The sequence below is a fragment of the Melanaphis sacchari genome, unplaced genomic scaffold (genome assembly GCF_002803265.2).
Source record: "Melanaphis sacchari strain LSU unplaced genomic scaffold, SCAv2.0 Contig21_pilon_pilon, whole genome shotgun sequence".
NCBI classification, from domain to species: Eukaryota; Metazoa; Arthropoda; class Insecta; order Hemiptera; family Aphididae; genus Melanaphis; species Melanaphis sacchari.
Window position 1 is genome coordinate 1,338,898 of NW_020271096.1, and position 51,693 is coordinate 1,390,590.

The 51,693-nt window shown below is 24.4% G+C and overlaps 8 protein-coding genes and 1 long non-coding RNA gene across 12 annotated transcripts; 4 read left to right on the forward strand and 5 right to left on the reverse strand.

Moving 5' to 3' along the window:
- Window positions 1-848: 848 nt before the first annotated feature.
- Window positions 849-4,278, forward strand: LOC112594091 (charged multivesicular body protein 7). The gene is made up of 7 exons (XM_025338713.1): window positions 849-1,284; window positions 2,712-2,907; window positions 2,974-3,354; window positions 3,445-3,564; window positions 3,630-3,734; window positions 3,794-3,947; window positions 4,010-4,278. Exons 1-7 carry the CDS (start codon window positions 1,037-1,039, stop codon window positions 4,090-4,092), a joined length of 1,287 nt encoding a protein of 428 aa, XP_025194498.1. The 5' UTR covers window positions 849-1,036; the 3' UTR covers window positions 4,093-4,278.
- A 2,322-nt stretch (window positions 4,279-6,600) lies between these two features.
- On the reverse strand, window positions 6,601-11,733 carry LOC112594092 (eukaryotic peptide chain release factor subunit 1). Of its 2 annotated transcripts, XM_025338715.1 has the most exons (10): window positions 11,384-11,733; window positions 9,914-10,089; window positions 9,718-9,845; window positions 9,525-9,635; window positions 9,227-9,457; window positions 9,025-9,154; window positions 8,634-8,854; window positions 8,413-8,560; window positions 8,108-8,206; window positions 6,772-6,858 (listed from the first exon to the last, which is right to left on the reverse strand). In XM_025338715.1, the coding sequence occupies exons 1-9, from the start codon at window positions 11,473-11,475 to the stop codon at window positions 8,127-8,129; spliced, it is 1,317 nt and encodes a 438-aa protein (XP_025194500.1). In that variant the 5' UTR covers window positions 11,476-11,733; the 3' UTR covers window positions 6,772-6,858; window positions 8,108-8,126. The 2 variants fall into 2 exon arrangements, with proteins under 2 accessions (XP_025194499.1, XP_025194500.1); XM_025338714.1 differs by lacking the exon at window positions 8,108-8,206 and having other exon boundaries at window positions 6,601-6,858; window positions 11,384-11,729.
- Window positions 11,734-11,882: 149 nt separating this feature from the next.
- LOC112594093 (SRR1-like protein) lies at window positions 11,883-14,700 on the forward strand. Of its 2 annotated transcripts, none has more exons than XM_025338717.1 (2): window positions 11,883-12,018; window positions 13,906-14,700. In XM_025338717.1, exon 2 carries the CDS (start codon window positions 13,976-13,978, stop codon window positions 14,588-14,590), a length of 615 nt encoding a protein of 204 aa, XP_025194502.1. In that variant the 5' UTR covers window positions 11,883-12,018; window positions 13,906-13,975; the 3' UTR covers window positions 14,591-14,700. The 2 variants fall into 2 exon arrangements, with proteins under 2 accessions (XP_025194502.1, XP_025194501.1); XM_025338716.1 differs by lacking the exon at window positions 11,883-12,018 and adding an exon at window positions 12,770-13,283.
- A 1,475-nt stretch (window positions 14,701-16,175) lies between these two features.
- LOC112594062 (short/branched chain specific acyl-CoA dehydrogenase, mitochondrial) lies at window positions 16,176-24,652 on the reverse strand. The gene is made up of 9 exons (XM_025338675.1): window positions 24,431-24,652; window positions 21,170-21,302; window positions 20,724-20,824; window positions 20,231-20,437; window positions 17,267-17,437; window positions 16,942-17,067; window positions 16,696-16,878; window positions 16,503-16,638; window positions 16,176-16,374 (listed from the first exon to the last, which is right to left on the reverse strand). The coding sequence occupies exons 1-9, from the start codon at window positions 24,461-24,463 to the stop codon at window positions 16,196-16,198; spliced, it is 1,269 nt and encodes a 422-aa protein (XP_025194460.1). The 5' UTR covers window positions 24,464-24,652; the 3' UTR covers window positions 16,176-16,195.
- A 3,353-nt stretch (window positions 24,653-28,005) lies between these two features.
- LOC112594048 (zinc finger HIT domain-containing protein 2) lies at window positions 28,006-31,107 on the forward strand. The gene is made up of 7 exons (XM_025338650.1): window positions 28,006-28,465; window positions 28,550-28,764; window positions 29,602-29,785; window positions 29,841-29,937; window positions 30,446-30,655; window positions 30,723-30,894; window positions 30,963-31,107. The coding sequence occupies exons 1-7, from the start codon at window positions 28,440-28,442 to the stop codon at window positions 31,103-31,105; spliced, it is 1,047 nt and encodes a 348-aa protein (XP_025194435.1). The 5' UTR covers window positions 28,006-28,439; the 3' UTR covers window positions 31,106-31,107.
- Window positions 31,108-31,425: 318 nt separating this feature from the next.
- LOC112594090 lies at window positions 31,426-33,480 on the reverse strand. The gene is made up of 3 exons (XR_003114637.1): window positions 33,325-33,480; window positions 33,148-33,225; window positions 31,426-31,498 (listed from the first exon to the last, which is right to left on the reverse strand). It is a non-coding gene; the product is annotated as an uncharacterized LOC112594090 (long non-coding RNA).
- Window positions 33,481-33,894: 414 nt separating this feature from the next.
- Window positions 33,895-39,709, forward strand: LOC112594028 (heterogeneous nuclear ribonucleoprotein 87F-like). Of its 2 annotated transcripts, XR_003114627.1 has the most exons (11): window positions 33,895-34,125; window positions 34,309-34,442; window positions 34,536-34,656; window positions 34,823-35,030; window positions 35,095-35,280; window positions 35,625-35,849; window positions 35,912-36,013; window positions 36,091-36,172; window positions 38,249-38,325; window positions 39,320-39,463; window positions 39,581-39,709. XR_003114627.1 is itself a non-coding variant. In XM_025338621.1 (9 exons), exons 1-8 carry the CDS (start codon window positions 34,114-34,116, stop codon window positions 36,150-36,152), a joined length of 1,050 nt encoding a protein of 349 aa, XP_025194406.1. In that variant the 5' UTR covers window positions 33,896-34,113; the 3' UTR covers window positions 36,153-36,172; window positions 36,287-36,603. The 2 variants fall into 2 exon arrangements, 1 of the variants encoding a protein (XP_025194406.1); XM_025338621.1 differs by lacking the exons at window positions 38,249-38,325; window positions 39,320-39,463; window positions 39,581-39,709 and adding an exon at window positions 36,287-36,603 and having other exon boundaries at window positions 33,896-34,125.
- Window positions 39,710-40,051: 342 nt separating this feature from the next.
- LOC112594013 (putative leucine-rich repeat-containing protein DDB_G0290503) lies at window positions 40,052-43,666 on the reverse strand. Its single transcript, XM_025338602.1, has 4 exons — window positions 40,961-43,666; window positions 40,718-40,893; window positions 40,432-40,527; window positions 40,052-40,331 (listed from the first exon to the last, which is right to left on the reverse strand). The coding sequence occupies exons 1-4, from the start codon at window positions 43,449-43,451 to the stop codon at window positions 40,191-40,193; spliced, it is 2,904 nt and encodes a 967-aa protein (XP_025194387.1). The 5' UTR covers window positions 43,452-43,666; the 3' UTR covers window positions 40,052-40,190.
- A 43-nt stretch (window positions 43,667-43,709) lies between these two features.
- On the reverse strand, window positions 43,710-49,043 carry LOC112594014 (sporulation-specific protein 15-like; the record flags this gene model as incomplete). The annotated part of the gene is made up of 7 exons (XM_025338603.1): window positions 48,511-49,043; window positions 48,145-48,404; window positions 47,945-48,086; window positions 47,769-47,877; window positions 45,952-46,105; window positions 45,687-45,890; window positions 43,710-45,617 (listed from the first exon to the last, which is right to left on the reverse strand). Coding segments are annotated over exons 2-7 (2,685 nt in total), but the record flags the coding sequence as incomplete, so codon positions are not given.
- Window positions 49,044-51,693: the final 2,650 nt, after the last annotated feature.

Below are 51,693 nucleotides of genomic sequence, written 5' to 3' on the forward strand. Positions count from 1 at the left end.
TTCATAATTATTATATTTCTCTATAGCATTTTTCCACTTTTTAAATGACTGTGTGATAAAATGTTTGTATTTTATTGACTATCTTTACCGGTATCTAAATTAAAAAACAGAAAATTAAACTTACACAAAGCTTCAAAGATATATCGTATATAACTATTAAAATAGTATGAATAATATAAAATAACTAGTAATTTGTCATGAACCATGGTATAAATTGTAAATAAATTTAAACTAGTCCGAACAATTTTAAAATAGTACTTGCAGACTGCAGTATAGAAAGTAATAATATACGAAATAGAGAAAGTAAAGCCTCTATGATTAATATTTTTCGTATTACAACAAACTTACTTACCTACATCATTAGATTTTATCAACGCTTTAACTTCAAATGTTTGTAAAAAAAGAATTGTACAAAATATACCAGTGTACTATCGATATTTTTAAATATTGTTGTAAGAACTAATTATAAGAAACTTTATATTATATCCAAGCCATTGATGTAAAAATTTAAAATTATATGAATAAGTTATAAGTAACTAGAAAACTAAAAATATTAAAAATAGTCAACAATTTTAAATGTCTAAATAGCTTCATAAAAACTCCGGTTCCCTTTCAAAATGAAATAGCTTCATAAAACCCAAAACATTTTGAAATTGATACATCTAGAAAATGCTGTTAGCTTAAGGAGTATACCATAGGCAACTCATTGTAAGAATCGGCCATGACCATGAACATGTTGAATATGAGGAATTTCCTTATCATTGGTTGATTTATTATTATCTGTGGATTGTGGGATATCAAACGCGAACTAACTTATTATGATGATAAGATATTAGGTGATAAAATATAGCAGTTAAATAAAATTTCTAAGTATTGCGTTTGCATTCACTCTTGCATACAAATTTAAAATATTGTTTGCACTAATAATTATACTCTATAAAATACTGCCTTCTGCCAATATTCCATTCCTGTGCACGAGTGGTTCATGAAAGCGTTGTTTAATGTGTTATTAAAGTCTTAATAATCATCAATAAATATGTCTAATCCAAAATGGTCTGAAGGTCTATCTGATGAACGGATTAAAGTATTAATGGCTCCATTTAAAAATCGGTCTGTAAATGAAGTGAATTATGACAACAAAATGAAATTCTGGAAAAATACAATTGTATCAGAGTGCGACCGTAGGCACCGATGTTCATTTTCTGTAAATGAATTGAAAACATGGTTCTTAATTAAAGGACGATCGCCATTATGTCTACTGACGGTTGTTGAGGATATGTTTAGGTAAGTTTGGTTTACCAAAATCCTAAACTAGGAAAAATAAAATTAATAAACCATAATACTTGAATCAAACTACTTCACCATATCTATTATAGATTCTGTTAAGTTTATGACTAAATTAGACTTAATTATACATTCACATAATGCATTCATAAACATTTCTTACCTATTAAGATTTAATTTCCTGCTAAATCCATTTATTCTAGCTTTTCAACTATAAATCTATGTATTATTATAATTTGAAATAAAATTTAATTTAATTTTTATAATTTAGAATAAATTTTGATCATTAAATAGAACTTAAAATTCATATGCCTAAATTATAATTGGAAATTTATAACAAAACGTTGGTACCTATTAAATTGATTATAATTTTAGTCATTTTTATTTTTTATATTTTACTTTTGCTTTTGGAAATTGTCTTATATAAGTAATTAAAAATAAACTAAGTGGTACTCAAAAACATGCCTTTGTGACAATCAATGATAACACTTTCCAAAAGATCCTGGCATTGATCATTTTTTGTGTGAGATATAGTTTATTCTAATTTGAAATAGATTTTAGTAATATGTTGATAATAACTTTAATAGTTAATATAGTATACCTAAACTGGTTGGAGTATAATTAAGTTCATAAACATAACATAATATTTTAAATATTAATTATTTATATTTATTATATTACTAGACATTATTTCAAAGAATCCATTTCTTCAAGTGTATATATATATCAAATGTGGCTATGTTTACTATTAAAATAAACTATAAACATAATATTTTTGATTTTCAAAAAATCTTTTCATGAAAATAATATTCTGCTTATAATATTATTTAACTTCAAAATTATTATAAAAATATAGATATAGAATATATCAGCGTTTCTCAAACTTTTTTATCTATGGAACCCTTTTGATGTTTACTTTTATCGTGGAAACCCTACCTTTTTTTAGCTTTTTAGCTTTTTTAGGATTATTTTCAATAAAAATTATAAATATTTCATATAACAACAATATGTTAAAAGTATTTGATTCATAAAATTTATTAAAATAAAAATAATAACAATAACAATTGTATATAATAATATTTTAATTAAACTAAATTATAATTTTAATGAGATAAGTGAAATTGATTTTTATTTTTACAAATATTCTTAATATTGGGTTTTATTGATGAAAGTTGCACAAAAATTTTTTTCCCCTATTAGCCATTTCTTATCTTTAGTTAGATATTTTAAAGTAATTTTTCTCAAAATTTTTAAAAACATTACTTAAGCTTCATGGAATCCTAAAGTGATCTCTGTAGAACCCCAGAGTTCTGCGCAACACAGTTTAAGAAACACTGAAATATACTTATTATAATATCATTAATATTTATGTCCAAACTGTTTGTAAATGTATTACCATATAAGTTATAGTTATATTTTTCATTCAGAGAAGGTAGTATAAAATCCCGGTCAAATTTTGAGCAAATGACGTCTCAAAGCAACAGTAATTGGTCAACTTGGGCAGTAAACACCTTAGTAAAAAATCCATTGTCGTGGTCTGTTGATAGAATTAAAGAATCAATCTTACCGCCTACTCCTGTTATTGACGAAAAATCTGAATATGTTGTCTTACATTTGATTGAGGTAATACATTTTTTCATAAGCTTTTAATATTTTACTATTCTTAAGTGCTGTATTTTTATTTTTAAGAACCAAGCTAATGAGCTATTTAACACTATTTCTGTGAATGAACAATCACAAATTCTTTTTATGGATGATTTACAAAAAAGACTTCATGAAATGTGGAATTATGATGTGTCAATGTCTTCTACTGAACTTATAGTACACTCTTTGGAAATTCGTAATAAAGTTTTTGTTGAACGCGGTGAACATCTAGTAACCAACAAGACATTAGTTAAAATCGCAAGTCGTGACAAAGATGTTGAACCCATTTCTGAATTAGAAAAAAATTTTTTCAAATTAAAAGAAACTGAGAAAATATTAATTGGTGAAATTAGCAATATGGATTTTGAAAAAGAATCCTTGACTAAAGAAGCTAAAAGTTATATAGCCAAAAATATGAAGCCTATTGTAAGTTTTTAAACAACATTTCTTGCATTTGTAATACATATTTTCTACTATCAAATATTAATTTAGTATAAATCAATTAAAAAATTTTAGGCACTAACATACCTGCGAAAAAAGAAAGAAATTGATAAACGAATAGAAAAGCAGCTGAAATCACTTGACAATGTGCAAGCCTTAATTTCAAGAATAGAGGAATCGAAATACAATGCTGAAGTAAATAACAATTAAAAATATGATTAAATAGTGTTTTTACCAAATTTAAAATCATAATTCTATAGGTATTGCAATCATATGCTCATGGACTTGCAGCTTTAAAGCTTTCATCTAAAGATACTGGTCTCACAATCGATAATGTTGATGAAACAATGGCAGAATTAGCTGAAGTATTTACAGTCTAGTAATTAAATAATATTGTTATCACTTTTAATTATCTTTATTACAGGTCATAGACGAACATAAAGATATGCAATCAGCAATGGGTAGTTTAGTCGATGTTAAGGAAAAGTACAACGAACAAGAATTAGAAAATGAATTGGCTGACCTATTGAGTAAAAATGAACCAATAGCATCAAACACAGGAAAACTTAATATTTCAGGTAGAATATTTGTAGCATTTAATATGTCAATAGTAGTAATGATGGAAAAATAAATTTTACAGACCTACCAAGCGTACCGGATAACAGTTTGGAAGGTGAAGAATTGGACCTTGACCGGAGATTCCAGTTGTTGAGAGAACAATAAGTAAATTAATTAAGAAAATAATGATTTTAAATAAATACAATATATTCATGTATATCATAATTTTATATATTTACTTACATTATAAATAATTATAGCCAAACTGCTAATAATGTACAAACGTTATTGTGGTAATTTGCTATTTTTTTTTACAAGAAAAAAAGAACATTGTTGATAAAATATACTTACATTTTTAAATAATTAAAAATTAGTTTAAATATTTATCATGACTTCTGGTTTTCATTTGATTAAAATCTAAGTAAAACGGTTAAATTAATGTATTAGTTTTATTATTCTATTTTAAGAACACAACATGTCAATACCAACTACTTACAATCATACATTTTTGTCAACTACCAAATCATTAGCTTTGTAATAATCTTAAGCCATATTCTTAATAAATTACATTTGACATCTAGTCAACAATCTGTCGACTTTCATAACTAGATAATTCTAAATTTACTAGTAGTAGAACTATGATAATTTGAATTGAAAATGTTTTAAATCCTATAACTCTCAAAGTCTGTACTTAACATAACATAAATTAATGTGGTGTTTTCTTCTAGGTTAGTAGAGCTTGTACATTTAAACCTATAATTTTATCCATGTTTAATACAATTTTATTTACAATTTATATTTTGTTGGTTCAATTAATTACTCGTGTCTAAATTGTTGTTATATCAGTTAAATAACAGTTATGTTTAAGGATAATACTAGAATAATCCTAAGTCAAATCAGCCTTTTATGGTATTGCCCTTATTTATATTTAATGATTAACGTATTTATACATTGGTGTGATTGAATTGTAAAACATGTACTCCCTAATCATTGGAAACAGACAACAGTACACTGTTCTGAAACGCGAGAATGCTCTACAACATATATTATTTTGGTTTGATATATTAACTGAAAGACTTTATTAATCATTTAAAACAACGGGAAAGTTTTCCAACATTAAAATAAATTATAGAGTGTATTATCAGATTGAATTCAAATTGTATGAAGATACTCCTGTAGTCTTGTCCAATTATAACAAAAAAACAATAATTAAATTGTGCAAACCTAAATTAGGATAATCTTATGTGATACTAACTGTTGAACAGTAAAAAAACAAACAATAATTGTAAACCACATCTACTTGGAAAAAAGTAATATAAAACTATTATTATAGTAATATTTAAATATTTGTGTTATCATATATAAATATAATTATCCATAGCTAAAATAAATAAAAATGTAGTACTTTGATTTAATAATTCAATATGATTGGTTTTATTCTACTCGAAAAACCTAATTCTTTTTTCTCATTAAGTATATATTATTATTGGTTACAAAATATTTTGCCTACGAATTTAAATATATAAAAAAATGTTGCAATACAATTTACAACTTATTAAAAAAAAAAAACTTTGTACGTATTAGAAATTCAAGCTTCTATTTATATTTTTTACAATTAAAAAAAAAATATATATATATAGTAAAAATATAAATTAGGCTAAAAGTTAAAACAAAAAAAAACTACCTATCTAAGGTGTTCCACTCAAAAGCATTTCAATAAGTCAAAAAATTCTAAGGCCACTCCTGTAGATAAATAATATTTTAATATAAGACGTTGTACAAATTACAAATTGTATACTATCACATGATCGCTTAAATATTTGTACTCCACCCAAAGAGCATGTATGCACATTAAGAATATTTTATAATGCTGGTAGTTTTTAAAGATCTAAAAATTAAACTAAACCAAAGAATTAAAATTTTAGAGATTAGAATTTTTTCTTGTTCGTGAAAAAAAGCATAAAAATACATATTTGTGGACATAAAAAAATTTACTCTAAAAATAATTTTTTTTTATCTAATTATATTTATTTTTTATAGCAGTTGAGCAAATTGAATAAATAAAAATAAATATGCAATTGTGCCTTTGCAGTGTTGAATCAAATATGCACTATTCTCTGATAATTCCTACTAAAATTATATAAAGCCTGAGAAAAAATAGTTGAACCGAGTTGTACAATAATACCATAAAATCAATAAGTCAAAAATATAACTATCTACATAAAATATTAAAATTATATAATATTAAAACTATGTTTATAATAATTATTTTACATATAGAAGGAATTAAAAGGATGTAACAATGGTTTTTGTTAAATTATCAGACATATCCATTTTTGAAAAGTAGTACAAAAAGTAAATAAAACTATGAATAGAACATTGAGAATTTAATTTATATAATAATATAAATTAATTTAAAATAGGGATTCTTGAAGTTCATTGAGCCCAAATTAAATCTTTAAAAAAAAATTGATAATTAATTTTATAATCCAAGCATTCCAAAACAAAATTATTTTTCAATAACCTGTGTTAATACTCACACATCACCCTGTATTACTCACTGTAATCTACTTTTTTAATTTTATCATTGGAGCGCTTAAATAATAATAAAGGGAAACACAATATTGAAATGTTAAAAAATATAAATATATATTTTTAAATTTAATGGAATTATGATTATTTTTTTTACTTTTAAATAAAAAGATAACATCAAAGTAAGGAAATAATTATGTTTAAAATTATAATAGAATTCTTCTTTTTTCCAACATGCTTAAGCTAATATGAACGGTACTTATTTTAAGTTGCCCTAAGTATTCAATGGGTATTCTTTTAAACATTCAACATCCTAATAATCGTCAATATCATAAAGTTCATTTGGATCCAAATCGTCACACTGCATACTTTGAAAATCAACTTTATAACGTAATAATCCTGAAAATTATAATAAAAACACATTGCTTAGTAAACAAACAAATACACTAAAGTATAAGAAAAACATTTAAATAAGCAAGAAACAATCAAAAGACATATGTATTTTTACTAGTTACTACTATTTAAGTTCACTCTACATTGATCACATTATTGCCAAAAAGTTAATGAGTTTATATTATATTTGCTTCACATTTGTACTAAATTTTCTATTGTATTCTTTTAAATACAATTTAATTATAAAAAGTTTTGACAATATAATTTTAAATGTGACCAATGTAAGTGGAGAAAGTATGAACATTTTTTTATATAAATATTGCTTATTTAAAATGTGTATAAGTAAACTATTGAAAGTTTATCTTAAAAAAGCAAATATAACACAATAATTAAAAAAGTTTTAAGTAAATATAAAAATGAAGCATAAAAGACTCAAAAAGATATTAAGTCTTAAGAGACTTCACCTATTAGTAGAATCATTTTTATTCAAAAAAACAAAATCACTCAGTGATACTACCAACATATTAAAAAATATGTTATAATTTTAATAAAACTCAAACAAATATAAAACTTTACATTTAAAACAATACACCACAAAATATATGATTAAGTCAATTAATTAATCAATTAATCCATTAATCTAAACTTAAAATATTTCTTAGCAAAAAATTGTTACTTAGACAATTTTCTATAATTTTAGAAATGTAAATATATTTCTTGAAATATGAAATTAAAATTAAATTTTTTCATTAATTAAATATTCTTAGAGTATATTAATTATATCTTATAAACACTTAAAGTTCAAAATACAAAAAATATAAAAAATGTCACAATATATTTTAGCTGTTAAAATAAATATATTATCCATTTATTCACTTAAGTAATATTGTAAATTATTAATAATGATATTAACATTTATTTAAAACTGTTTATGAAAATATGTAAGTCACTATCTATCAAAGTAGTCAAATAAAAATATTAAATAACTAAAATTAGATGTTTTACAAACAATTTTGAATTCATACAAAATATTTTAGTCAAATTAAATTTTCTTTTATAGAATTTATTAATTGTGATTAAAACTAAAGCATACCTAAGTAAGTTTAAATTTTAAATAAAAATATAAATAATTATTCTAATAAAAAAATAAAAAGAATTGCATTTAATTATGCATGCATTTAAATCAAATCAATACAAAATGTACTCATGCATAACATAACACACATCAGTATTTGTTAATTGTAAATGAAGCTACCTTGGGTTAGTAAATTTAGTTAGTAATCATCAAGATTCACATCGTCCAATGGCTCATCCGCTTGCAAGGACTGAAAATCAACCTTGTAGCGGAGTATGCCTGTCAATAAATTTAAATTTTATACTTATAGCCCAAAGGTTAATGAATCCAACCATAATTTAAAAATAGTATTAATTATTAAAACTTATTAACTAGTATATTATATATAATTAAATATTAGATATATATCTAAAAATTATGATAACATTTATTTGTTTCCATTGCTAATATAAATAATTAATTTTTTTAAATGTATAATTACTCACCTCCTATACCACCAAATCCTCTAACAAATTGTGATCCTTCTTGTGATTTATCTGTGATTATTTCTAAGGTAGCTCCAAACATTTTATAATTATTAGCCAACCATTCTAAAAGTGGCTGACACTCAACTAATTCCAATTCTACTCCAGTCTATAACATAATATATTTTAATTATTTTAAAAATTGTCGTTATTGTTAATTGATCAAGATCAATTAGACATACATCTCTTTCTGTAAAATGTGTTTTATCTTTTTCTTGTTCTGGTGTTAAATGTAATATTTTTTCTTCCGCTGTTGTATGATTTTTCAAGACATATCTCTGAATGTCTAAATTTTCCCAACATATTAATGTTTCTACAGATCCAAGTTCTAGAGCTTTTAAAGTATCCTCAACACCAAAACAATATTTTCCAGTATCTTGACTGATCTCATCAAAATATCGTCCTGAAAACAAAGTAATATCACAACTCAAATTAAATAATTTATGTTATCTATAAAATAACAATGGTTAAGATAATAATTTAGTATAATATGAACATTATTACATCATATATTTAAATTACTGACACTAAAAATATATTCAATTCATATAGAAGCATTAGATAGATTTTTACCTATTAATTTTTTTTCTTGAATAAATTTAACATTTTGTAATGATTCAGCAGCTAATTCGATTGCTTGATTAAAACCATTTTCACCACCATAAGATACATCAACTAATTTAATAATTTTAGCTTGTAACCGCTAAAAGAAAATTATTATTATTATTATTCAACTTGTATTACAATATTTGTAATAAGAATTAAATATACTTACAGGATCAAACATATCAGATTGACTAAGTTCTGTTTTAAAGTCTGCACTACCAGCCAATATTAATCCAGCTATATTAGGTTTATCATTTGTAATAAATAGCTGAGTGGCTACCTCTGCCACTTTGCGTACATAATTGTGTCGTTTTTCCATACGTAAACGAGCAAAACGTAAAGCAGACTGACCTCCTCTACCGTGTTTTTTTGGTAAGTCAACAGTAAATTTATGAAGAACCTAAAAAATGTGTATATTTTTTTAAATTATAAAATATATAAATAACAAAATTTAAAGTTAATCAAACCTCTCTGGTGTTTCCTTGCAATGTACCAAACAATGCACCATTACCATCCATCACAATGAAACCAAATTTATTGTCATCTGCTAATAGTGCTGTTAGTGCTTCTGTATGAAACTTTAATATAAATCATTGTTAATACTTAATAGGTATAATTTAAATTAATGTGTTCTTGAGTGAAAACTTAAATCATTTTTACCTTATTATCACAAAGGTACAAAGAAGTATTAATGGGTTTGAATGGCTCAAAATCAATATTGACTTTCTTTTCTTTACCTTCCTCAGTCACAATGGTTCCACAATATACAACTAATCCATTAGGCGGAACTAATAAATAAAACATTGATCATAGTTAATAAATAAGACAATAATAAAATTAAAATTAAAATAATTACCTTTAGTATAAAGTTTTAATCTTTGCTGTACTGATGTAATAGCACCCAATACTGACAATCTGTTTACACGTGACTTGATGTTTGATGCAGTACCATATTCATCAGCCAACATTTTACTCACTCTAGAAATCTGATCCTTAGGTGGTATAATTAATGATATCATACTTGTTCCATTACTAGAAATAAAAATTTAAAAATTGTAAACATGGTAATTGGGTTATTTATGTTAAAATATTATGCTTTGCTTCAAAAACTATCATTGATCTTTAACACTTCTAAAAATAAAATTGATTAACCATTAAATATTATTATAAATAGCAACTTATATGGGGAATACTATCTTCTTTCTAATGCAAAACAATGTCTTAAAAATCATAATTTAAATAGACCAACACGAGAGTAAAAGTATAGACACAAATATGTATTTTTTATATAAATTTCCATTAGTATCCTAAATTGGTCCTAAAAAATTACTTTAAATAAAATCACTCATATAAATATATAGATTAAGTATGCTTAATATTATTTATAATTTCTTTATTTGTTTTTTAAATGAGTCTAATAGTGATTTATAATATAATAGTTCTAGATATAGATATTTATTTTAATACAAAAAGAAATCATAACGTCTTCCAGTTTCCTAAATACTTCCAAAAGTATTACCTAAGTAATGTAAAGATATACCACACCCAGAAGCTATAAGAGCAGAACATTAGATTACTTCTGGTATAAAATAACTAATAGGGATATATCTACTTATCAATTATCATTTTTAACTTATAAATTAAAAACATACTTAAAGGTTTTTTTAATTTACCTTATTGTTTAATACATACATACAATAATATTTATTATGAATTATACAATTCAATAAAAACTATGGCTACCTATCTAACATAAATACAAATTTTAGGGAAAAAATATCTAATTCCTATGAAATGTGTTTTGTAATATTGGACTTTGAGTTATTTAGAATCTAATTTTTAAAAAAAAACGAAACCAGACAATAAAAACAATAATATAAGTTATATTATTATGTACATGAAAGTTATAATAATAAAATATGTTGGATAATGCGTACTGAAGACATTTATGGCCAATGCCTACAGTGACTTTCATTGTGAGACATTTCAAGACTGGTTATAAATAGTATAATTATAAGTGGAAAACAATATTTTTTATGGAATTGGATTGAAATTAAATATAAATTTATTTGCAATGTATTAGTATAGACTATTCACTATGGGACGTGACTTAAGCAATTTCGGACGTTGACCTAACAAAAATATTACTTTATACCAATTACTATAGGAAAACTCCGGAAATCATTTTATTAGATATCGAAATATACACTCGTTAGGCATACCAACGTCTTGTGGGGCACATATGCAATGGTAGCGACGAAGTAGTACCTCAAACATAAGTAGGTAGGTATGCATAATAGTACATTGATGTAATAACGTCACTTACCCTCTGGCCATTTCTAGACTCTTGATGAGTTTCTTAATCTTCCATATCTCTACATTGCGATCCGAAGTGGTCTCTTCGCCGTTAGTGGTCATTTTGGGCGAATAAGAGAAGAACGAAAGAACGATACGAGAAACTGAAAAAACGCACAGACGGCGGAATAGCGTGCGACTGTGTCGACAATTCTCAGCGGGTTTCTACGGTTGTCCGCGACCAGGGCAGTGACGACTGGCGGACAACAATGGTATACAATAAAATATATTATACACCGTCGTGTCAAATTTTATTTTTTTCTGAAATTTGATCAATTAAAATGTGCGGTTCGGCGAAGTAGGTTAGGCAGGCGCGAGGAACACACTCGATCGCGCACACACACTGACAAACGTCACACGCACACGCACGCACGGCCAAACGGTAGGCAGCAGTCGTGGACACGGGCACACGCACACGACGCAAACGCACGCCACTGGTCGTAGTCGATGGGCAGACGGTCGGGGTGCAGTGGTGTGGTCCGCTAGTCCGTGATAACTGATAAGACGAGGTGATAACGCGGCCGCGGCGTGTGTCAGTGTCCGCCGCCTCGTCAGCTGCGACACCGTTTTGACTTATGATCCGCAGCGGGTAATGCGCCTGTGACGGTAAGAGGAAAAATGTAAATCGTAATTCAATATATCATTCGTCATAAATCATAATTAAACATAATCGTCGTCAATTCATCGTAATTCATTACTGTGACGGTAATTCATAAACGGTCGACCTAATGACCAAAAAGCTCTCATTGTCGTCGTCTACGCTTACTTCTAATCGTTTACGGTCGGGAAATCCGTTTATTGAAATTTTGGCAATAACAGTATAGGTACTCGCTCGAGTTGGGGCCCGCTTAAAATACGCACGAATGTGCATTTCTTGTCGATGACGTTACAAAATAGAATTACACATTTTTGTCGTGGAAAACGAGTGACGTAATGACGTGGGGTTCAGCTCTGAAGACGTGTGTTGCTACACGATTGCGTCTCATACGCCATTACCGTCCAGAATAAACTCTAATTTTTCGAAATTTTTGAAAATGTTGATAAACTACGTGAGCGGGAAAAAGGATCAATAAAAAGGGATAGCGAAAGTGAAAGGAATAAATCACTAAGTCTGGCAGATCACAGCGACATCTGTGCTTGCGAATGCCGGGCCACGTTAGTCTTTACCATACATGTCTACATATTATGCTCATTGGACGGCCACCGTCTGTAAACGAGTTTGCGACTGGACAGGGCATGACTGAAGTCAATAGTTCAGTTTCAGTATTCTGAAATCTGTGAGCAGAATCTTGAATTGTATTTTTATGATTTGAAAATTTGACACTATTGCCTTTTTTTTTATTGATCGATGATTATAGTGATACCAAATTATTATTTAAACTTTAAAATTATGAAACAGATGATCTATTAAAATACATGAATGGATAAATATCTCAACAAGAGCAAATGTATAGGAATTAGGAGTAAAGCGTGCTTGTACTATTTTTTCTTTTTATGTATAATGTACATTGACTGCTGACTACTGTGAATAGTGAATAGTGTAAATTAATTAATTAAATACTTCTCACCTATCAGCTATCACAACACATTCTCAACACTATCACGTTTATAGTAGATAATAGAATATTCTAAAAATTTAATATCTATAGAGATAAGAGTTACTAATCCGAATTTTCAAATATTATTATTTATTTATTTGTTTTTCAAATTGTTCGAAAACTTGAACGATTTAATGAATATAATGTATTTTAAAACTTAACTAACCTAAGATAAAAGTTATGAAGTAGAATTTAAATTTTGTAATATAATAAAATTATCATGTCAAAAAAAAATCGAAAACTCTTTTCAACAAGAACCCAAAAATACAAAAAGTAAGTACCAACTCCTAAATCTATTAACTAAATGAACACAAAAACTAATTACACTACATAAAATGTATATTGTTAATTGTTATAGTTATACAAGTTAATGACTTTATATTTGAAAGAGTATTGAATCTATAGATTAACAATAATGTATTTATTTTTATTATTCAATCATCATTAAAGTTGGACTTGGTTTCTCAATATTGAATTTGTTAACAACATTGACCAACTATTTAATAAAACCAATAGGATTATATTTCTGAGAATACAAATAAAATGCTTAGTTTTAGTGATTAGTATTTTGCCAAAATAAATGAATGATAAACTTGTTTTGCTATTAGTTATGTTGTTATGTAAAAGTATGAAACTTAGTCCATTATTCCAAAAGAATGATGAAAATTTACTAACATTTAAAAAAAAAGTTTGTGAAAAATCCTTTATTCCAAATAAATTCTAAATGTAGAATATGAAAGAAGAAAAAAATAATGATTTGGAAAAATTATACTACTCAACATAATTTATGGAAACATATATTTTATTATCTACCTATTTAAATAACCATTTAATAATTGAGTTTATCAATTATATACTATATTATGCTATTATTTATTTATTTTTTATTTTTTAGGAGCATAGAAGAATGTACAAATATCATTGCCACTTCTCCTTTTTGGATACAATTTTCAGCAACTATTAAAATGGTACTAAATGGATCCAATCCATCATCAATTCTATGCTATGGACTAGGAAATTTTTTTGAGAGTATACAATCTAAATACCAGTTAGGTTTACTTTTAACAATTAAGAATGAATTTAAAGTGAAAAACTGTTATGTTTATGATCCTAAATTCACGGATGCTGAACGTACCCATTTAGCTGAAGTTGGATGTGATTCACTTTGTGAAAATGAAGAAGGAAAACGGCGTTTGTTACCTGGTACATTTGTATATATGCCTCATTGTCCAAAACAGTTATTAAATAATTTATTATGGGCTAATTGGAATAAGGAAATATTAACAAATTGTATAATTGTTTGTAATAGTATTGATCAAACAGTGACTTCAACTTTAGACCGGATTTTAAATAAATATGCTTATTATGTACAAAAAATATCTCCATACGTCATAGAAAAAAAATGTTGTGATAACTTTATTTATGATGATGTTTTCAATGATATGGCACTTCATATATTTCCTGATGAAAAATTTAAGGAACTAGAAAATATTTTTTGGGAACGTGGTAAAGAACCATTGTATGATAATGATGAGTTAGAATTTATAACAAAATTTGAATGTATGTCTTTCCAATCTTAATAAATAATCTTTATAATTCCTAAAAATATTAACATAATTATTTTTTGATGATTCATTTATAAATTACTATTGTTTGTTTATATATTTTACTGATATTGTGCATTGGACACTGAGTGATATATTTGTAAAAATTGTATAAAAATATATTAAAAATATTTTATTTATCTAATTTGGACTAATGTTTTGTTTCTTCTGATTTTATAATAACAATATTACTATAAATTCAATTATGATACTAAATTCTCAATCTTAACCAATAAAAAATTTTTAGGGTGTTGGTAGATGACAGATATGATAAACAAAATTGACTTAAGTTAGGTTAAGGTATCTCACATATATTTATTGTGCTTAATTGTATAGATCGTATATTTCTTGTAAAAATAAAAAAAATAAAATAAAAAAGTTTTTACTGAAAATATTTTTAAAAAATTGGGAAATGGACAAAAACTCAATTCATTCATATAAAATATACACATATACTAAACTTTCATACTAAGATTCATGAGTAACTTATTTTTGTTATATGAAAATAAGTTTTGATGCTAATTTTACTTTTATATCTAAATTTTTTTTTTATTTTAAATAATATTCATTATCAGTGGCATCATTTAAACAAAGATCATTGGAGTAGCACTTGGCTCAAATCCTCCCTCCCCTCAAAAAAAAAAAAAATTGTTTTAAATGCAAGATTAATGTTTGGCAATATTTTTAAATTAAAAAAATAATTGATATATTATATTCTTAGGTTTTAATTAAAATTTATCAAAAAAAAAAAAAAAATGATTTTAAATTTTATTTAATACATTTTATAAGTAAGTATTTTTCATAATGCTATAAAATAGTATGAATGTGAAGAAATATAAAGAAAATTAATAGTTAAAATTAGTGGATTTATATAATTCAACAAACTTTTTTTGATATTACAACAAATTTCTAGAATTAGCTTTGTCAAACTTTATATTTATTTAATTGGCAAAATTTTTTGAGATCTAAGAAAAATCACCCATTTATTTATTATACAGTTGTAATAAGATTTTTAATCCTGTATACCACAATTCCATATTTATTATCAATTACTACTTATTCACTAACTATAAATAATGTATTATTTCTACATAAATTTGATTTTACATTTTCTAATGATAAATGTCAATTTAAATTTTAATGATAAGATTAAACAAAAGATCAAATAATAGACCAAGGTTTTTACAATACCTATTATCTATGGCCAAGTGATGTAAAACTTTATTCTAATCTATCTATTAATTGTAATTAAATCTATACAATCAAATAAAGAAATTAAATATTTTATGAAAACATGATAAGAAGTAGCAACTGTTACACTACTTTTTTCATAAATGTTAAATTTGATACCAATTTAGATTTTTCACAATGTTTAATATGTTCAATTCAATTTTTCTGTATTAATCTTATTGTAAACAATTAAATTTTATACTAACTGTACTTTATAACTCTTTCAACTTTCTTAAATATTAAACTTATTTAAAAAAATATTAAACATATTTTACATATTTCAGTTATGATATTTTATTTTAATATAATATATAATAGTATATTAAGTATATAAAAAAAACTGAAAAATAATTATTGTTCATATTCTTTTTTAATAAACTTGGCAATAGTGCTTAGTTGCATGTTTGTTGTTCCTTCATAAATTGGCCCAACTTTACAATCTCTATAAAATTTTTCCTGTGGGAAATCTGTAGTAAAACCAACTCCACCCATCCAGTCAATGCATACTGATGTAACTTTACCGGCAACTTCTACAAAAATTATAACATGTATGGGTAAAAGATTAATTTTCTAAATTTTAATTGATTTAGTTTTATTGTTTACACATCAATTGTTTCTAAAAAAAAAGTAACATCAATTTTTTTCTTTAAAATTTTACCTGAAGCGTAATATTTAGCCATTGCTGCTTCTTTAATATAAGGTAAACCTGCTTCAACTAATCTTGCAGTATTGTACACCATTAGCCTAGCTGTTTCAACTTCAGTCACTGCTCTAGCAATTTGATGTTGCATAGACTAAAACATGATAAATTTATTTTACATAAATATACAAATAAATATACTTAAACTTACTTGGAAATCGAAAATTCTTGAACCAAATTGTTTTCTTTCCAATGTATATGGTATTGTGTGGTCCAAACATCCTTGTGCTATACCTACCATTTGCGCTCCTATTCCTATCCTTCCTTCATTAAGGTAAGTTATTGCAATTTTATAACCTTCACCAATTTCACCGACAATATTATCTTTATGTACCTATATAAATATAAATTCAATGTATAAACAGGTACCTAATTGTATTTAACTGTGTAATTATACTTTGACATTATCAAAATGGAGCACACATGTGCCAGATGCTCTCATGCCTAGCTTATCTTCTTTCTTAGCAACTGTAAATCCTTCTTGATCTCGTTCTACAATAAAGCATGTAACACCTTTATGACCCTAAAATATTATTAATAATTAATATAGTTTTAATAATTTTCAAATAGATACCTATACTAGTAAATTTTCCAATAGAAATTTAAAATAGGTACCTACTTTAAATAAGTAATACCTATACTGAAATAGTTAGCTAGGCACCCAATTTTAAAGATTATAATTACTATACAAATATTATTAACCATAAAGTAAAATGTTTAACCTTGGAAGGATCAGTGTTGGCAAAAACATAAAAAATGCCTGCTATATCAGAATTTGAAATCCACATCTTTGTTCCATTTATATAATAGTGGTCTCCATCTTTTTTTGCTGTGGTTTTTAAGGCAAATGCATCTGATCCTGATGAAGGCTCCGATAAACAAAAACTGCTTACCTAAAATGATTTAGTATTTTTATAAATGTTTTTGTTTTATTATTAAATATTTATTAATGAAGTGTATTTAAAAATTAAATATTTGTAGAATTTTTTATCAGGCAGCAAAAATAAATTAATACATTTTAATAATAAAATGACCTTGCAGTATTACCTACAAATTATAATGAAAATGAGACATTCATTATTTAGAACAATTTTACATATTTTAAAAACAAAATAAAATTATTCAATGATGCAATAACTTTTTTTTTTCATTTTCTGAAACAGAATAATTTTTGGAGTATAGGTACTTATAATATATTCACATTGTTATTAGGTACATAAAAATCGAATTTTTAACAAATGGATAATTAATAAATTACAATTATAAGTAATTTCAGTTCCTATTTATTTAAATAAACGGAATGGATAAGCCAATGGCACAGAAGTTAAAGGGTAGGTACCTAGGTTATTATATTATTATTTTACTTTTATACCCCGAAAAAGGTAATTGAACCACTACTATGTCTATGACTATAATAATAATATAATGCACAGTAAAAGACGCTTATTAGAAACACTTTGGGACCAAAGTAAATTGTGTCAATTAACCGATTGTTTCTAATAAGCGATTGAAAAAAAAAATGAATAATAGGTACGTGAAAAAAATATGTATGTATGTATGTACCTATATATATTCTATAATTTTATTTAAAAAAGTATGTACAAATGTATATATTTTACGATATTATTTAAAATATTTATCAATCGTAATTTGTTTTTTGCGTCGAGTAACTCCATGACCATATTTTCATACGAGTAATATTGCCCCTTTGGCTTTGTCACTTATTTTGAGTGCGTATGTGTGTTCAGGTAGAGCTCTAAAATAAAACCCAGTCTCGGCCGCATTTAAAATATCAGAAGGTGTGTATTGGGCTAGCAAATCGGTCTAATGAATTTCAAACCACGATTGGTCGCATGAAAATTGACTAAAATCTTAGCGTTTAGACATTTTTAGATTTTTAGAAAAAGAAAACACTAATAATCTTTACATACGCACGCTGAAGCTAAACTACCAACGGTACGATCGGTACGTACAGAAAGAACATTCTCGTGATAAATTACAGTAAAAATAAACGTAACGACAGCAAAGATAAGATTGAAGTACCACATTGGTTATCGCCGGATAATCGGTGTTTATGTCAACTAATCTTCTCCCAATTGTTTCAAATAACCGATGTGATGTTTCAATAATCCGATTTATTTTCAATATTCTAATTACATCCGATCCGTCCCGAGACATTTTGTTTCAATAACACGATTGTATCAATTATCCGTGTTTCTAATAAGCGGCTTCTACTGTTACTGTATATTATATTAAACTTGTTTCTAGAAATAATAAATTATAAATAATAATTTGTTTCAAAATTTTAGGTAATAAATACCAATTAGTTTAGTTTACCTATAGGCTACAATTAGCATATATTATGTAAAAATATGTGTTTGAAAATACGATGCGGCAATACCTATCATATACCTGCCTACCTACACGGCTACACAAATTATCTGTTAAGAATGTTAAGATCATAAGTAGTTTTTCTTACAATTGTTACAGCATTGATTTTTCTAATTATTCACATCTATTGTTTAATTTCAAATGATTTTAAATAAAAATAAAATTATTTGATGGTATTTTATTAATTATTTTTCTGTCCTCACTTTATGTCTAAATTCTATGATGTATTCCTGTCCCTATTCTCTAACAGTACTTGGTTACTTCCTACCTATTATATCGATAGATACCTAACTAATTAGACACAATGCAAAACTGCGAGTCGAAGACAAGTAGGTATAATATATGTTTTTTAATTTTAAGTTATTTTATTCTTTAGACACGGAGGATAAATGGTAATCACAATATAAGTGACTAAGTGAGATGGTCGAGATGAAAAAAATGAGTTGAATTAGGTTAAAAAAACTAACTATTCTTAGTAATAGTTTATTTGATAACAGTAGGTAGGTCAAAAATCATTATGATAATAGTTAATAATAAGTAATAACCTTAAGGTCAATATTATACCTTATACAGTTATACACCATTATAAATTATAACATTATTAAATAGTGCTCACTAGCTGTTCATTATTAAAACTAATAATCAACTGCTGTTGTAGTATTGAACTAATTATACACTTTACCTGATTTACAATGATTAAAATAATTTAAATTTTAAACCAATAATTACCAATTAGATTACTTTTAAGAATATCATAACAAAATCATCCTTTTAACTATTTTTATAGATGTGATAAGTGCAGTATAAACATAGGTACCTATTACCTAATGCTAGGGTGAGATACACGGTTTCTAGTTATTACTTATTTTTATGAGCTGAATTAAATATAATATGCCTAAATGGATATCATTGACTTTAATTTATGAGTTATAACAGATATTTCCAAAACTTATGTAATATGATGAAATGGGCTTGATAGGACTAAATGGTACCTATATTACTTACCACACACTAGTTATTACCTAGGTACTTATTCCTAGAACTTAAACGAAATATTGTTATAATTTACTAAAATATAATAATATGTACTTTTAGCCTATAGGTTGTAGCTATTAGTAATAATGACATAGGTAAATATTATTATACTATAGTATACCTATTATTTTGTCCTAGTCCTTTTTATTTCGTATATTTATTTATTTATTTTTTTTTGTTACATTAAACACTAAACCTACTAAATCAAATGATTCAGGTACTGAAGTCTAAAATATATTAATAGTAAACTAGATACTTACAGTGTTTTGTGCCAACCGAGGTAAATACTTCTCTTTTTGTTCTTTATTACCAACTTTTAATAAAAGATTATTTCCTAAGGTATTCTGTAGGTCAACTAATACTGAAACCGAGGGATCAACTTTGGCTATTTCTTCCACTGTTAAAGTGCTAGACATAAATGACGATCCAGATCCACCATACTCTTGATCTATTTCAATAGCCATGAACTGTAATATTTTATGGACAAATTAATTATGTATTAAATAAATACAGTGGCGTAGCCATGGGAAGAAGGCAGTAGGCTATGCCCCTCATCAGTCGTATCAGCATTTTTACATAATTATATTATTTTATAAGTATGGAAAATTCGTTGAATTTTAAGTTTGGCCCTAATCCCTATTTTTAAATCCTGGCTACGCCACTGAATAAAATAATTATAATACTCGAATATTAACTATTTAATCATTATGATCTGTATTATTTAGAAATATACTATAAGTAAGATATATTTACGCCATTTTCGAATAATTTTTTCACAAGTTCATCGTCAATTTTATGTTCTTTGTCCATTTTTTTTATTAATGGTGCAATTTGATCTTGAGAAAATTTTCTAACTGCAATTAAATAAAAACAATTTATGTATAGGTAAGTATCTAGTATTTGTATAAGTATACATGTCTATTCTAAATTCTAATTATTTAATTTTAGAAATATATTTTTAACTATATATTATAATATCGTATATATAATATGTATATGTATAAATATACTATATATTTCTATTGTCTATGTAGATACCTATATCTAAGTACAAATTGTATATTATATGTATAAGTATAATTTATGTAAACATAGATAGGTAGTATATTGATTGTAAATATGTCTAATGTAAAATGTTTATAAACCAGAAAATATAGTGAATTATAAGTAAGTACATAAGTATTGAAGTAAAAACATACCCGTTTCCTTAAAAAATTGTTCATCTTCGCTCAAAATAGATAACGGACTCGGAGCATTAGTATGATTTCTTCTCAATTTATAATTATTACTACGATTTGTAAAATTATTAAATCCATTCACGAACAAACTTGCCTAAAAAGTAAATATTTTTTATATTTTTATTCAAATAATAATAAAAATAATTATAACTCATTGTAAAAACATGTATGGTGTAATTTTTAAATTCATAAAAGAATATATAAAATAAGTTTTATATTATTTTTCTACAAAACCTATTAACTGATTTAGATTCTGAGCGGAGCGATGGTGTATATATTTTACAGCGATGAGTGTTTTCTTTCTGTCTGTCATTACCTTTTGAAGCAATAAAAATGTATCAATTTTCAATTTAAAGGGTGATTTTTGCTAAAAAAAATGGATCTATAGTTAACACTTTTGGAATAAAAATTACTTATATTCCAAGTAAGTACTTTTAAAAATAATCGTGATTCGTGATAAACAAAAACCTAAATAAAAGGAAAAACGAATATCCGTAGATACTTTTTGAAATTGACATTTTCTATTCATAAAATAATTTAAAAAATAATTCGATTCTTTTTTAGTTATACAGCTATATATAACTTATTTGACAGATATTTGAGTTGTGGTTTACTCCTCAAAGATGAAGTACATTTAAAATCTATCATACAGCAGAGTAGTTACCTACCTACTTCCTCCTTTTTTTATTTATGAGAGTTTGAGTATTAGATTATTTGACAAAAGTAAATCAAAATGAGAAAAATGTACTAATTATTTTGTAGTTAAAAGAGTAAATAGTATTTCATTAGTCTTCCAAAAACCTAAAAATGTCAAAAATAAGAATGCATATTTATTGATTTATTGGCTTTAATTATGTATAATATATTATTAGGTACAATATTATTAAAAAAATTAGTTCAATAATCTTCTATTTTGCTAATAAAAAAATAATTTACTGATGAACGTATGAAAAAATTTAAATAGATTATAAAATTTCCTTAAAAAATCTAGAGGATAACTTGGTGTCTCAAATACATTATATTATTATCTCCGTTAAAAATCGTTTTTTGTTTTTATCGTTGACCTAAGATTTAATTCATATTAATTACAATTTATAACAGTGCACTATACTCAATAAATACGTAAATTTGATGAACATATATATAATTTCTAACCTTCCTAGGAAGCGCTGAAGCGTTTCCAATCTTAATTTAAGCATCACAAAGTTCCTTTATCTTTATAATTTCAAACATCAATAATTTACTTAGTTTTAACTAATTTATTTATTCTCTAACCATCATAATATATCGTAATATGTTTAAAATTAAACTCCTAAAGGATCTTTAAAGAGTATAAAGTTATATGTTGGTACAATTATACGTTTGATAAATGTTGTATTTATTTATTTATAATAAATATTATAAAATGACACATTTTTATATATGTTGTTATTATAAGTGTTTGATTATATTTCATAGTACATTGTACTGTTTGTAATGTTTGTACTATGTACATTGTACATTTATAAATTTTAGGTTAAAATATAAATTTTAATCTAAATAATCAGTCTGTTATTTATAGAGTATAATCTTTTCATTGGTTCTAATTACCTGATACTTTTCTTATCACATGCATAATATTATTTATACAAATACCTACAATTTATTCTAATCTAAGTTTTGCAGTCGTTTGCGTTGGCGGTATAACTTATTTACTTAATTTTTGTAGTCTACATTTATTCGTGTATAACTTATTATTTCATACTTACAATTTCGTGATCAATCATAAGCATACTTTACACTATACATTTACAGAGTGTCAGAATATCTTTATACATAGATAATGTATACATAACAATGATAATAGTTATAACAGTATTATAATATTTATAATGGAGAAGCCCTAAGTGAAAATTAAGTTTTAAATTAATGAGAGGAAGGGTAATATTATTTTTTTAAGTAAAATATGAGGCCCAGCACGATTTTTTTGTTTAAATTATTTTAACAAACTGTACATATTTTTAAAATTTATAAACGGTTAATACAAACAATAGTTTTGAAGTCTGTTATTATAAAAACACTAACTAGACAACATTATTACAAATTGTTTATTTTTCTACATTCATTTACGTACTTAACTGATTTACTATATTATTTCTATTTTAAAAATCTCATCAATTATTTATATTTTGTAAGTACCAAAATCCTAACATAGACGTACATATATAGCATTTTTTGCGATCATTATTAGTATAAATAGTTAGTAAGGCAGTGGACTTACTATGTTAAATAGCTTTATAACTGCATTCAAATCTCAAAAAAACAGTATATATTACACTGTAAGTATAACTAAAATTCATAGTTTAAAAATATAAAAATCTATCAATCGTAAAATATTTTGAATTAAAAATTATGTTGGTTAAGGAGTTTTGATGTGCGTAAAAAACGTATACCTATTTATAAAATTAATTAAACAAATTTTAATAGGCAGAAATTATTAAAAATATAGAAAAAAATAATAAAAAGATAAAAATTAAAAATGTTCTCAAAAGAAATTTTAAATTTAAAATGCCAAAAAATAAAAGTTTCGAACTTGAATTCTTTAATATAAATTCAAACTTTGTGTTAAAGAAGCTATGTTTTACATATTTTATAGATTTCGGTAAGCTTAAAATAATGGTTTTTTCTACAAACTCGTGGTTCTAATAATAATAATTTACCTATCCATAAAATATATGTAAATCTTAAAAAATAATAATTATTATTTCATTATTAAATTAAAGATACATAAATATTTTTCTATAAATTATTTTAAAATATAATTCTTTAATTTTTTTGGGGTCAAGCTCCCCCTAAATCATCTTCGAATTAGGGTTTTCAATTTGTTCCCGTACTAGAGTTATATACCAAATTATTATTATGAATGAAGCATAAATTTAAGGTTGAAGTGATAAAGTATCAACGATATGAATTATTTTGCATTCAATTTAATTAATTTAATGGAATATAAGCAAAACATTATTTATTATAATATATTTGTAACGAAAAATTTCATTTTTTTTTTATATTTAATAAATACATACATAACAATAGTATAATATGCATTATTTTTCTAATAAATAATCTTAAAAGCAATTAATAATTTATAATTAATGTGTTTTTAATTTCTTTATTTAAAGGTTGTGTTTATTACTTATTCAATATTTATAAAGTAGGATATTATTTAATTTAATACATACATACCTTTAATTGACTTCTAAGTATTATTGATCTCATATTGTTTTTTTTTTAAAAAAAAAAAAAAAACAAAAATTAATTAAATTTTAATTTAATAATATTAAAAATAAATGTACTAAAATTAAGTTTATACACGTATGTCTAACACGTCTGACGTCAATAAACTCTATAGGTAGTTCTGTTCAGTACTTCAGACGTTGAATACTTGTACGGTGTCGAGTGTACTACACTACCATAATATGTTACAACTATACCTACTGTACCAACAAATACTTTGATTGGACGTGCTCTAAAGATGTTTATAATTCAGTAATCTTTTATGAGATACCGGTTTTAAAGTATGTACAACACACAATAATATTATAATATGTTATATTATGTTGTAATTGTATACTATATTGTGATAATATTATAGATACTTACTTATAATACACGTTAATCATAAAAATATAGAAATTATTGTGGAGCGTATAATATTATTGAATTAAAATAATTTTATTGTTACATAAGAAATGTAAACTAAATCTAAAAAAAAGTATACCTATGTCATAATAATTGGACAGTTTTTTTTTATTTATTTATTTATCACTAAGATTTCAACATACGTTATAATACTTAGACAATCAAAATACTAAGCACAAATATTTAAGTTCCTTATTTTATTAAAAAAAAAAAAATCGTAACGAATAAGTTATATTATTTGTGTTATAACTTCCAATCAAATTATATTGACGTTATATAATCATGCTTATCTCGTATAGTTAACACTATGTTACAACTAAATATTTATTTAGTGTTAATATTAATAATTTGTACTTATTAAATTTAAATATTTATAATTATTTATATTTATATATTAAATTATTTATTGTCTAATTCAAAGAAACATAGGTGCTTCAGGATATTTCTAATATTTTTACTTGGTTCATTAGTTGTAACCTAGGCAAGCTGGCTTCTGAATTTTTACGCCTGAAGTATGTTTTGTTTTTCAAGAATAGAATTCGAGCCAAACGTAGATCATTCCTGTGTATTCTCACCAAATATTTTGGCAGTGTAAGTAGTGTAATGAATAATGTCTACTGATCGACAATGGTTATCAACGTTTTACGCTATAAATTATATCAATGAAATTCCACGTGGTCGATGATTTTTATATTAATCAATTCTAAATTAATATATTTCATATACTATAAAATTATTAAAATGTTTATATTGCTTTATTAAATTTACATTTAAATATTATATTATTATTATTTATTATTATTGCTGGTAGACGTACTAGCCAACATACCGATACCATGTAATATAGTTATTATGATGTATGTGCTACCTTTTATAAAGGTATAACTACAGGTTACCGAGTATTATACACTACTCAGAGTATTACCTAAATTTTCTTTTTTTTTTTTAATATATACAATCAATAACATATAACATCAATAATTATAAAATACTTAAATTAAAAATTTAATTTTTAAAATGTGTATTATAACTTGGAATAAAACTTATTAAATAGGTAGGTGCTATATTATATATTATAGTCTAAATGAGAGATTCTCAAAGTGGTCTATATTAACCCCCGGGTAGTTTTGATCTACAATAAGGGGTCCACAAAAAAAAAAAAATCTAAGTAAAAAACGTGTGTTTTTACGAAAAACACGTATGTGACAATGCAAACGACAATAATTTAATATCAAAATATCAGACTCACCATTCCCATTAAAATTATAATTTATTTTAATTTGCATTTTTTGTCATTTAAGCAATTGAAAAATTAAATAAATATTGTTATTATTATAAAATATTCACTCCATAGAAAACCTTGTTCACGTGAGAAGCTCTGTGTATAAGCTATATTAAAACACCATTAGCCATTAGATACATGGTACATTGGTACATTAATTCGTAAAAATTCAATACCAGGTTTCTACGAAAATTTAAAAAATTGGGACGTGGTATACGAAGAAAAAACTTTGAGAACCTCTGGTTTACATAAACATGTTTATGCTTAGTTAATTATATCCGTCAGTTTTTTACGTTACACCGTCATGGTGTATAATCATAGTTTAAATATTGAACTATTGATCGCTTGCCGTTCAAATACGTCACTATATATTTTATACTAAAAGGACAAAACTAATGAATAAAGTCCAGGTGAAGAAATTATAGAGAGTGATTTTGCAGTAAAGACAAATTACACTTGTTTAGTAATAATTTAAAATCTTGCAGTAAATAAAATTGTCTAACAAATGTTTTAACTAAAATTTAACCAAATAATACGCTGTATAGGCTTATATGAGTCGCTATAAATGACTCTTATGCGATCGTCGGTTCAATCTACGAATCGGTCTATAGTTTATAACTAAATGGCTATACCTATATTGTGTGTAAACTTTATATTTTTGTTGTATATATACCCCGAGACCCGAGTCTATGAAGAATATATAGTAGTAAAATTATTAGTAATAAGCAGTGGTGCAACTAGTTTAATTGTTTTGGGGGGACTGAAGTCCCACATTTTTTGTGACTGACACAGAATAAAATGATGGTAACTTTATAACACAGTGTTGCTACTAACCAATAAAAAAAAAAAATCCAAGACGTATTTTTTAATAAAAAAATCAGTATTTATTTTTCATGAACAAAAAAATTTTAAAAGTGCTAAACATTTTTGGGGGGCTAAGTTCCCCCAAGCCCTCCCTATTTGCGCCACTGGCAATAAGCTAGTCCTTAAAGTGTAATAGTATAGATTCTATAACACAATACTATGAACTACACGACTACCTCTCGGTTAGGTCGCTACAGATTATTTTGGTGGAGTAAATATTAAATATTTCAAGTGAAAATCTACAAGGGTTCATAGGCCATAAGGATACTATTTATTTTGATACTTGGGAATTTTTTTTATGATGACCTACACATCAAACCCGGCCAAAGGGAATCGAGGTCATCGGATTTGCAGGTGATATTGTGTCGTTATGGTACTTAGTCGAAACTATAAATTCAAAAATATTTTTATTGATTACAATTGTTTTTCGCAGTGTCTAAATTTGTCTAACATGTGCTCTTTTCAAGAAACTCTCACAATATTCAATCAACATTCGCCACTACATTTAAAACTATCGCTTCCAATAAGTATGTTAGATAGAATTCGGAATTAAATAATATATCGGTTAGACATGGTGAGTGTTATATTTGTGGGGAACATATTGACAACTTAAGACAACGTGAAGAACAAGACAAGTATACAGTATAATCATTGATATTTGATTTCGAATTTACGATACACATAGTGACAGTGTAGAGAAGATACCTTTTCTCCATCGTGACGATACAATATATTATTATATTCAAATTAAATAATTTTGGCGGCAATTCGTATTTTTTTTTTTTTTTAGATCATTTGATTTATACAATATAATAATCAAAATTAAAAAAAATTGTAATTATGTTTCATATTTCTAGTCTTTAATCCTTAGGGCTTAGATCATATAATACTGTATACAATATCAATTTTCGTGATCAAAGTCTTTACCCATTTAAATAGATAAGAATAGTATCACTTTTATATTCTATCTCAAACTCTAACTTTCTAAGATATCATTGGTTGGGATCACGATTTAAAATAATACGGTCTATGGATTGTTTCATGGTTGATAAGAATGATGTGAAAATACTGAAAATTATAAAACGAAAAGAGCCGGGAGACGGGAACCTATTATTATTATTTATTAAATATTAATATTATTATGCTGAATAATTTACACTTTGTGCTGTGGAATTGTTGAATGTTGAATTGTATTTCTACTATATATATTATATACTTATTTTTTTCAATTTTTATTGATATCTGACGCATTTATACAGCATTCAATTATTGCATACTTATATATTTAATTCATCATAAGTCGTGATGTTATTGTCGTATTAATTATATATAATTTTGTTAACCCATTTCATTTTTAAAATTTCATATTTGTTTTTATGATCAACCAGTAATTTTCACGTATTGAATATGAATACCGATACTATTTGTAAATTGTAAGTAAAAATCTTCAGTGAACCTACTATTAATATTTTATTACTTAATTAAATGTTTGTATCACTAATATGTATTTTCTTCAGTTGTGATGAGAATCAAAGCAGATATGTTTGTCCAAAATGTGGAGCACCTTATTGTTCCTTAATATGTTATAAATCTCCGATTCATCTGGAGTGTTCAGAACAATTTTACAAAGAATGTATTCAAGAAGAATTAGATGTTCAAGATTCAGATGATGTAAGCAAGAAAGAAATGATGGATATTCTTAAAAGAGTATATGGAGAAAATGAAGATTCTGGTAAATGTTTCTTAATGTTTTAACTTTAATATTTCAAAAACTGGCTAAAATAAAGAATACCCCAAGCTTTAAAAAATGTACTCCAAGTTTAATAATATATATCAATAACATAAATCATATAAGATTTATTTTTTATACTTATATAGATTGTAATTTGTTGCACTATTTTAACATGGTAAATGTAATTTATTATATTACTGAATATTTTAACTAAAAGTATAAATAAATAATAATGCTACCTATAAATTATGTTGTAAATATTGAATTTAAACCATATACTTTATAATTTAATTTAGACTATTAAATATTTCCATTAGTACTCAGTAAGTATCAAAATTTCAACCTTTGTTTAAAAAAAAAAAATAATTTTTTAAAAATCCATTCTTTTATGATTTTAATTTACATATTATATTATAATTATTTCTCAGTTGGTATCAAGCATAGTTTATTGACTAGATTTTCCAATTACATATTCATTAAAAACTTTAAATAATTGATTTTTTTTTTTTTTTGTAATCAAATGATTTTTAGTATTATCTTTAACAAATGATATTTATTAGAATATTATTTAAAAATAGATATGTTTAGAGCTGAGTATGTTACTACATTTAATTTTAGACTCCTGCTAAAACTTTTTTCATAGCGATGATTAATATTAGATTATTTTTGGATTATAAATAAATTATTATTTATTCTTTTATTTTATATTGAAATTTACCAAAAATATAGGACATTACAGTATAATATATAGGATATGACTTTTACAAATCAAAAAAATGATAAACTTGTTATTAATTATTATTTATTATAATTTAAATGTAAACCTACTTAATGTAGAAAGTGATTCGGATGATGAAGAATTCTTAGATATCAACGAAAGATTAAATGGAATTGATCTAAATGATGCTGAGAAAGTTTGGAGTTCTTTAACTGACTCAGAAAAAGCAGAATTTGAACACCTTGTTAAGTCTGGTGATATCTCGAAAATTCTACCTCAGTTTACTCCTTGGTGGTGTTTACCGTAAGTGAACTTATACAATTTTCAATATATTTTCTAAAATCAATTATTATATTAGGATTGAAAAACAAATAGTAACAGAAGTTGACGAGAATATAAATGATAGTGAGTTTCCACATTTAATAACCAACATCCCAAAATTTTCTTTACTTTCAGTAAGTACTTATTTTATGTACAAATAAATAAAACAAGTTTGAGAATATTTTTTTTTAAAACTACTTTTATATATATTTAAATATATAATAAATTAGTGTATTGTTTTTATAAAACATTTAATTAAAAATATTCAATCTGTAAGGATATTAAGTCAGATATTAAAATTATCATATATTAATGATGTGTTTATTGTTTTTTTTCTCTGCGTAGTTTTTATTTAGAACTAACAAAAAATATCTTTATTTTTTAATATAAAGTAATAAATTATTAGTGATAAAGTAGCTACAAAATATTCCTTAGTTTCTATTTGTTAATCATTTCTAAATAAATAAAAGTAAACATTGTAGATAATTGGAAAAAATATATATAATTTTAATAAAAACTGTATATATTTAATTAAATTATTATTACCAGTTAAAATATACTCAAATATTTTAGTTATAAATACATATTGAATAAATATCAATATTTAGTATTCTTGTAATGTAATTAAGATGTCTTATTTAGAAAAAAGCACCATCAGACTGCATTAAATGGAATTTAGTGAACATGATAACTTCATATGTGTTTTTGATACGATATTATAATGGTAAACATAAATCGTATTTAACAGAATTTATCAATGGACTTTATAATTTGTCAAAAAATTTATCTTTTAATCAAAATTTTGAATCATATGACTTAGCGGTAAAATCTGTTGAGCTTTGTATTCAAGAGGTAATAAATAAAGTTCATTAATTAATATTGAGTTGACTATTAAGTTTTATATTATTTTGGTTTTCAGCATGAAATGTTTAAAGGTTTTCAAGATGGTTTTAATCTTATAAATAATGATTTGGAAACAATATTTAGTAATGGTTTGGATTCAAACTGCAATCATAATATTAAAATAGCTTTATCTGATATACATAATTTACTGACAATGTATAAAAATGACCAAAAAAATGCTTCATTGAGTATGTTGAAAAATAATTTAGGTAGCTAAATTATATTTTTGTTCTAATTAAAATAATTTTGCTTTCAGAAAAAACAGAACAAGGAGAATTTAATAAAAAATTTCCTGATGCTAAAGCCACTTATTCTATTTTCGTAGACGTTAAGAAAGTACGTTTATTATTGAAAAAGATTGAATATTTTTTAGCATGGGTAGATGAAAGTAAATTATAAGAATAAGTAATAAGTTATTTTTTTTATATATATAATTCATTGATGTAAGTTAAATTTATTTAATACAATGGGAAACATTGTTAATTTAATAGAAAAACACTTTTAAAAATATTTTGTTTATTGACAAAAGTACAATATTGATTTAATATTCTATGGATAAATTTGTTTATTGTTCATTCGGTTTTAAATATACTTTTATACAATAATATTTTAAGATAAGTAAAATTTTTATTTTATGTATTCTTATAATAACATTAAATTAAATGTTTTGTATCACTATATTTTGTAAGATAAATGAATTCATTATATTTGTAATGGAGTTATATTTGTCAGTATAAACATTGTATCTATAATCTGCTTACCTGTTTAAACAAATGTAAGGTAATTTAATACCTGCAAAATAAACATGTAACATAATATTTTAAAACTTTATTCCGCATTTAATTTTTATTATTTAACATTTGCAAATTCTTAAATTTCTTATAGTAAAATAAATGCAAATTTTTACTAACAATAAGTTAATATAACTATACATCTCCAAAAACATAATATGGATAATAATAGCTTATTTACTTTTATACAGAGTATTACAATTTTGAGAAATACAAATTATTTTGTGGTAAAAAATACATACAAGTTTATTCTCATAGCTAAGATTTATAAATTTAACACAAGGTCTTTATAAATTTGTTTACAAAAATTTAAAAAAAAAATGACTGCTTAATTCTTTATATTTTTAAGTGTTTATTTACAGTTAAAATTTGAACAAAATTTTTTATCATGTATTAAATAACAATTTCTTTGAAACAATTTTAATTTTTTTTTGTTATTCAAAAATAAATAGCATAGGAACTAGAATGTAGATACCTTTTTGACTAAATTTGTATACATATATTTTCCATAGATAATATAATATTTAAGATATTTTGAGTTATTTATCAAAATTTAGAATTTAAAATTTTTTTTTTGAAATTTAGATAAAAATGCTTTCAATATCTCCAAAAAACTTTGAAAATTGTATGCAAAATCTCAATTAAGTTTTTCATATAGCTATTTAAAAAATGTAAAAATACGTGAATACAATTTTTTTTATAAGCATTTGATCTTCAAATTTTAACAAAATTTACCAAAATCAGGTTTATTTTAAAATTATTTTGTAGGTACTAAAAAAATGTATAAAATATTCAATTTGTACTACGAAGACTTAAAAATTTAATGATATAAATACTTCATGATGGAATCAAAATATAAAAAATGTATTGGTAAACATAGGTTAAATTTTTTTTTTTATAAAAATGAAGTTTAAATGCACCCACTACAAGCTATGCTTTTGGGGAGGTGTCATAAATTGTTTTAGTATTATTATCTTTGTGTAAAATATTTATTTTTGACAATAAACTTATATTATTAAATTTAGACGAAATGTTAACGATTTTGTTTTAATTCAAAAATATTATTTATGTCTATATTATTCTTTACAAATTACAATAGGTACCTATTAAATAATATTTTTTGTAATTTTTTTTTTTTATTTATTTAAGAAAAACCATAATGAATTACATAGAATACAAAAATATTAAGTTAGTTTACATGATTATCTATATCTTTTAAGCTGTAGCTTGTGTTAGATATAGAGAGTAATATATTAATAATAATTAAGAAGACAATATAATAAATCTACATATATATAAAAGTAACTAAGCACAAAGTTAAATAAATTAAGAGTTAGAAATAAATATATAAATAAACAATATTAAGAATAATTTTAAACTTTTTACACTTCAAACAAATTAAAGTAATCAAACAAAAAATGTATTCACTTCGTTCATAAAAGGTCTATTATTGACTCGTAAGTTAAATGATTATTGTTAAAAATAATTAATCAATTTATTACAATATATAGGTATATTATAATCATTAACAATATAATATAAATAATACTTTTTTTTTTTTTATTTTACGACACAAAAGTATTATAGATGCTTTTAAATTAATATTTGCTGTATCTTTATATCATATAATATAATATCTATAATACCTACATCATTAATATATCTGATATCATTGGATGACAGACGACCGCCTTCGCTCAGAATTATTTTTCGTGTGCAATGGTATATCTTTGAATCCAAAAAAAAAAAAACATTAAATAATTATTTAAAATGACATACTCAACGCTTATTTATAGAATAACAGTATGCTACTGTGCTAGTACTTACCCAACTTCCAATTACACCAACACTGATTATTTTGAAAAGTTCTAGGAATTTAATAAAGTTGAAGATTTATTAGAACGAATCATTTTTACTATCCAGCTCCACTCTAAAAGGCTGTGATCAATTCAAAAATTAAACACAATATATAACTGTAGAATGAATTCCTACACAATTTCTTATTATTAACGTCTATTCCATCACTCAACTCGGAATAAAAAAAAAAACAAGAATAAATATTTACTTTTTTGATAACATTTTAACAGGTATTAATAATTAACTATGTATTTTACTGGACAGGCATTAAACAGAATCTACCCACACTTAATGTCCACTGGCCTTTACTTATTTTCGATTCCATTTGGACATAAAAAAACCTTAAAAACCTTGAAAAATGCTCTACATGGCTGTGTCATATAGTATTTGCTGCAGATAGAATTATTATAATGGTAATTGTTAATTATATTTCCCGCCATTCACAAAAATAAAGTCTGTGTTCTAAAATTAAGTTGTTCACACTGTAATAAGCGTCCGCGTCATACAACATCAACTGTCCACCATTTTGGTGTACCGCACACAGACGCCTATGTTACGACTACGAGTTATTGACTCGTTTACTGCACTAGATTACTGTAATACTGTTTGTCGTGTGTTTGACTTAACATTTTTGTTTGTGAATTTCAGTCTCAATAATTTAAATTATTTAACGTTTGATTAAGATTTGTTGACTATATTATCGTTTTATTCACATCACATTTCCTAATTTTGTTTGTATCACGAGCTTCCTCATCAAACATGGGATCTGACGTAAGTAAAGTTAACCTACCTTGCTCGAATTTAGAACTTTAATTATAATATTACCTTATTGGAGTCAATAACTATAATTATTGAACTAATTTTATACACACACTTATCTATCTAACAAATTGACCACGGCTTACTTGAAGTATTTCTATATCAACGATTACCTAAGTGTTTTTTTAATTGTAGGAACCAGAACAATACAGAAAATTATTCATCGGTGGTTTAAACTACACTACAACTAATGATTCACTTAAAGAATTTTTTGAGCAATGGGGAGAAATTGTTGATGTTGTTGTCATGAAAGACCCTCAAACCAAAAGGTAAAAAATCTTTAAGTTTTGTAGTGTTAAATATTATAACTAGTAATTAGTCATTTTTAATTTGTATAACGTGTTTTTATCTTTAATGTTTAGATCTCGAGGATTTGGATTTATTACTTATTCTCAATCGTCTATGGTTGATCAAGCCATGTCAAATAGACCTCATAAAATAGATGGTCGTGAAGTAGAAACCAAGCGAGCTGTTCCTCGTGACGTATGAAATTTACTTCTAATATTTTTAATCTTATATATTTTTACGTAAAATTAAAAAAAAATTATATGTTTATATTAGATATTAAATTAACTTTTTTGAAGTATAATAAAATTACTTATTTTAACTAATCAAATAAGAGTAAAAATATAATATTTTTTGATCTTAGGATATTGATAAACCAGACATAGCAGCTACTGTAAAAAAAATGTTTGTTTCTGGTATAAAAGAACAATCAGAAAATGATCTTCATGAATATTTCGGAAAATTTGGCAATATCACTAATGTAACTATAGTAACTGATAAAGATTCTGGTCAAAGAAAGGGATTTGGATTTATTGAGTATGATGATACCGATTCAGTTGATAAAGCTGTTTGTAAGTAACATTAATGTACATTATTCTTACTGTTAAAATTAAACATATGTTTGTTTAAATCTAGTGATCAAAAGTCACCAAGTTGCTGGAGGAAAATTGGATGTGAAGAAAGCCATCAGTCGTAGTGATGGTGGTGGTGGTGGCCGTGGTGGAAGAGGCGGTCGTGGTGGTGGTGGAGGAGGCGGTGGTAATAGAAGCAGCTGGGGTGGAAATCATCCACGAAATGACCAATGGGGAGGACACCATAACAGTAATTATAAATCTTTACATATTAATTTACAATTATATTTGTATACATTCAATTTTTAATAATTGTAGTATTCATAAATTTGATATATACAAAACTTTTAACTAAAAAAATTAAGAAAATATTTTATTGATACTTAAATTTATCTAAGCTCTTAGTTTTAATTAGTTCTGACTAAAATTCTAAATAAAATCCCATTTTATTAAATTATTAAAAGATGATTTTTTTTTTTAATGTAAGTGAAACATGTTTATATTAATGACTTAACTAAACACACCTATTTGGTTTCTTTGTTATTCATATAACTGAAATTTATCATGTGTTATATACTTTTTTATGTTTTTTAGGATCCAATGGTGGCGGCGGAGGATATGGAAATTCTGGAATGGGAGGAGGATATGGCTCTGGCGGTGGTGGTGGTGGATATGGAGGTAGTGCAGGTGGTTACAACTCAAATTCTGGTGGAGCTTGGCAAGGTGGTGGCGGTGCTCCTCAAAGTTGGGGTAACAATAATCCAGCATGGGGCAACCAAGGAGGAGGTGGCGATAGTTGGGGAGGTTCACAACAACCTAGTAAGTTCTATACATTTATTTTCTTTTTATTAATTTTTGTTTTATTTCAATATATGTTTTAGGTAACAACTGGGGTCCAAATCAAAGTTATGGTGGTGGTGGTGGCCCAATGAGGTCAAATTATACCTCTAATAATCGTGCTACACCTTATGGAAACCCAGGTAGTTGTATTTATTAAATTCGTGATTATTCATTAAATATTTAATTACAAACATTAATTGTGCAACTTTTCTTTATTTAGGAGCTGGTAATGTAAATGCTGGTAATGCTGGTTACGGTCAAAATCCTGGTCGGCGGTACTAATGCATAACTTTCATCTAAAGGTATACAAAGTTCAAACTTTATTATCAAAAATTGCACCCCAATTTATTTTATGATATTCGTATATTTTTAGGATTTTAATTTAAAATGGTTTTTTATTTTTTGAAAATTGTTAGGCAGGATCCGAGGAGGCAGTCTGTTAGGCAGTATAAACAAAAATAGGAACTCGTACCGGTTATTTCTATGTATTATTTTAAACCGTTCATGAGTTGGGTAATAATGACACAAGAGCCAGTCATTTGAAATACATTCTCATCCTCGTCTACTGCACATTCAGTTTATTAAATTTATCTAATAAGTACAATAATGACGTGTTTTGTATTGGTAATATACTTTTTATATTTCTCAACTATATCTTTTCTTTTGTATTTTTTAATTGAAGCTTACCTAAGTATTTGACATATTTTCAACGATTTTGTAAAAGTGAATTGTGTTTTCACAATTTTTTTATTACGACCGTAAATTAGGATATAGGTTACTTAATATTATAAATAATTTCATAACTGTTAGTCTTAATAAGTATGTAGAATATTCAGAATGATTTGGTTTTTAACAGTCTTTTGATTCGTACAAATTAAAAGGTTATTAGTATTTTTACTTATAGTTAATTATTTTAAATGAACTTATACAATAGCATTGTTATATTTTTTCTTACAATAAAGATAACAATCTTAATAACAATGAATTCTACAAATATTTATTTATAAAATTATATTATTTATCTGGGCATTTGTAAATGTATTGCATTAAATTTTAATTATTTCAGTTAATGTGTATTTGGTTGTTTAAGTTTATTTAGTTATTCTGTTGTGTGCTATAAATACACAATTGAGAATATATCATATACCTTGAAATTATTTACAACTCCTATATTCCAGTAATTTAGTTTTTTAATGTAAAAAAAAAATATTTATCTTGAATCAAATTATATAGATAGCAATATTATATCTGTCTCTATAGGTAAGGTATGACTTTTAAATATCTATTAGTTAGTAAATTATAATGTATACATCATTTGTATGTGTGTATGTTCATTTAACATAATATATTATAAACTAATATATTGTATACATTTTCTTCTGGTATCCATTTTTTTTTTAAATAATGGCTTGATATTTTATCATTTAAGTTAAAATATTGGTATCTAGTAGGCACAACAAAAGAAAATTAAAAATAGTGTTCAAAGACAATTAATAAAAAAATAACATAAAATATCAAGCAATTTAAGTTACATAGTTTTAAGATCTTACATACTAAATAAAATTTTATAAATACCCCTAAAGTTTGTTGATATGTAAATTTTATAATTCTGTATATTGAGTATTGTGAGATTTTTTTTTTTTATCAGTTAAGAACACGAAGAAGAATTATTTTTAAGTTTTTGTTCTATTCTACTATAAATTTTTATAACATTACTTCCAAAACTAAATGTTTTTTCCTGTTTAATTTTTTTTTTTTCTGGAAAATGTTAGTTAAATTTAGTTAGTAATCTCTTAACCAAATCTACTTATAATTCACTGGTAAGCATTTAAATTTGAATATAATTAATGCAATCTATTGGTTTAAATTGTTAACATATTTTATGTGCAAGTAATTGAAAAACAACAAAATTGAATTTTAATTAGGTTTATTAGAAATGATCCATAGGAATGTTAGCCTGTTAGGGCTTAAGCTGTCAACAAATGTGTTTAAAGCTTTCGTCAATCTACATAGGTGATTCAATTTAGGGCAGCAAACCTCGATTGTCAATCGTAGGTAGGTCATCCAAATAAAGGTAAACTGTTTATTTTCCTGTAGGGTTTGTTAATAAACGCTAATGTTTTCATACCCAAATTGGATTCATATTTAGCAACAAATTTTGGCATTATTTTGAATTTTCTTGTACATACAAATCTTTTAATGATTCATGAACCTAGGTAGAGTTATTCATAAATATAAAGTTTATGTGAAAAAATCTAATTCTAATAATGACTTAAAACCAAAATTTGTTGTATATTAGGGGATCTAAGGATATAATTTTTTAATTGAGTATTCTATTTTTTGTTCATGTTTAAATGTATTTCTTTTATTTTTATTAGGATGGAAGATGACTGTCAACTGATGTACATTCACCATGAATTAATATTTATGATATGGATCCTGTCACTGAAAGAAAGTAAGGATTAGGTTTGTTTTTCATTTTAGTACATCAAATTTAAAAGTACTAGATAAATAAATGATGGCAACTAAAATTTGACAAGAATTTATTTATATTTAATAACTTAATACACTCGGCCTTTTGTTATTTTTATATTCATATCTATACATATAAATTCCTAATACCTTACTCATTGATTGCTGTATCTTGAACACCTGTGAACTTGAAATTTGGAATAGTGGTTCCTCTAATTACTTTCACCATACTATAAGAAAATATTTTTAAAAATGTTATATTTAAGTGGACTAATTAATAATTTCAATTATTTTAAATTAAAACTTATTGTGTGGCATGGCGGGAGGTTTTAGCTACTGCTTAAACTGGGTTTTTATCTATATCAATACCAGCCGTACGGTATGTAGATATGAATTGTTCCAAGAAATTTAGTTAATTCAGCTAATTTGTAAAATAAAATGACATTTGATTTTTCTGGATCTAAATATGTTCATACACTAACAATTAACATGTATGTAAATTATTGTAATTCCCTTTCCCTATATATATTGTTTAATTAATATGTGACCTTTGAACATTTAGTTGTTCTCGTTAGATTGAACTAATATCTTAATTTTTTTTTACCAACTAACAATTGATGTAATTGAAGCAATAATCCATTAAAAATTATTTGAAATATTTACAGTTACTTATTACTTAACCAATTAAATTTGAATATTCAAGAAATTTCTATACTTTGTTTAAAATAAGAGTGCATCACTCCTACGCTTACAGACTGAGTTACTATATGTTGTTAACCTTAACCCAGAGATGATAGCTTTATACTCATCTCTTTGGGCTATTAGTTATCAATGTCAATTTTACGTTTATTCATTCTTGTTTTAATGTATAACTAAAAAAAAAAAATGGATGTCATCTCCTGTTAAAACTAATTCAACATTTTATGGTATCAATTTTTTTAAATTGAATTTAAGTTATGTTAATATATATTTTTCAGATTTATTAAGTATATACCATACACAAACAGGAAAATCAGTTGATCCGCTGAAATAAATTTTGATAACACAAAAAAATATAAATGTTTACAGTACTGGAAAAGATCTTGTCACAGAGCTGTATTGGCAATTATGCATAGAGCAAGGTAAAATCTCATTTTAAGATTCTATAACTATATCAAATTAATATTAAAAAAATATTTAATTTGTACAATTTAACAGAAAAATTAACAATTACTTAAATATTAATGTCTGGTTTACAGTTCAGACACTTTAAAATATTTTTCAGGCTGGCGGTGTTCGAAAATTACTACGAAATGGAGATAACATTTTTATAAAGCGTAGAATTTAACTTGTATTTAATTATGAAAAATATAATCTTTTTTAATATACTTAGTTTCTACTTTATTATTCCTATTTATATATTATATTGTCAATGTTGTTAAATATTTATCTATAGTTAATTGTATAGCATATTTTTCAAGTTATTTCATGTTTCTATTATGAATGAAACAATTTAAAAATATTTGGAATCAATTTATAAGTACTCTTCAGATAAATAGCAGTATGAAATACAAATTTAATTCATTTTGAATACCATTTTATTAGATAAAACTGAAAATAAAAATAAATTGTAATATAAATGAAAAAAGAAACTTAAATTAATATAATTTTTGTTTAAATACATTATAAACTGTACACATGAAATAAATTACTAAAAGCTAATTTGGCTTCAAAATATAAATTAATAATCAAAATATAATTCAATAGGTCAAAATTCAATTTGTATACCTAATACATATAGAATGCTTTTCATACCTAGTAAAATTAATTACAAATAAATATTTAACTATTGAGGTTAGTGATTAATAATTAATCTCTACAATGTTTTTCATTGAGTTGCTTCTCAAGTTCTTTGATTTTAGATTTACGATGATGTAACATCACTTTCATCATTTTACTATCATTCTCAAGTTTTGCGATTTTGTTAATCATACATTTTTGATCAGCCACCTATTAAAATATAATTGGAAAGTGTTTAGACAGTATTAAGATTTAAACAATAATATATTTGTAAAAAAAATTATTAAAGTTTTTATAACTCGGTACTCACTAAGCTTTGATCTTCAACGGTTTGAGTGTATTGATCAGCTATACATACTTTTTTAATTTCTTTCAACCGACGTAATTCTCTGCGCAACATATGATTCTGTACAATACATAAACTAATATTAAACTTATTTTAAGTGTATTTTTCATTAAATCATATTGTTATATAAAAAAAAAATCAATTCATGTCAAACCATCTAACATATTGATTAAAATATGTTCTTTTTTTCATAAATATTCTATTAGAGACATAAAAATATAACAAACAAATAACAAGTAAATAATTTTACTTCATCTTTTGCTCTTTTAAAAACAATTTCTAATTCGTTGTTCTTCTTTTTGAGATCATCAGAGTATCTTTTGGAAAACAGCTCCAATGTGGCTATTTTCGCATTCTTATCCACAACACATCTATTTAATTGTTGAATGTCTTCTTTCAATGTCTTTTCCAAATTTTTAGCAGTTTCTGTTGATAAAATTTATAAAATAGTTAATAATATAGATTTTTTCTAAATCTTGAATATTACATCTACCTGATAATGTACTGTACTCATTAAACAGTTCTAAGTTTTTAGTTTGAACTTCTTGTAGTTCATTTTTGAGTTGCTTTAGCTCCTTATCGTGTTGTACAATTAGCTGACCTTTGTCTTTTCTTAGTTCATAAATGTTTTGCTCATAACTACATATTTCATCATTTAATTTTTGAACATCATTATTGACATTTTTAAATTGTTTACATTTGTTTTTCAAAAAATCTCTTTCTTCTGTTAACAATTCAATGTTTTTCTTCAACACATCTACTTGAGTCAAAAGCTCGGTTATCTTATTATCTTTATTATTTACCTCCTCTAACATAGAATCACATTCATTGTCTAAGTTGACATTAGCATGTTTCAATTCTTTAATTTCCTCTTCTAAATATTCACATTTGGTCATTAATGAACAAATATTTTCGTAGATTATTTGCAATGTACCATTGCACTTCAGAATTGTACTTAATTTTTCAATTACACTATTTACTTCAATTAAACCACCATCATTAATTTTAAATTTAATTTGATCTTTTTCGTTATTTTTATTCATTTCTTTTAGCAACTTTTCTGTACAATACATCTTATGTTTCATATCACTCAAATCAAACTGTAAATCATTAATTTTCTTTTCATAAAGATTTTTTGTTTCTTCCTTCTCTAAACTATAATTTTTAATCATTATTTCATACTCATTTGTCTTCAATTTAAATCCTACAAGCAAGTGTTTAATATCTTCATCTTTTTTTTCAATAACAGATTTTAGACAAGCACATTCTGATTGAATCTTTTCTATTTGATCTTCTAGACTTGAACAACTGCTTTTTTGAACTTCAGACAATATTAATGATTTGTTAAATTGTTTAGTTCGATTATCAAGCTTATTTTTCAAATCTTGTATAGACTGTTCTGAACTAGTCTTAAACTCTTCAAATTCATTTAACAATGATTGATAGTTTTGTTCACTTGTTTTATTCAATTGAGTCTTTATTTCTTCTAACTCACTTAAATAATTAAAGGATAAATTTTCTGCTTCTAAAACTTTTTCGGTCAGTTCTTTTATCTTTAATTCTCTACCAGAGAAGTTGTTTTTTTGAAATTTAAGATTTTCAAGTTCAAGGTTGAGTTTTTCATTATCACTTTCAACTTGTTCTTGCCATTCTTTTCCTTTTTTTATGTCTTCTTCCATCTGTTTGATTTTATCTTCATAGAGTTGTTTAATTTTATTGTGATCGTTAACTAAGTCAGTTACTATTTGATGTTCTTTAATCATTATAAGGCCAACAAATATATCTAATAAATTAGATAAATTATGATCAGTAAGAACTCCTGTAATTTTTCCAGGTTCAAGAAGATTAATTTCATTTATAATATCCCTTTTACCATTTCTTAACTCTGAATCAATGTCATAGCTATTATCAATTTCTTTTTTAAATTCCTGATTATGTTCTTCAAGTTTGGAATGTTCTATTTTGAGTTGGTTCAATTCATTATTTAGATCACTTGCCAACAATATTTTTTCTTTCAGATCATTTTTCAAAAATTGAATATCATTTACATATTTATCGTTTTCATCAGATTGTTTTTTAATTTGACAATGAAGTTCATAATTTTTTTCGTCCATTTCTTTATTAACTGTTTGTAGAGTATTTATCAAAATATTTTTTTCTTTTAAAATCTTATGTAAATTGTTCATTTCTAAACCAATATCACCATTAGGAGCTTCAGGTAGGGAGTTGCAGCTTATTTTCCATGTCTCGTCGTGTGATAAAATATCATCAACTGACACAACTTTTGTTCTAAATTGTTTTTCACAGTGATTTCCTGATATCATTGCAGAATTGAGTTCAGTTAATTTCAATTTAATATCGTGCACATAATCAACAAGTGGATCAATTAATTGATTTCTAACATCACAACCATTCAAGTATTTTTCATTAATTTTATCATTTAATTTAAATTCAAGATTTTGTAATTCCTTTTCTATACATTTAGTTTTAATGCAAGCATTTTCTAATTCTCTATGCACACTATATAATTCTAATTTAAGGTTATCACAGAGGTCTCCAGACTTAAGTAATTCATGTTCAGCTTCATTCAAACAATACTTTAGATTTTGTTTACCTAAGTCTGCATCTTTTATTTCAATTGATAAAACATTAATAACTAAAGTCAAATCTTCACATTTCTTTTCACTAAGTTCCATTTTTTTAGTAATATTAATAAATTTTTCTTGAAGTACATTCAAGTTACATTCAAGATTTGCTTTTTCTTCTAGTAACATTTCTTCATAATTAGTTTTTTTGGCCAATTCTGATTTCATTAAAACAGTGTCTTCATTTAAATTCAGCAAAGCATTATCTTCAAAATCATTAACCCTGATATTAAATGAATTATTACTAAGAACTTTTTCATATTCTTTATTTCTTGATAATATCGATTCCAAATGTAATATTTTATCTTTGACTTCATCACATTCACAAGACTTTAACATATATTCTTCTTTTAGCCTATCATATTCTTGTTGTAAACTGGATTCAATTACTTGTTTTTGCAACTGTTCAATTTTTGTAGATTTATGTTGGATTTCTTCTTTCAAATTAGTTATTGTAATCGTTTGATATTCTAATAATGATTCAATATCACAAGATAAATTAATAAATTTTGTATATAAATTAAGATAATTCAATACATATTGTTGTAATTTATCTTCTAAACTATTTTTAATTTCATTATGATGTTTTGAAATTTCATTTGTTTTATCACATTTTGAAATAAATTCAAGATTTGCATTTTCTAATTTAGTTAATAAATTTGATTTTATAGATAATTCAGATTTCAATTCATCTATTAAAATAACATTTGATTTTATTTCATTCTCCATACTTTCTGTCATAGTCTGAACTTCACTTTTTTGAAGCATAACATGCTCTAATTCACTAGTTTTTATTTTAAGTTCATCTCGTATTTCATTTTCAACATTAATTTTGTTTTCCAGATTTATTTTAAGTTCAGTGATAATTTTGTTTAATTGATCAGAATTTTTACATTTAGTTAAAAGTTCTAAATTAATGTCTTCTAATTTTCTAATTAACTCATTATTTTCATTAAGAGTAGATTTAATACTTACAAGTTCACATTTTAGCTCTTCTATAGTAGAAATATTGGATTCGTCTTTTGCATTCAAAATGTCAATTAGTGATTTTACTTTATCAATTTTGACAATTGCATCATCCAATTCTACCATAATAATTTGTAATTCATTATTCAAAGCTTTTTCATTGATTAACTTATTTTCTAATTCAGATTTAAGTTTGGTAATAATCTTTTTTAGTTCATGAATTGTTTCTAGATTATTAAAAATTGTTGCTTCTGATTTATTATTTTCAAATTCATTCTCAAATTTAGATTTTTCTCCCAGTTCAAATTTAACAATATCCAGTGTATTATTTAGTCTTTCAATAAAAGTAGCTTCATAGTTTGCTTTTGTTTTCATTTCTTCAATAGCTAATTGCAAAACATTAACTTGTGAAACTGCAATTTCTAACTCTTGAGTTTTTTTTACCAGTAATTCATTACAAATTTCATTTTCATTTTCCAAATTGATAGGAATTCTTTTTTCTTCTAATTCTTTATTTTTTAGGGAAAGTTCAAATTTAGTATCATTCAATTCATCTTTGATTTGTTTTTCAATTTTAATTTGATTTCCAATTAATGTATTAAGATTTGTGTTCAATATGCATAGTTCTTTAACTTGTTGTTGTAATTCATTTTTAACATCATTACAGGTAGTAAGTTCTTTTTGAAGATTTATAATTTTTGATTGATTTATCTGTACTGTTTCAATTAAATCAACACATTCAAATGTTAATATATTGAATGCTTGAATACTTGATTTTAAAAATAGGTTTTCTTCTAGAGTTTCAGAAAATTCTTTTTTGTATTTTTCTAATTCTGTACTTGATTCAACTTTCAAAGAAGAAATATCTTGAAGAATATACTCAAGATTATTAAATACAAATGATATTATTTCACTGAGTTTTATGTTTGATAAAAACAATTTTTCTTTTAAAATTAAGTTCTTGTTGGACAGTATATCAATCTTGTTTGAATTTTCTTCAAAATGATTTACAGCAAAATCAATTAAACTACCTGTATCAGAATTATTAATATTTATATCAGAACTACCACTAAATTCTTTAATGGTAAATTTAATTTTTTCCTCAATTGAATTTAGTTTTAATCTCAATTCATCATTTTCTTTTTTTATGTTATTCATTTGAATATTAAAATCATTTGTTATTAATTTAAAATTATTATTTTCATCTATTAAATGTTGGTTTTTTTGTTGTAATTGTTCTACTATATCGTAAATATGTTCTAATAGTTGATCTAGTTCCAATATTTTACACTTTTTAAGACTAAAATAACCTTCATCAGTTAAAAATTGAATAGCGCAAGGAACTGACTTAATTTCAGCTGCGTAACTTTGAAGAGATAACTCATTCAAAAGCGAACTTTGTTTAGACAATTCTACATTTAACTGGTCTTTATTTAACAATTGTAGTTTCAAAGTATCTATTTCATTAATATATGTATTATTCAACTGATACATTTCTTTTATTTGATCTTCCTTAGATTTTAACTCTTTTTTTGTTTCCTACATAAAACAAATACAAATACTAGTATAATAATAAATACTTAATGTCAAGATGCTAAAGCATAAAACCTGAATTATAGCTAAAAGTTCATTTTCTCGTTTCTCGAAATTAATTCTTTGTTCTTCAATAATAACTTCAATATCATATTTTTCATTTTCAATTACTTGAACTGAATATTTAAGTTTTTCAATCATTTTTTCATATTCATTTTTTTCAATTTTAAGATTGTCAACTTGTTTTCTCAAATTACTTAAATCTTTTAATTGCTCATTCTTAAACAAAACAATAAAAATCTATAAAAAATATACTCATAAATATTTGTTGGATACTCACATTATCATAAAACATTTGTTTTTCAAGAGTAGTGAATTCTCTTAACTCGTTGTTTTCCTTCATACTAATTTCAAACAAAGTTTTGTAATTATTAACACGTTCTCTTAAAACTTTTTTAGGGGTTTCACAAACATTAAATGATATACTGGAAGGTCTAAATAACAAAATATTTTATGTTAGAAATTATAAAGTTTGAGTTAAGGTTATTAAATTCAATAAGAAAATCAATTATTATTATATTACAACACTAAAGTAGAGTTATTAGTTAATAGTATAATACCATAGGAATATAATTTTAAAGAAATATAATGATTGTGAAGAATTTAAACAAAACAAAAGGTAAGAGAATAATGTACCAATTTGATAATACTACAATCACAATAAGGATCAAGCGATTGAACTAAAAATTTAAAGAAAATAAGTGATGGTACACAGGTACACATTCTAAGGGCATAATGGAATAATGTTGACTCTTTCTTTTTTAAAGACTATGTTTAGAGTTGCAAATGACAATTAGTCTAGTAAGTATCATCATGATAACTTAAATCCAAAATAAAAATCATGGCTTATATTGTAACTTACAAATTATATAAAATTGTTTAAAATAAAATGTTTCATTTAAAAATTTATGTGTAATTAGTTTTTAATTTTTTTTAGCATTATATGTTTTAATATTATTTATGTAATGATAATTTAATGTCAATCATTATTTATTAAGTAATACTGTTGACATATAAAAATAAATGGGTCTTTCGCATTATTTTTCTATCAATGATTGAGTGTAGCATTATATCGACAGTTACCCATATAAAGCATTATTTATTTTGAGGGGGCTATTAGTATATCAGGGGGATAAGCCCCCTCAGTCCCCCTAACTGCACTTATGGTGTATCCATAATTCTTTTTAGTAATAAATCACTGTATTATAAGTAACATTTAATACAAGATAGTTATGAAATTTATACATATATGATCCATGTCAATTGTATAAAAAGTTTTTATACAATTAGCTATAGATAAGAAAAAATATTAAAAATTACATGGCTGTATATTTCAAAAATGATAGACACATTATGTAGTAAATAATGTTTTAATAGAACAATTTAAAAATAATTTGACTTTTTTTTAGCATTAATATAAATTTGAAATTTTCTTTTTTTAAATAAATGCCTATAAAAAATTAAAAATGTTTGAAAATGTATTATGTATGAGATTTCATATAAAATATTCTATTTAACATGTAAAAATATTAAAAACATTTAAAATACATAGACACAGTTCATTTTTATAAGAATTTAAAGTTTGTCAAAACCACAATAATCTGCAAATTGTTAGCAGTTAAAAACTGAATATTAACTTTCTCATAAGTAGTTCATATTGAAAACAAAAACTCTAAAAAATAAAAGCATAATTTTTATTAACAGACATTTTAAACTAAAATTTTATGCTTAAACTATGAATAAAAAAAAGATGATATTTGTATACTATTGTTATAATGTATAATTTGCTTATGAAATATTTATGTTAATTATAATTTATAAGTTCATTCATTTATTTACTCAAAGTTAAAAGTTAAAATGATCCTGATAAGCAACTAAAAAACCACATAAATTGTATATAAACCTAACTGTGTTGAATCAAATATTGAAACTATCCAATTTTAGGTTTCATAGTCTTCTCAAAATATTTGATACAGATAATTTAATGCTAAATAAACAACTTTTTCTAAGATTGTTTATGTCATAATAACATGAATAAAATTTAATCCGGATAAAGCTAGTTAACTCAACTAATTTATCAATATTATTAAGACTTACGGAGAGAAATTATGTTCAGTATTTTCATTGTTTATGAATTCAGTAACTGCAGTGGGATCTTCTTCTCTAATTAAATTCCATTCAAATGATTCTAATGGTGTTTTCAATTCTAAAAAATATTTATATAAATCTTAAACATCACTAAATAAATATATAATTAAGAACAATTTACTAACCTCTATTTTGATTTCCCAAGTTAGCTAATGGATCATTTAATTGATGAATGTTATCATTTTCTTCAATAGTTTCAAGAACACTATTCGAAGAGAATGTATTATCGAGTTTTCCACTCCAAAGTCGTCTTTGTTGATCTCCTTTCTATGATAAAATATATTAGGTGATTAAACGTTAATAATAAAGTTTTTACTTAATTTACTTTAATTGAGGGTTGATCTTTATGCCCCACAGCTATTGTGGTCATATTATTTTGTAAATTCAGTAAACATTTATCTAATTCTTTATTGTTTTGTTTTTCTTCTGCATATTTGTATTTAAATTCATTTACTTCATCATTTTCCAACTGATCTTGTTTTTTACCTTCCATTTCTTTATTTTATGTGTTATAAAGTTTGTGCTTGCTAAGATAAGTGGTGCATTCATACATTCAATAATTTCCACCAACAATTGTAAACATTCCTTAAATTTATTGAGAAAGAAGAAAACTTGTAACAAGCTTCAAAAATGTTATTATAAAAAAATTATTTTGAATAAATTATCATAGGCCATAACACTCATTACTTACTACACATCTACAATACCTACTAGTGATCTGGATAGGACATAATTATTATTGTAGGTCTACTATAGTATAATAATTATAACTTTTAAGTAATTTAAGACAAACCATTAAACTTTAAAATCAATCTTAAACTTAACGGTCATTGACCACAGCTCATAAATCCATAACAATATGACTGTCAAAAATTATGAATTATTATCTAAAAAATAGTTGTTGTAAAAAATATCTTAGGTTGTTTTAATTTTCATTATTAAATATTAATAAACAAACAACACAAGTTACAATCTACAACTGTCAATCTAATCTATGAATTTCACTAATTCCAGTATGGAATTTCCTTCTGTTTATTTATTATTTTGTTATAAAAATAACACGGCAGGTAAATGTTTTTTTTTCTAGTTCAATAATTAACCACTATTGACTACAAAAAATAATGTTCATTGTCCATTCTCCTATTCGATATTCATAATTGTACTAGTATTATAGAACCTGATGGACGAAAAAAAATTAGATAGGCACCAAATTTGTAAATTTTATTTTACATTAATTTTATTCTAATAACAAATTCACTTAATAATAATTGTAATTATTACGGTATTTATTTAAATTTATGTTAAAATTAATTTTCATTATAAATACACAAAAACAAATTTTGTGTTTCGACCTTCGGGAATAATTTTTGTTTTAGGAGAATTTAATTTAATAATTTTAGTTTTGTTGATGTGTCTGGTTAAAAATTCTTGATATCATGTATTTGTCTTTTAGTTATATTACATTATATATTTTTATGCTATAATTAGTATATTATTATTTATACAAACATATTAGTACTACCTATTTTATACTGTAGAACTTATCTGTACTATAAAGATAACAAAGGTACATATAGGTTATACTAGGTATACTATACACTACCCGTACCTTGTACATTTTTCATTACAGTGTAGAATACCTTTTTGATTTATTTTATAATCAAAATCAAATTTAAAAATTGTAGTATTTATTTGAAATATTTTGAGTACAATCATCATTAATAATTATTAACAAGTACCTAGACTAACTAAGGCGTCGTTTAACCACACATTTAATTTACACTTTAAATAATTATTTATTGTCAATAAAAAAATCATCAATAAATAATTCTATACATGAAGGTTTACAATTATAATAACTATAAATAATTGTCTTTAAATATTTCAATATATAATTAAATTAAATAAATTACCTATGTATAATAATTAGTAGATATATAGATATTATTAATACCACTGATTTTAAAATTAATGTTAATACTAAGATTTTAGATTCTGTTTTTTTTTTTTTTGTGGCAGTATAATTCGAAATGAATAATAGCCGCTTACTTGAAATTTTCACCAAAAGTTTATATTATCATTTTTTCTTCATAGTATAATTTCAAAATATTTGAACTTTCGAGCTATTTTTAGACACGTTTTAAATATTAATTAATTTTTTTAATATTTTTAAATAAACATCAATAAAAAAATAATCGCTAGGTAAAAAGCTTGAAAATTGAGTTGGTACTAGGTACAAGCTTTCTCATTAATAAATTGTTAATTTGCCAATTAAAATATATTGAACATTTGTATTCATAATGTTTTAGATTCTAAGCAGAATGATGAATATTAATGTATTGATTTTAAAACGATGTGTGTTTTGATGTTTTTTTTTTGTAATTGAGTAACTAGGTGTATGATAAATGATAATCGGTCAATAAAATACTTCAACATTATAAAATAAGAGTGGATTTGGATTTAAAAGATTCCCGGTAGTTATTTTTACAATCGATAAAAATAAACAAAAAAATAAGAAAAACGGGAATTTTCACGTATATCCAATTTTTGATAAAATTGATTTTGTTTTTTTGATGTGATTTGAAAATGAATAACCATAGATACTTAAAATTTTTATCAAATATTCATACCGTTACTTTCAATTTACTATATACCATTATAAAAATATTTTAATTATTTTTGAATTTAACATAAGAAATTTTCAATTTTATTAGTTTTTTTTTTATAAATGACAATGAAAATTTTTTTGCTGGGTAGAAATGCTTTAAAATTTAATATAAAGCTTCTAATAAGTTGTTATCTTTTCGATTAAAAATATCGACGATTTATACTCATAATATTTTTTTATAAGTATTTAAAGTTAAAATTTTGATAAAATTCATAAAATTCTTTTGTAATTAAAAATCCATAAATATTATAGTTTTTATTCCTAAATCCTATTTAGCTAAATCAATTTCTTTGAGTATATAAAGTTTAAATGTTAGTTAAATTCAATAACCACCTTTATAATAATTACTTCTCCTCAAACAATCTTTGATATTTTCTTTAATTTCAAAATAATAAAATAATAGATACTTAAAATTTTTATTTAATTAAATAAAACAAATTATTTTACAGTTAAAAATTTACGAAAATTGTAGTTTCCATAGTTAAGATTTGAAAATTCCAAAAATAAAAAAAAATCTGAGAATTATATACATATAAGTATGATTTTTTTTTTTTTTTATAGACATTCTAAGTTAAAATTTAGATGAAACTAGGTAGGTAGGTACCTACCTATATATTTAAACCACGAACAACAATATTTTCAGCATAATCAATTTAACTTATTGCATTACTATAATAATAGAAAATTAAATTATTTTACTTAATATCAATTTCTAACTCTAAAAACTTTTAACACGAAAATATGAAATATACTTTTGATACTTACAGACTGTCTCAGCTAAAAATCATTTTTCGTACTTATACATTATAAATAAGTAGGTACCTATATACAATATGATCTATTCAACATTTAAATCTAAACTACAACTCTACAGCAAAACGGTCGACACTCACTTGCCCACATTTTTTAATTTTATATCTGCTTTTACCAATATAGCTACGAAATACTTGATTTCTGTTATAGCCTTAAAGGATATCTACCTACCTACAATTAAAGTGCGAGACACTGAGACACGAAGTAGGTATACGGTATACTACCTATGCTTTGGAATTTTGAATATCATTACTTTTGTCTTATTCAGTGAATTATAAAAAGTAAATGTATTTGTTGGTTTGCATTCTGAAATTTAATGCTACCTTTGTACCTATACCACGTTAGGATAGAACAAAATTTGTATTAAAAGTAAGGACATACTATTATTGTTAT

What these genes read in the sequence shown, in the direction of transcription:
- LOC112594028 (XM_025338621.1), top strand. An exon ending in AAAGACCCTCAAACCAAAAG is followed by an intron (nt 34,443 to 34,535) that starts GTAAAAAATCTT and finishes TTTAATGTTTAG; the next exon opens with ATCTCGAGGATTTGGATTTA. An exon ending in ACCTTATGGAAACCCAGGTA is followed by an intron (nt 36,014 to 36,090) that starts GTTGTATTTATT and finishes TTCTTTATTTAG; the next exon opens with GAGCTGGTAATGTAAATGCT.
- LOC112594091 (XM_025338713.1), top strand. Translation starts at nt 1,037, where the DNA reads ATGTCTAATCCAAAATGGTCTGAAGGTCTATCTGATGAACGGATTAAA. An exon ending in GTTGTTGAGGATATGTTTAG is followed by an intron (nt 1,285 to 2,711) that starts GTAAGTTTGGTT and finishes TTTTTCATTCAG; the next exon opens with AGAAGGTAGTATAAAATCCC. An exon ending in CAATGGCAGAATTAGCTGAA is followed by an intron (nt 3,735 to 3,793) that starts GTATTTACAGTC and finishes TCTTTATTACAG; the next exon opens with GTCATAGACGAACATAAAGA.
- LOC112594062 (XM_025338675.1), bottom strand. Translation starts at nt 24,463, where the DNA reads ATGAGATCAATAATACTTAGAAGTCAATTAAAG. An exon ending in TACTTAGAAGTCAATTAAAG is followed by an intron (nt 21,303 to 24,430) that starts GTATGTATGTAT and finishes TTTACTTTTTAG; the next exon opens with GCAAGTTTGTTCGTGAATGG. An exon ending in AAAAATTATTCGAAAATGGC is followed by an intron (nt 20,438 to 20,723) that starts GTAAATATATCT and finishes AAAATATTACAG; the next exon opens with TTCATGGCTATTGAAATAGA.
- LOC112594013 (XM_025338602.1), bottom strand. Translation starts at nt 43,451, where the DNA reads ATGTTAAAGTCTTGTGAATGTGATGAAGTCAAAGATAAAATATTACAT. An exon ending in TGAGTACAGTACATTATCAG is followed by an intron (nt 40,894 to 40,960) that starts GTAGATGTAATA and finishes TTTTATCAACAG; the next exon opens with AAACTGCTAAAAATTTGGAA. An exon ending in TTAAAAGAGCAAAAGATGAA is followed by an intron (nt 40,528 to 40,717) that starts GTAAAATTATTT and finishes TGTATTGTACAG; the next exon opens with AATCATATGTTGCGCAGAGA.
- LOC112594092 (XM_025338714.1), bottom strand. Translation starts at nt 11,475, where the DNA reads ATGACCACTAACGGCGAAGAGACCACTTCGGATCGCAATGTAGAGATA. An exon ending in TGTACCTTTGTGATAATAAG is followed by an intron (nt 9,636 to 9,717) that starts GTAAAAATGATT and finishes TTTATATTAAAG; the next exon opens with TTTCATACAGAAGCACTAAC. An exon ending in AGGATTTGGTGGTATAGGAG is followed by an intron (nt 6,859 to 8,412) that starts GTGAGTAATTAT and finishes TATAATTTTCAG; the next exon opens with GATTATTACGTTATAAAGTT.
- LOC112594048 (XM_025338650.1), top strand. Translation starts at nt 28,440, where the DNA reads ATGAATACCGATACTATTTGTAAATT. An exon ending in TGGAGAAAATGAAGATTCTG is followed by an intron (nt 28,765 to 29,601) that starts GTAAATGTTTCT and finishes TACTTAATGTAG; the next exon opens with AAAGTGATTCGGATGATGAA. An exon ending in CAAAATTTTCTTTACTTTCA is followed by an intron (nt 29,938 to 30,445) that starts GTAAGTACTTAT and finishes TGTCTTATTTAG; the next exon opens with AAAAAAGCACCATCAGACTG.
- LOC112594093 (XM_025338716.1), top strand. Translation starts at nt 13,231, where the DNA reads ATGTCAAAAAAAAATCGAAAACTCTTTTCAACAAGAACCCAAAAATAC. An exon ending in AGAACCCAAAAATACAAAAA is followed by an intron (nt 13,284 to 13,905) that starts GTAAGTACCAAC and finishes TTTATTTTTTAG; the next exon opens with GAGCATAGAAGAATGTACAA.